Source organism: Miscanthus floridulus, chromosome 14 (genome assembly GCF_019320115.1).
Source record: "Miscanthus floridulus cultivar M001 chromosome 14, ASM1932011v1, whole genome shotgun sequence".
Taxonomy (NCBI): Eukaryota; Viridiplantae; Streptophyta; class Magnoliopsida; order Poales; family Poaceae; genus Miscanthus; species Miscanthus floridulus.
Genome location: NC_089593.1, coordinates 92,029,552 through 92,080,862, shown reverse-complemented (window position 1 = coordinate 92,080,862; position 51,311 = coordinate 92,029,552). Strand labels below are relative to the sequence as shown.

General features: G+C 43.2%; 1 protein-coding gene across 1 annotated transcript; it reads left to right on the top strand.

The window, feature by feature from the left end:
* The first annotated feature begins 33,046 nt into the window (after positions 1 to 33,046).
* Positions 33,047 to 33,810, top strand: LOC136505282 (thaumatin-like pathogenesis-related protein 4). The gene has a single exon (XM_066500434.1). It carries the CDS (start codon positions 33,070 to 33,072, stop codon positions 33,595 to 33,597), a length of 528 nt encoding a protein of 175 aa, XP_066356531.1. The 5' UTR covers positions 33,047 to 33,069; the 3' UTR covers positions 33,598 to 33,810.
* Positions 33,811 to 51,311: the final 17,501 nt, after the last annotated feature.

Here is a 51,311-nt window from a genome sequence, read left to right as displayed (position 1 = left end):
GAGGTTGTCTAGTGCCATCCAGACCACGGAGGTCAAGCTGTTGAAGGAACAATTTGTTGTGGCGAAGACATCTGGATTGGCCGCCACTGAAGCATACTACGCTGCTCTTTCTGAGTTTGGCGGTATCACCCCTCCGCTCCCATCAGAGGTTTCTCCCCCCAGTCTTCTTACTTGGATGAGCAGCAACTTTGCCAAGGTCCCAGGCTTTGTTGGCAAAGTTGGGGATTTTGCCGCACTTGCATGTGCAACCAACCTTGCCAAGACATTATCGAAGGCTGGCTGCGAGCATGTTGTTGAGCTGAAGCATAAGAAGGAGCACGAGAGCCCGGCTGTGCTTGGTGAGGCCCCAAAGGCTGTTTCTGATGTTGTTCGTCGGTTTATGAAGTATTTCTGGTGCAAGTTTGGGCGGCAAGATGCTCGTGCTCTGGCGGAGGCTCGTCGTGTTGAGGTATGCCTTCTTACTTGCTTTTCTATTTTTTTGACATAATTATGTTTTGAACAGGATTTAAAAGTTGTGGAGGCCCGCCATGCTGCGTGTGAGGCGAACGGTCTCCAATCTGAGGGTAGGAATGTTGGGGTGTCTTCGCGTATTGCGGATACTCGAGGTCCGGGAGATGTTCCACCTGCTCATGTGCCTCCGGAGGTTAATCCCTAGGCTTAGTTGGTTTTTAGTAGTTGAGGAAAGCTGTGGCTTTTGTGCCCTGTCCTACTTGTACAGAAAGTTGATTTTGGTAAAATCTTCGTTTTTAAGACTGAGTGTAAATTTGTCCTGCGCAGGTTGCCTCCTGGGTGCCTGTGTAGGATTTAGCTCCTTTAACAATGATGAAAGGTGGTGTTTATGTTGATGGAGATCTTTGGGATTATTGGCGTGCGACTTTTCTACGACCCTCAATCTCCGATATGTGGGACTTCGTGTTGAATGATATAGATGATGAGCGCAATGAATTTGTCAGATCGCTCGCTTGGCGAGGGCCTCCTTCCCCCCATTGAATTTGGGGCCGTTGTTTATATTCCGCTTAGGGCCTTCATGCCATGTAATTCTTTGCGGGTTTTTTCTGTACGCGCTCCCTATGTTGCGCTTGTTGTAATATTATTCCAGTGTATGCTTGTTTTTTTCATAAATGAGGGCCGGTTTGATTTCATCCATTGTCGTTACAGTATTCTTTTGAATGAAGAGAGCTTCTAATTAATAGCGCTAAGTCCCTACTGCCAGCCTCCGCTTTTTGTATATTAGCACGTGGGTAGACACATGCTAGCGCGTCAGTGTGTAGAAGCTGAGGTGCCTGTCTTCGATCTTGTTGTGGTTCCAAAGGCTCCACCACTCTTTTGGTGCTTGTTGCAGGCTGTTGAAGTCATGCACGCGCCATGCCTTTGACACATCATGTGTCTAGGTTGTCAGCCTTCCGGTCTTTGTGGCTCTATTGCTCAATGTCTTGTGAATCCTGCTGGTCTACCGAGGCTGCTGCACACCCTTTGAGTTCACGAGCTGTGAGACACTACCAGCTGGGGCCTTTGGCTAGGGGGATATACGCAACCATCAAGATGATATTAGGGCTGACCTCTACCAAGGATTGGTTGATAGCCTACATGCCGGTGAAGGTAGAGCAGAAGCTGTTGGAAAACGGACAGTGATGCCTTCATCATTTATTGGAGGCCCACATGGCATGAGGCGTCGGTACATGGACGCCATGGCTCTAGTACAGAGAGGGTCGAGGGCTTAGGTGGTTGGTGCCTCATTGCGTATGTCGTACCTTTGGGATTCCATGTGACATCTAAAACTGGTGCGCAACATGAGGGCAAAGAGCGACCCGTGGTTTGCAGAATACTTGTTGCGTGTCGATGGAGAATCTGGGGAGGCGACTGTTGATGATGAAATCCGTCTTCCTCATGATATATGCATACCGCACACCGGGGAAGATAGTGACCTTGATACTGTAATTGACTGCATATTCCCTAACCTCAATGCGAATATGTCAAGCAAAGATTATATCACCTCTCGAGCGATCTTATCTACGCAGAACGACTGGGTTGATATGATTAATATGAAGATGATAGGTTGTTTCCACGGGAAGGAGATGGTGTATCATAGTTTGACTGTAGGGTGGATGATCCGCACAACTACTACCCTGAGGAATTCCTTAACACTTTCACACCCAATGGTCTACCTCCACATGTGTTGAAGCTGAAGATTGGTTGTCTGGTCATATTGCTTAGGAACATTGACCCTGCAAACGGACTTTGTAATGGTACCAGGCTTATCATACGGGACTTTCAAAAGAATACCATAGACGCGGAAATTGTGTTGGGACAGCATGCTTCAAAGCGGGTTTTTCTACCTCGTATACCCTTATGCCCGTCGAACGATGAGATGCTCCCTTTCTAATTTAAGCAAAAGCAGTTCCCTATCCGGCTCAGCTTCGCGATGACCGTTAACAAGTCGCAGGGGCAGACTATCCCTAACGTCGGGATATACTTGCTGGAACCAGTGTTCTCGCACGGCCAATTGTATGTGGTGCTATCAAGAGCTACGACAAGATCGAACATTAGGATACTAGTCGTGCCGGCTGCTGAGAAGGACGTGAACAAGGGGAAAGGGAAAGGGAAAGGGACAGGGAAGGGAAAGAAAAAAGCGACAAATGATATGTTGACAAAGAATATTGCATATAAAGAGGTTCTAACTCCATAAAAGACGTAATGCATCACACGTCGATACATATTTTTTTAGGATATCAAATGGTACTTTAACTTTAAAAATTAACAAACAACTTATATGCAGGATACTTCTAACTACAGCTTCGGCCATCTGCATGCTTCAGCTACAAGAAGTCAGACGCCGCATCTTGGACTAGAAAATCTTGTGGATCATCATTGATTGGTGACCAACTGCAGCTTGGTATTCGTGCAAAGCACGTTCTCTTAGTCAAACTATTGAGAGATTAGATTCTTAATTGTAGATTAGATTCTAGAACATGTATTGTGAAACACAAACTTGTTATGATTATCTTTCTGTAGCACTTGATTCCTAAAGAAGTGCAAGCTTATCTTTCGCGTATCGTAGGCATGAAGTGATGCGACAATTGAACTTGATGTTTTAGTTTTGCATTCAAATTTAGAGTTATATTTTAACTATCTATCTTTCGTAAAGACTTATGTAATATTGATTGGAACATTATGATTACGGTATCTATTTTAGATAATAGTATAACACACGCTCATACATATGTTATCATGGTATTATGTGTTCCCGTTGCAATGCACGGACGTTTACCTAGTGATCGAAAAAACACATCTGGCAACTCCTCTCCTATCCGCGTTACTACTGCTAGGCTAGTTGCCCCTCGAATATAATCGAAGATCTGTGGAGCCCTGCACTCTTTGACCGCTTCTGGTGGCCATCATGCTCGCTTCTGGAAAGCGTGTGGAACGCTCTGATGTTAAACGCCATGTTCTACACCGCCCAGTGGATGGATGAGTTCTGGCCATGTGCCATCTAGCTAGTGGACTTCTACCTTTTCTTGTATATATATCTTTTGTATCTGTATTGCTGTTTTCCTTTCCAGCGACTCACAACGTCTAGTACTAAACGCTTACTTGGCGTGTTCGCTTGTTCCAATGGAAGCCACTTGTATAAAATTAATTAGACACAAAAGTTTCTCTGTGTTCCGGAGAAAAAGAAAAAAAAAAGGACTGCGTCTAACCATGTATGTATACAGATCGAGTAACCATGACTGATCCTGGTGATCCAGTTTGGCACTGGCAGTGTTCCAAGAACCTTCAGCGGTTCAGCCCTTCTAGAGAGAGAAATATGTAAACATGACTGAGAAATTTTCTAAAATTGCTTGGTCGGTGCCCAATTTCTTGTGGCTAGGTTTGACTGTCAATGTAGTGTGTAAAGTGATGTAAAGTTGGCACAAACGTATTCACAGATGGATAAAGTCTAATAAAGAGATGGACAGATTGTGGAATTCCAGGGGAGATTGCTGACTTGTGGATGTTTTTCATTTAACTCCAGCTGTACACAAGAGACAGCTCTAGAGAACTCCAACTAATATCGCAATGGTATATGTCAATACTCGATCCCCAGTAGTTGAAACATTACATGACCATGCATGTCCCTGCTTTTCAATTATGACTATGCCACAGGTTCGCCCCAATCTGTAATATGTGTGGAAATGCAAAGAACTATTAATCATGAAATAATTTTTCTCTCTCTGAATGAAGAAACAACTAACATCATAGTTTATTGTTGAGTAAATGTTGGGAAATGGGGATCCTGACTGAGAGTGAGAGTGAGAGTGAGAGAGGGGCGAGCTCTCTGCCGCTCTACACCCGGGGGTCGAAGGCTCCGCTCTGGGGCGGAGGCCTTCGACTAGCAGAGGCACAGGTACAAAAATGGATTTCATGCAATTACCGAGGCAATAATTCGGGTTTCGAATTACACGCCATCCTCTCTTGGGGATGACTGACTTCCTTTTATAGGATACGGTTACATCATCTGTTGAGTACAGAAATGTCCCTAAGGCAACTAAGGCATATTCCGGTATATTCCTGTATATTGTGCTCATGCCTCCGGGGAATTAGAGTCTTTTTCTTTTGCAACCGCCTTTGTTGATGGGCCGTTGTCGAGCGTGGGCCTTCAGCCCATTATTCGTCGCACCACGGCCTTTGACTGATCTTCATATTCCACCAGCCTCTAATTTTGCACCACGGCCTTCGACTAATCTTCATATTCCCACGGCCTCTGATTTTGTACCATGGCCTTCGACTGATCTTCATAGTGCCCCGGCCTCTGATTTTGCACCACGGCCTTCGACTGATCTTCATATTCCCCGGCCTCTGATTTTGCACCACAGCCTTCGACTAATTGTTGGGAGAATGGTCCCAGCAGGCAAAGCCATAGGAGGGTCTTCGCCGATGTTAGTGGGAGAGCGAAGGTTAACACGAGCAAGCCAGAGCACCAAGTGACATAATTAGGGTTTCATTCATTTATTGGACCATCTGTCTTACATGGGGTTGCTCTCCCCTTTTATAGGTCACTGTACAAAGAAAAATCCTTTTACATCTATACCCTACATCCGCCAAGGCATATCCCAGGCTTCTTCCTTGTGGTCTATGCTGTTGGTGATATGATGGAATGAGGAGGGTGGGGTGGTGTTGCCATCCTATTTTATAGTCCTGAGTCCTTCCCTTGCATAAATTTTGGTGGTTGGGATAACTGAGTGCTTTGAATATGTAGTTTATTTGCAATTATTGTGGCAGATAGAATTGTACTTCTGTTATCTTTGGTAATTTATTGTTATGTACTTGTATGTGATCAGGGAACATCAATGCCCTGATGCCTGATGAGGAAAGGTCTTCGACAAGTGTTCTCTCGATGCCTGTAGTGAAGACATGTCTTCGTTGGGGTTCTGGCTTTTTAGCCTAAAGGTTTGTACCTTGATGCCTGAGGTTTGACAGGTCTTCGTCAAGGGTTGTCCCGATGCCTGTAGTTAAGACAGGTCTTCATTGGGGTTCTGGCTTTTTACTTTTTTAGCCTAAAGGTTTGTACCTTGATGCCTGAGGTTTGATAGGTCTTCGTCAAGGTTGGGTATCTTGTTGCCATGGAGATCGTTCCGCGCCCATTAGCTTTGAGCTATGGGTGGCAGAGGGTTCTCGTCATTAGTTGCTCGTCGAATGGTGTGGCTCCGTTGCTAGCCACTTTTGACCTTCGCTTTAAGATTGTTTTTTAGGGGAGTTCCTCTTTATATTTTAGAGGATTTTTACATGGGTCCTGCCTCATTCAAAGCCTCACCTCTGCTTGGAGTACCCCTCTATGAGGAAAAGAGTACAGGCCCTTTGCTTGCTTGAAAATATAAGAGTTGGCCATTCTCCCAAGTCGCCTTGGAATAACGATTCTGAGCCATCCTCCACTCATGAAGGTAGCGATGGGCGTTGTCGCCATTGTAGGAGTCGGAAGAATCCGATGATGAGGCCAGCACAGAAGATGCGGCGTTAGAAGGCCCACCGGCCCTAGGAAGAGGACGGAGGCTGTCATTCACAAGAAACCTATAGGCGAGTCAGAACTGTTCATCATCATAAACAAAAAATGTCAATCTCACCTCATGCGTCGGAGACACTAGTTCATCGGCATGTTCTCCTCCGGGATTTCCTCCGCCACGCGCTTGCCTTGGTTGTCTTTGCCGGCCATGAGGGATGATTGGATCTATGAAAGGGAGAAGGAAAACTGCTATAGGGTTTTGGCAGGCGGAGAAGAGCAAAGGAACAGTTGCGAGTGGAGATGTGTTCGAGGCCGAAGCCACTGGCTGGTATTTGAAGACCTGAAGCAAAGAGACGGACGCCCCGGGATGTGCAAAAAGCAACCGCAATTAATGGAAGGCGAAGCACCACTTCACTAATGCCGATGGGAATACGGCGTTGAGCAACTGAAGGCAGGAAATCAAAGGGTTCTCTTAATAAAAGCCGTGTTTTCAGACTTGATTGGATTAGAAGTCTAGGATCGGCTGTATCAAATCGGCTCTTTAGCCGAAAAAAGAAGCATAATTAAATAACGGAGAGTATGATCGATTCTACACAAGATACGCATTGACATGCAGATTTCAAGTCTGGAACGTCATGGGTCGCTCTCAAAATTTCTAAGCCAAATAGCATCAGCTCCCGCGATCTGTTTGACTTCTTTGGCTGATCTAGGGATGCTCTCGAGGATGTACTTATGACAGTCAATGGCAATGAGACTCCAGAGAAAGCTGGCGATGGATTACCCTTGACGACCAAAAGCGAGATAGCCGGTATGGTTGCCTAATTGGGAGAAACCTTATCGGATCAAACGTTGTGCGCCTGGTAATATTTACATTTTTGGAAACACTAAGAGGAGAAGAGGAATTCGGTAGAGCAATCGAATGGGGAATATTTAAAAGAATATTACCCTAACATTTGGAGTAATACTTGATAGCCAATTTGCTCAGCTGTCAGTTCTAATAACCGATAATAGAAAGGTATCGCTTCTAGTGCGAAGATAAACCCAGAAGGGTAAAAGCCAATACGATACGTGTTGCTCACAGGAGCGAGGCAAACACGGACAAAGTGGTGCATGAAGTAAAAGGAAAATCATTGGAGACTATGGAATTGTTTGCTTGATGTGACTTATTACAAGCTATAGACCAGAAAACACTTTGTTCACTATATGATCGGCCTAGGAGGTCAGGACTATAGAGTTGGCGGCGTCGAAGAAATCCTCGACCGGGCACTCATAATCTCCAGGGTATTCGATGGGTGGAGCTCCATAGGGAAGAAGCCGAAGATCATGGCCGGAGTGAACTTGTGTAGCAGCCAGCGCCATGGCAGCGCCATGACGAACGCCATGAAGAGCAACTTCTCTGACACGGTTTGGGATGTCATACAAGCAAACTACCGGAACGGCGCCCCTGGCATTGACGAATCCCGCCGCATGGTCCACAGCTAAACAGAGGCTTTCTAGCTGAGCCGATAGATCTAAAGGATTTAAGGAAGAGGTGATCAGGGTATTAGAGGCAAAAGTTAAGAAGAAATAGAAAATTATGGTAAATGTCTTACCAGCGATTCTGGCTTCAGCCTTGGCCAGCAACTCCCGCACCGGGTTAGCCTCAGGGGGTGATCGGCCCTGAACTATGGCCAGAGCTGACTCCACAATAGCGAGGCAGTCGGCAAGTTTCTCGCCGGTCTGGTCAATGGAAGCGATCAAGTCGTTGTTATCTCTTGGCCTCCTCAGATAGCGGGGAAGCTGGCGACAAATTGGTGCTGAGGATGACCCCAAAGGCTGAGCAGAGTCAGCCCTCTGCTCTGAAACGATACGAGCATCACGAGGTGCACCCTCTTGACGATGGATGCGCTAGCGCGATGATGTAGATCCATCAAGAGCCTCCTCAGCAGATCTATTGCTATTCTCCATGATCTCAAGCCTACGGAAAAGCAGAAACTATACTAAGGATGCAGGAGGTTTAAGACGAAGTGGGTGGTTTTTCGATCTAGAGCCATGGCCCGTATATATAGCCCGGGAAGGCAAGAAGATAGATTTCGCCAGGGGTGTAAAACTAAAATCAGGAACAGAAATGGATCAACACTCTGGAAATTCAGGGGATAGATAATGAAGAAATAACAAATTCGGACTTATTACTTCCCCGAATTATAAAATATCATGGGGCGGATACGAAGAATTTACATTGACCATAGACCGACCCACCAAGACTTCTTTGGATTGAAGGGAGTCTAGATCCCCATAAGGCCGAAGGTCATCATGAACCGAGTCACGTCATCCCGTTGATAGAATTGTGCCAGGAAAGGGGAAAGGCCACCCAATAGATGCCCAGCTGATTCTCGGTGGCTGGGAAACTGTGGAAAAGAAGCCTGTGGCTTTCCCAGTGCGCATTTGGTGGAACGAACAAGGGGAAGGTGTCCACGCATTTTAGCCCTTGCAAACACTAGAACAGCTCTGTGAGCATGGTGAGAAGGTGATATCACAAGACTTCTTCTAGCCGTAGTAGCTGATCCTCTTGCTCGACAAGGCGCTAGAATGAGCGACACAATCACCCTATGCACAAGGATTCTTCAAACCACTCAAGGTCTTCATAGTAAAATAATGGACCATGGAGGGTCCGGCAGAGCTAGAAGCACTCGACGGAGCAGATGGAAGAAAAACATGGCTAGATTGTTGAGTTGCTCTCACCAGGGTCGGATAAACATTTTATAGCCGGCTTAGAAAGATGAATCCAAGTGCCCATGAAGTAGTGATGCTCTTGTAAAAGTTTTGAGGCATAGGCTCATGAGCTGCGGACGGTGACAAACAGTAGACCCCAGATCAAGATTCTCTGCCCATGACTACGGACGAATCAGGGATACAGACATGATAATTTTGGAATAAAATTACTTTTATCCCAAAATTGGGGGGCTTGTGTTTACACCAAAATTTGGAAGGAGTCTCGCAGAGACTTAAAATCTCCTAAGATCATGTCATCAAGGAAGCAATTGCATGAAGATCGAAATTAGCTGATTCGAATGCAGCACCAGAATCGGCTTTCTTCAGGCAGAGCTGGCAGATAATGACAAAGGCTACGATCGGCGCCAGGACGAAACATGATGGACTCTACAAAAGGGAAAAGATTAGGGTCCAAGTTATCTTAAATTAGGAATGTTTTCTTTTATGCTAAAAAATTGTAACGAATCGTGCTCAAGTAGGATTCATTTTTAGACTCCGGGTATAAATACCAAACCCCGGCTATTGAAAAAAAACAATCAATCCAATATACAAGTCATTTACTTTTTCGGCTTCGGCCACCCCTTAGGAGTAGAAGTAGAGTAGATCTCGGCGAGTTCTTCAGCAAGTATGGCTGCATCGATCCGGTCAACCTCCACTGCTTGTTGTAAGTACCGTCATGGCTTATACCTCTATTCGTATGGCTGCATCAATCCAGTCGACCTCCACTATGACTCTGGTATAAGTTAGTTATCGATTCTTGCCTAGTTCAAGTATTGCTGCATCGATCCGGTTGACCCCCACTGCATGAACTAGATCAAGGTCAAGTTATCGGCTCTACCTTAGAATGGTTGTCGTTGGTAGATTCATTAAGTTACCGATATTGCTTATTGCTTTCATTATTCATCTAAATTAGAGCAATATCACTCACCGATTGGGATTGATCTAGATCGACATTATATCCTATTTAGCCCATCATTTGTTAATCTAAAACTGATCTAATATGTACATTAAACGATGAGTTACGTTTTATCGGCTGTTTTACATCAATCTTGATCGTGCATAGCGTGCAGTTAAAGCATGTTGTGTCTTGAGTAGATTTATTGGCTAGTGAAAACCGTTCCATGGCCTATTATCACGGCCTGTGTGATTCTGCCTCACACCCCACTGTTAGCACCATGAAGTGGGGATCGTTATTTGGTAGATTTATTCCTGATAAGGCATGACTTTAACTGTGTGATATGCCTGAATCGACTGTTTTAGCCGATATTGAGTGCTTTCACGGGCAGTTCGCATCACGAGACCATTGAAGTAAAGATAGGTTGAAAGATATGTTAGCCCCATGATCTTATTATTGTATTATGGCCTGTATGATTCTGCCTCATGCCCCACTAATATTAGTAATGAGTTAGGGTCGTTGAGTCTATTATTATTTCTATGTCCTGCATGATTTTGCCTCATGCCCCACTGGTCATAGCGATAGATGAGATCTAACATGTTTATTAGATTTATCTTTATTAAATGATTAAATGGTGTTGAATTGTTTCTTTATATAAAAGGGGTTTGGTTGCTTGTAATCATTGGCTCAGCATAAACCAATCATTGTTGACATCTTATTGCCATTGATTAATATTTGCTCAAATAACGACATTTATCTTGAATGATAACCGATTCTTCTTATACAACCCAATGAGCTTTAACCGATTTATTCTCATGAATATGCTGGAATCGACTGTTTAGTCAATCTCCTTTCATATCGGCTCTCAGAGCCGCACTTTCAGGACTATCTGGCAACACTGGCAAGTTCTGCCCTTAATTACTGATAAGCTTTCTCTCCTTGTCAATTACAGGGTCAAATTGACTGGCACATCTCGGGAGGAGTAAGCAGGATCGACCATACCTACGCTGAAGCTAGGCGGATCTATAGCTCCATCGAGCAGACCCTTCTGGCTTGCTGCATGTGTCCTCGGCACGCGACGAAAATTCTGTGTCGACACTAACCAAGTCAAAACACACCAAGAAGCAGGTCTACACAAACAATGGATAGAAAATAGATATGAACTTCAGAGATGCATATCTAGAGTTCTATCCATTCAACAAATGTGGTTCTTAACTTTTTAGAATGATTATTATGTTAGCTACAACTTTGTTATTATCATCTCAAGCTACTACACTAAATTCTACTGGGCCTCTTCAAGGGGGAGTTGGCCCATATTCCATATGGTCTCCCCCAATAGTAGCCCCTCAGCTACTAGGATATGGCCGGTACTACATGACCTAGTAGATGTTCATACAAGAAGAGGCACAATACAACTCAAACTTTGGTTGCAAGGACCGCCCTTCGCAACTTGTACGTGCGCTCCTCGCTAAAAACTCCATCCCAAAAACCCTATGTGAAAAAAGGGCATGGAGAAAAGAGCACGCACACTACTCTAACCTATACATGCTCTAATTCCCGAGGCTTTTAGCTCCAAGTGCCTAGATCTTCTGGATTTCTTTATCTTTGGCCTTTGGCTCTTTCTACTGCTTCTATAACATGGTTTATTGGCTTCACTCAGTGCTCAAGTCTTCATCTCTAGGAGCTTCTTGATGCGCAGGTCTTCGTCCCTGGTGCCTTTGCCTCCGGTAGCTTCTCAGTGCGCAGGTATGTCTCCAAGGCCTTCTTGATGTGTTAGCCGTTGTCTCTGGGTCTTCTTGGCACAGAGGTCTTCATCTTTGGGTCTCCTTGGTGTGGAGGTCTTTGTCTCTAGGTCTTCTTAGAATGGAGGTCTTCATCTCCGGGTCTTCTTGGCACAGAGGTCTTCATCGCCCAGTCTTCATGGAGTGGATGTCTTCGTCTCTGAGGCCTTCAAATCTTCACTCATGAGTGCCAAGCAAGACTTCACGCTCTGGGTGGCTGGTCCTCTAGTGCACTCCCCTAGCCCCTCTTGGCTGGCACTCATGATCAAATCCTTAGCCACGCTTGGTGTAGTTGACGTAGTCATAGTAGTGGAAGTAGATGTCTAGACCGAAGTAGTCAGTGAGCCCCTCAAGCCATAGTGGTTGACAAATGTGTAGAAGACCTTGGTGCCAAAGGAGTTGATGTAGCCCCTTGAGTTTGGTGATAGAGGCAAGTCATTGTAGGTGTTGATGTCGAAGGTGTCCATGGAGGCTCTCGAGCCATTTGTAGTGGGTGAAGATGATGGCGAAACCCCTTTTGCAAAAGTGTTAGTGGAGGCCGGTCATAGAGGTTCGTTGATGATGTTTGCGAATGCCGTCCTGCAAAAGGTGTTTGGCGAAGGCGATGCTGGTGTAGACACCGAAGGTGTCAGTGAACACCACTTGTGCCGATGTGTTAGCGGAGGCAAGTCGTCATGGTTTTGTCGAAGTCCCTCCTAAAAATAAAAGTGTTGTGGCAGAGGGGGATGTTGGTGAAGTCAGCTATGATGGTGGTGAAGCCCCTCATGCTGAAGAGCTTGGCGAAGGCGAAGGCAAAGCCAATGTAGATGTCAATGCTGCGTGTCAAAGGCTATAGAAATCACATGAAAATGCACCTGAGTTGATAGGGTGCATTTTCAGGGACTTAGGTTAAGCATTGTAACTTCATCGAATATCAACTTGCTGGCATGTTTTTTGATGCTCAGAAAGACACTGGTTTTCTACTTGCTGCAAAAGATGGTTAGTCATTTCATATAGTATGCATAAGGGGTGAAGTTTTTTTAAAGCTTTTGAAACAGCGAAGGTCTCGATACCTGATTATAGACAGGACTTTTTGGGATAAGCTTTTTGAAGCTTTTGAGAGTCTCTCAAGCTTTTTGAAGCTTTTGAGAGTGATGGCCCCGATACCTGATTGCGGACAAGTCTTTGTCGGGTTACCACAATAGAATGCATTTATGTAATGCATGTTTGTATGTGATGATGCAAGTGAATGCATTTGTATGAAAATATTAAAGGGGTAAACATATCATGCACCCTGCAAAAATAATGGTTATTGTCGACACAGAATTTTCGTCTCCGTGCCGAGGACACACGCAGCAAGCTGGAAGGGTCTGCTCGAAGGAGCAGATCCGCCTAGCTTCAGCGCAAGGGTGGTCGATCCTGCACAATCCTCCCGAGACGTGCCAGTCAATTTGACCCTGCAATTGACAAGGAGAGAAAGCTCATCAGTAATTAAGGGCGGAACGTGCTGGTGTTGCCAGACAGTCCCGAATATGCGGCTCTGAGAGCCGATATGAGAGGAGATCGACTAAATAGTCGATTCCAGCGTATTCATAAGAATAAATCGATTAAAGCTCATGGGGTCGTATAAGAAGAATCGGTTATCATTCAGGATAAATATTATTTAAGCAAATATTAATCAATGGCAATAAGATATCAATGATGATCGGTTTATGCTGAGCCAATGATTACAAGTAATTGAACTCCTTTTTGTATAAAGAGACAATTCAACACCACTTAACCATTTAATAAAGATAAATCTAGTGAACATGTTAGATCTCATCCATCGCCATGACCAGTGGGGCATGAGGCAGAATCATGCAGGTCGTAGAAACAACAATAGACTCGACGACCCTAACTCATTACTAATATCAGTGGGGCATGAGGCAGAATTATGCAGGCTGTAATACAATAATAAGATCATGGGGCTAACATATCTTTTAACTTATCTCTACTTCAATGATCTCGTAATGTGAACTATTCATGAAAGCGCTCAATATCGGCTAAATAGCCGATTCAGGCACAGCGCACAGTTAAGGTCATGCCTTCTCAGGAACAGATCTGCCAACTAATGATCCCCACTCCACGGTGCTAACAGTGGGGTGAGAGGCAGAATCCCACAGGCCATGATAACGGGCCATGAAACGATTCTCGCTAACCGAGAGATGTACTCAAGATCGAACATGCCTTAACCGCACGCTATGCATGATTAAGATTGATGTAAAACAGCCGATAAAACATAACTCATCGCTTAAGGTGTAGATTAGATCAACTTTAGATTAGCAAACGATGAGTTCAACAAGATATGAGGCCGATCCAGATCAATCTCAATCGGGTAGAGTGATATTGCTGTAATTAGATAAATGATGAAAGCAATAAGCAATATCGGTAACTTAATGAATCTACCAAAGGCTACCATACTAAGGTAGAGCCGATAACTTGACCTTGATCTAATTCAAGCAGTGGGGTGTGAGGCAGAATCACACAGGCCATACTTGAATTAGACAAGAGTCGATAACTAGCCTATACCACAGTCGCAGTGGGGGTCGACCGGATTGATGCAGCCATACGAACAGAGGTATAAACCATGACGGTACTTACAGACAAGCAGTGGAGGTCGATCGGATTGATGCAGCCGTACTCGCTGAAGAACTTGCCGAGATCTACTCTACTCCTACTCCTAAGGGGTGGCCGGAGCCGAAAAAAGTAATTGACTTGTATTTGATTGATTGATTCATTCTTACAATAGTCGGGGTTTGGTATTTATACCCAGAGCCTAAAACGAATCCTACTCGAGTATGACTCAATACAATTCTTTGGTATGAAGGAAATATTCCTATTTTAAGATAACTTGGACTCTAATCTTTCCCCTTTTGTAGAGTCCGATATGTATCTTCTTGGCGCCAATCATACCCTGTCATCGTTATCTGCTGACGTCACTCGGAGAGAATCGATCCAGTGTCGCATTTGATCCAGCAGGTATCAATCTTTACTCTATAGACTCCTTGATTGGCATAATCCTAGAAGCCTGCGAGTTCCCGCGCTCTTTTCCCAAATTTTGGTGTAAACACATGCCCCCCCAATTTTGGGATAAAATGATTTTATCCCAAAATTCTAGTTCACTGGTTTACCACGCCGCAACTGCACCATCCGAGATATACGCGTGACTCCTGACTCCCCGGCCCGAGTTCTATATAACATCCCAACAGTATATCTTGCAACTTACTCGGTCTGTTCGCTTTCTCCTTTCTTCTTAAGCCAACTTCAAACAGCCGATGCCGTCATCACCGAGGCCTCAAACCCTAGTAGATCATCTGTTCCAGTCGAGCCGTTGTCCAAGCGATCCTCGCCAGATCCAAACCAATTTTTGACTGCTATGGCGACCGTCGACCACGTCCTTGAGGTATATCCCCAAGTTTTCATTTTCTGAGTATCGGCCGCCACCCCATATCTTCTTTCTTTTTGAATTTATTTTACCCGATTTCTAGGAAATGAGGAATGAGATCTTGATCCCATCAGCTGCCATCCCTAATACTTACTTTCTCGGGCCTATGGGTGAATCTAATCCATCCAATTTTATCCGTCAAGAAACCAACTAGATCCCCTTTAAACAGTCTATAGTGGATTCATCCTCCTGGAACAAAACTTCTTTCAGAAACTGGCCTAACGCACCTAAGTGATGGAGAGATTGGTTCTGTAGGGTATCTGCGAAGAAAGGCGGAGACTAGGAGCTTTATGACCTGAACCAATGCTTAACACTTTCATTGTCCGAAATGGAGAGGAATGATTCAGTCTTGATTTCTGCTTCTTATTTCTGGTCTAATGCTCTGAATGCTTTAATTTTTGGTCATGGCCCAATGACCATCACTTTGGCCGACGTATACATGTTGACCGGCCTTAGGATTGCTGGATTGGTGCAACCTTATGAGTATTTGAGTGCCGGTTCCAAGAGATTGGCCAAGATAGCAGACTGTACTGGATGGACATGTTACATTCTGAATCATATTGAAGATGGACCAGTCATCAGTGAAAGGGAGTACGTGGCCTTTCTAAGCATGTGGTTGGAAAGATTCATTTTCTATGGGTCATCTTGTGGTCCAACCTATAATCACAAACTCATGGCAGAGCACCTAGCATTAGGCAAGAATATCCCTCTCAGAAAATATCTGCTAGGAGTTGCTTATCATCTGATGTACCAGGTGGCTGCCCAACTACTGAAGAATGAACCAATGCAGACTATCAGCGGTCCTTGGTGGCTGATACAATTGTGGCTCAATTTGTATATGCACAAGACTGTAAAGCCTGACCTCAGAGACTTGAGTTTTCCTTCCTCTAATTTTAGTGAGGAATATAGAGGCAAAGAAGGAAGAACTCGATGGTGTACGAACTATGGTGAGGCTGCATCAGCGATAATAATCAACTTTGATGTTGGCCATCTCTTCAAAAAAATTTACAGAGGGTTTGATGCGGACATCCTAACCTAGCTACCATATAATGAGGAGGATGAACTGACTTTTCCTTTCAGATTCTGATTTGAATCTGGCTGTTCAGACAAAACAGGGCTACGATCTTTAATTCTTTTATTAAGTCCTATGTTCTTCCAGCCGAATTTCGTCATGGTCATGGTAAAATGATTAAAGGCTCCTCCATCCCAGGCAATCCTCCAACCTATGAATTTACAACCCTTTGTTTGTGGCCCGTCAGTTCGGCCTCGGTCAACTGCCCCCTTGTCTGTTTTTCAAGAACACCCTGAGGCCGAGGGAAGATATCAGTGACGTGCTAGAAGCTTCCAGAGTCTTCCAATTGGGATCAGATCTTTCTTCCTTTTCCTTGCATGACTGGGTCAGGGCCAGCTTTTCTTCTAATCTCTTTGAATCTTGGTGGCAAGAATGACATTCCCATCTCTTCTGTGGGCTGGTCTACCCTCTGTGCATAGCTCTAGATGGGGAATTTGCTTTTGATAGTGAGGTAATCCCTTCATTCTCTTTTTGGAGAAATTAATTGGCGAATCTTCTTGACAACTACTCTAACCGACCCTTTCAGGATATTGAATTCGAGCCTCCAAGCCAGGATAGGAGAGGGCGTCCGATAGATTACCAGCCGTCATGCCCAATTTCAAGGATCGGATCAACCGCACCTTCTTTGAAGAAGTTGATGAGAACCCATGCTGCTCCCATGATCATGACATGTCAATCTCCAAAGCACAAAGTGATTCCAGGGGCAACTCAGAAAGCCACTACTGGAAAAAGACTCCATAGGATAAGACCATCAGCTGTTCTGGTGAACGATTCACACTCTCCTCAAACTGATATTCAATTTTTTTATCCCAATTTCTTCACAGTTATCGAGCATCGCGTCATAGTCTGCTTTGGGCGCGGGATAGTTATCTCAGGCACTTGTTCCACCACCAACTGAACCTTCATCCTAGGAGAAGCCAATTTCAGTAGAGGCACCCAATGCTTTCTCAATGGCAAAAAATGTGAGTTTTATCCTTGATTTTCCGTTAACTTTTTAATTTACCCGGTTTTCCAACCTTTATTTAATCATTTGTCACGCTAGACATCTTCTGAGGAAATACCCGTGCAAGAGCAGGGGCCTGGCAGTTCTCCTATTGACAATGATCCCGTTGATGCTAGGAACAATCCCGTTGTTGATACTCATATTGCCGATTCCCTAATTCGGCATACACCTGATGGTAAAGAAATCATGTGCTCGGCCTATTCCTCTGCAATAAACATGAATAAAAATCTCCCCTTGCCATTGCAGATATCAGCGCCGGAAATCTGGAGCCGATTCAACCAGATGTTATTGGTGCATCACCAGCTACTCCCCCTCTTCTGATAGAGGCTACTGCAGAGAAGGTACTGTATCTTTTCACCATCCATTTTGTGACAAACTGATTCAAACCTTTTAATCAAGATTTCCCCTATATATAGGCACTCGATCTTCCAGCACAGAGTTGTTCATTCAATCTTGAGGAGTATTTTGACGAAGATGAAATCAGATCATCAGCCACTTCCTCTGTTGAATCCTTGCCAGAGGAGACCAGAAATCGGCTAAAAGATATACTGCCTGTATTCGAGAAGAACATAGTCGATTTGGTCCAAGATACTGAATCAATGCAACAAGTTTTCTTGGCTATTCAGGGTGATCCATCCCCAGCTCTCTCTAGGGTCTTATCATGTTTGCCTATTTTCGAAGATCAGGCCTTGAAGGTGAAAACAATTCAGAGGAACTTGTCCAACCGTGAAGCTTTGCTGACTAAAATGGACTCCAACAGGCAAGAGGTCAAAGAACTAACACAGTCGATTGATGCTCTAAAGAACTCTTCCCTCGGGACCGATCCAGAGTTGTCCCAATTGGAAGCCAAACGTGTAGAGCTTGAGAGGGAGCTGGAAAACGTGAAGGCCGCCATTGATCATCGCAAGTCCACTCTAGCTCAAATACCTGATGCCATCAAACAGAAGAAACAAGAACTGTTGGCCAAAGTAAAAGAAAGTAGAACTATCTGTAGCAGCCTTGAAAACGCTATTGGAACAGCTGAAGAATGCGAGCGCAAGATTGCAAAGGCTAATGTTGTCCGACTTGCAATACTAAAAATCATTCAGGATGTTCTGAACATGTAATCTGTAGGTCGACATACATATCTTGTTGTATTTCTTTCTTTGGCCGAAGAGCAGATTGGAAACAGCTGATTCCAGATTTACGATCTTGATCTTAATTGAATCTGAAAACGCGGCTTTTATTTAGAGAACATTTTGATCTTCTGCCTTCAGTCGCCTAACGCCGCATCTTTCTCGGTATTAGCAAGGTGGCGCTTCGCCTTCTATTAATTGCGGTTACCTTTTGTATTTCCCCGAGGCATCCATCTCTTCACTCTACGGCCTCAAATACCAGCGAGGGCTCCGGCCTCAAACACATCTACACTCACAACCGCTCCTATTCCTTTGCACTTCTCCGCCTTCACAACCCTGTAGCGTTTTTTCTCCCCTTCCAATAAATCCAAACAATTTCATGGCCAGTGAGGACAACCGTGGCAAACGCGCGGCGAAGGAGACTCTAGAGGAGAACATGCCGGTGAGCCAGCGCCTCCGACGCACGAGGTGAGATTGGTGCCTTCTGCGCATGGCGACGATCTGTAACATTCTGTTCATAGGGGTGAACTCTTGTTTCTAGGTTTGTTGTGAACGACAGGCTTCGTCCTCTTCCCAGGGTTAGTGAACCCTCTGATGCCGTGCCCTCCGCGTCATCCTCATCGTCGGATTCCTTCGATTTGTACAACGGCGATGATGCTCAGCGTTTCCTCTAAGAGTGGATGGCGGCTCAGAACCGCTACTCCAAGGCGACTCAAGAAAATGGCTAGCTCGAGATCCACCTTGGGGCTTCTCAGGCCGCTCTTCATGCAGCTGAGGAGGAGGCCAGCGCTGTCCGAGCGCGGCTGACTGAGTCCGACGCTGTGGTAACAGGTAAGACGATCTTCAGAGATGTTTCCATTCTGATTTCTTACTGCCTTTATCTTGATAGTTCCCCCTTTTCTGTGATCATCAGCCCTGACGATGTAGTTGGAGTCTCCCGGTGCAGAGGCTCCTGCCTCATCTTGTGGTGCAGAGGCTCCCACGTTACCTCGTGATTGATCCCTCCTACACAAAAGTCACAAAATAGGCCTCTGCAAGGCTTTGCTGGGGGCTTATCAAAGGTTTAAACATTCACTCTCGAAAAATTTATTCATGCCAAGCATGGTGGGCGTCAATGTTGTGAAATGGGGATCCCGACAGAGAGTGAGAGTGAGAGAGGGGCAAGCTCACTGCAGCTCGACCAAAAATGGATTTCACGCAACTACCGAGGCAATAATTAGGGTTTCGAATTAGACGCCATCCTCTCTTCAGGATGACTGACTTCTCCTTTTATAGGGTACGGTTACATCATCTGTCGGGTATAGAAATGTTTGTAGGGCAACTACGGCATATTTCGGTATATTCATATATACTGTACTCATGTCTCCAGGGCATTAGAGTCTTTTTCTTTTGCAGCCACCCTTGTTGATAGGCCGTTGTCGAGCGTGGGCCTTTAGTCCATTATTCGTCGCACCATGGCCTTCGACTGATCTTCATAGTCCCCTGGCCTCTAATTTTGCACCACGGCCTTTGACTGATCTTCATATTCCCCTGGCCTCTGATTTTGCAGCATGTCCTTCGACTGATCTTCATAGTGCCCCGGCCTGTGATTTTGTACCACGACCTTCGACTAATCTTCATATTTCCCCGGCCTCTGATTTTGCACCACGGCTTTCGACTGATCTCAAGCTTACTACACTAAATTCTATTGGGTTTCTCCAAGGGGGAGTTAGCCCATATTCCATATGAGCTCCCCCAACAGTAAATTCCACCCACCATACAACAATTTGGCAAATAATGAACCAAGCAGGCCGTCAAACGAATACAAAGCTACCAACATGGATAAATACCATGCATCCACCGGGAACAATACACGAAGCAGCAGTGTTTGGACCTTAATTATACACTACGTAAAAAACAATTTTTAGCAACGGTTTGATTTTTTTGTAGGGGCGGCTGGTGATGGAGCCGCCCCTATAGTGGCGTGCTCGGGTGCCCAGACACCAACCGCCCCTACAAATGGAACAGCAGGGGCGGCTGGTGTTACGAGCCGCCCCTACAAATGGGGTCAATTTGTAGGGGCGGCTGGTGATTGAACCGCCCCTACAAATGGCCCCGTATTTATAGCTCCGATTTGTAGGGGCGGCTAAATCACCAGCCGCCCGTACAAATGCCCCCCATATAAAACAGATGTAGCACCTTCTTCCTCCTCGGGTCACTCACTCCAACCCGTGAAAGAAAGGTAGGGAGGCCTTGGGCACCTCCCAAAAATTGCTCTACTAAGGGGAGAAGGTTTTGGTCTCAAATTCTTTGGTGGAGAGGTTGTAGAAGGTAAGAAAATGCTATTCCATACTTTTTTTTGAAGTTTTAATGGTTGGTTAGTGAGTAATTAGAGTTTTGTTTTTCTCTCTCTTCTATGGTGCTTGAGCTACTTATGAAGCAAATTAGACCCAAGTTTTAAATGGACTAGGGTAAATTAGGGAGGGGAACAAGATCATACCCTTATTTGGTCCATGTTTCTTGATTTTAATGAACAATTAGTTAGTTTTATGGATGTTTCATGTGCATGTGGATCTAGATCTAGGGTTTGGTTTTTTTATTAATTTCGTTTTTGTAAATTTATATTTGATGAAATTGGACTAGGGTTTGTATGAAAGATATTGGGTAAAGTATAATTGTTGCTAATTGTTGTCTTTGAAATTTTTTATTGTAATCAATAAATATGTATTTTAATTATTTATGGATAAATGGACCATTAATTAATTTTCCTTTACCATGGTGTGTTTGTATGCTTCATGTAATTATATTAGATTTATATTCATATATATCTGAAGTATATACAATTATTCTCAAGTAATTATTAATTTGTTTCATTTTTATATATATCTGAATAAGTAGTCCTTTAATGTTTGTTTTGTTGTTGTTGTAAAAGATGGTGTACAGGAACTCTTGGATGTATGGTTCGTTAAGGTTCAAGGCAGGTTTCCGTGAAGAGGTGGATAAATTTATTGAAGCCGCAAAGAAGCATGCAACGACATTGAAAGAGAATAAGGATACAATTATTTGCCCATATAAAGATTGCAAGAACCGTATGGCATGGACAGATGTGACTATCATCAGATCACATTTGATTATGCGAGGATTTGTTGAGGACTACACAGTGTGGATTCATCATGGTGAAACGGTTATTGATAATGACGAGGATGAGGAGGAATACGACGACGAAACCATAGAATCCCTGTCCCAATATTCAGCAGAGCTTGATGCACGAATGGATTTCGAGTTTGGCAATGAACAAGGTGGTGATGCTGGTGGTTGGGATGGTAACGATGAAGGTGGTGCCAATAATGATGGTGGAGCACGTATCGGGGATGAAGATGATTTGGAGGACATGATTCGAGCCGTTGGACCAGAGATTTTACTAAATAGCCCGAAAGGTCTAGAAAATTTGGAAATGGTGACAAAAGCATCGAAGGAGACTGTGTATGGTGTTGAAAAGGGTTGTCCGACACATTGGACAATGCTACGTTTTGTGCTTGAACTGCTCATCCTGAAGGCTAAGTACGGCTGGTCAGACTGTAGTTTCAATGATCTATTGCATCTCATGTCTTGGGTGTTGCCACAACCAAACTCAGTTCCCACCAACACATACCAAGCGAAGAAGGTCATAAGTCCATTGACAATGGGGGTTGAAAAAATCCATGCATGCCCCAACCACTGTATACTTTTTTGTGGCGAAACGTTCAAGGCACTAGATAAATGTCCCCAGTGTGGGGCCAGCCGGTACAGGAACAATGACCTTTACGGTGAGGACGAAGCCACCACGGGAAAAAGAGGAATAAGAAGGGTACAAAAAAGGTGGTACAAGAATCTCAGCCCCCAGAGGACACTCCATTGGGCAACGATGCAAAGCATAGAAGAATTCCTGCCTTGGTAATGTGGTACCTGCCAGTGACCGACCGCTTGAGACGTATCTTCCTAAACCCTAAAGAATCCGCACTCATGACATGGTGGGATGATGAGCGCAAGGTGGATGATGATAAGATTGCACACCCAGCTAATTGTAGTCAGTGGGAAAGGTTTGATGAGAAGCACAAAGAATTCAGCGATGACCCAAGGAATGTACGGTTTGGCTTGAGCACCGATGGAATGAATCCCTTCAATGAGAGGATGAGTAACCACAGCACATGGCCAGTGATCTTGACCATATACAACATCCCAACATGGTTGTGTCAGAAGAGAAAGTACCTTCTCCTCACTATTCTTATTTCTGGCCCTAAACAACCAGGCATTGATATAGACGTGTTCCTCGAGCCTTTGATGCAAGAAATGGAGAGGCTATGGAGGCATGGGGAGCAGATGTACGATGCATTCCGAAAGGAGGACTTCATATGTAGAGCAATAATATTTGTTACTACCAATGATTACCCCACGCTATTTGCTTTGTCTGGACAGATCAAAGGGAAGACGGGATGCTTGGTTTGCTTGGATGGTACTACATGGGTGTACCTGGATGCATCCAAGAAGATAGTTTACCTAAGGAACTGATGCTTCTTAAAGACAAGTCATAAGTACCGCAACAAATTGTTCTTTAAATTTTATGACAACGCCCCAAAGATTGAACCCCCTCCGGAGAGACGTCATAACGGAGAACACGTGTACAGAATGGTGAAAAACATACGCGTCGTCTATGGAAAGAAGAATATGGATGGGACGAACAGAGATAGAAGCACACCTCCTGTCGAAGGAGTACCTTTCAAGAAACAATCAATCTTCTTTTAGTATCTGCCGTATTGGCCAGACTTGGAGGCCCCCCATGCCATTGATGCTATGCACGTGCAGAAGAATGTCTTTGAGAGTCTCATTGCTACCTTGATGGACACAGGCAAGTCAAAGGAAGGTCTAAAAGCACGAAAAGACATGGTGCAGCTAAACGTGATGCCATAGCTTCACCCGGTACCTGAGGCTAATGGAAAATACACTCTGCACACGGCTTGCTTCAACCTAACACCAGACGAGAAGAGAGCTATATGCACTTTCCTGAGGGGGATCAAAGTCCCGACTAGGTTTTCAGCACATGTGAAGAAGCTAGTGTCGATGAAGGACTTGTCAATAACACACTGCAAGGCTCACGATTGCCATGTGATGCTGACAGTGTTTTCTACCTATTGCAATCAGGGCTATAAAGCCAGAGTTCTTGAAAATGGCCATCACCCGCATGTGCTACTTCGTTTCGAAGATCTCACAAAAGACGATTGGCAAGCAAGAGCTGAGTGACCTACAAGAATTTGTGGTGGAGACACAAAATCAACTGGAGATGTGTTTACCTCCTGCTTTTTTTGATATAATGCCACATCTCATGATTCACATGGTTCATCAGATACAGGCGTTGGGCCCATGCTACTTGCATGAAATGTGGTCCTACAAGCGGTTCATGTTGGTTCTAAGTCGATACGTGCATAATCGAGCAAACCCAGAGGGCTCCATGATAGAGGGTTACAGTACTGAAGAAGTCATCGAGTGCTGTCAAGAGTACCTAAAAGTACAGAAAGGGATTGGTAAACCTGATTCTCGTCACAAGGGTAGGCTGGCTGGGAAGGGCACTAGTGGTAGAAAAGTGTTCATCGACCATGATTACAAAGAGGTGAGTCGGGTGCATTACAGTATCTTACAGAGTACACAATTGATGCAACCGTACATTGATGAACACTTGGCTATCATTATGGCGGAGAGAAATAGCCGTTCGGATGATTGAGTCATGAAACAACACAAGCAACGACTAACTACATGGTTGAAGGACCAAAACATACTGCCTGGAGAAACCATAGACTCTATTACCATTAGTAGGTTAGCGGAGGGGCCATCGAGACAAGTGACATCTTGGAATGCTTATGACATCAATGGGTATACGTACTATACCCATGCAAAGGATAGTAAATATGTGAACCAAAATAGCGGCGTTCGAATAGTGGCTATCGATGGATTGGGGCGAAAGATCCAATACTTTGGCATCATTGAAGAGATATGGGAACTTGACTATGGAAGGGATATAACGGTGGCCCTGTTTTGATGCCGCTGGATCAAACAACACCAACTGAACGAGATCGGATTGAGAGTCCTGGACCTCGAGAATCTAGGCTACCAAGATGACCCTTGGGTGCTCGCTTCACGTGTCACACAAGTTTTCTATATGTCTGACCCACAAAGTAGCCTCCCCCCGAAGAAGAAGACAAAGCACATAGGTTAGCGGAGGGGCCATCGAGACAAGTGACATCTTGGAATGCTTATGACATCAATGGGTATACGTACTATACCCATGCAAAGGATAGTAAATATGTGAACCAAAGCAGCGGCGTTCGAATAGAGGCTATCGATGGATTGGGGCGAAAGATCCAATACTTTGGCATCATTGAAGAGATATGGGAACTTGACTATGGAAGGGATATAACGGTGGCCCTGTTTCGATGCCGCTGGATCAAACAACACCAACTGAATGAGATCAGATTGAGAGTCCTGGACCTCGAGAATCTAGGCTACCAAGATGACCCTCGGGTGCTCGCTTCACGTATCGCACAAGTTTTCTATATGTCTGACCCACAAAGTAACCTCCCCCCAAAGAAGAAGACAAAGCACATGGTTGCCTCCGGAAAATAGCACATTATTGGAGTTGATGGCGTGGACGATGTTGAAGCTTACAATAACTACGATGAGATGCCGCTATTCACAGACTTTCCTAAAAAGATTAGTGTTGTGGAAAAGAACCTTCCCAAAGACATAATGCCATGGGAACGAAAAGGTGTCAAGGGGAAAGTCGTTACAGCGGGCTAGCTAGTTGTTGAACGTGTAGTGTTTGTGTAAGTGTGTGTTTGTAAGACTTCATTTATGCATGCATGTGAGACTATATATTTATGTATGTGTTTAAGACTACATATTTTTGCATGTGTGTGAGACTACATTTTATGCATGTGTGTGAGACTACCCTTTGCAACATCCAGATCACTATTTGAACATCCACTCTATTACTACTAAAACTTTATGAAATCACTTAAAACTTTATGAAATGAAGAAATGACCAAAATAAAAGTACGAGATCTTGATGGGTTATACAACTTTTATGTTCATCACTTTATGAAATCTTGCCCTATCAAGTTAGTGTGTTGATTTAGTCATTCTTTTCATTTGACAAAGTTTGAGCACTTCAAATTTTCAAATTTAAAAAAAATGATAAGTTCGAATGAGATTTTCAACCATTAAATGATTTCAGCTGAAAAAGTGATGAATACCAAAGTTGTATAACTCATCAAGATCTACAACTTTTATTTTGATCATTTCTTCATCTGACAAAGTGATAGTAAACATTGTTCACAAATCAACATGTTTCTCGTATAGTTCATGAAACTATGAGTCTTGTGAATTTATGAACAATGTTTACTAATACTTTGTCACATGAAGAAGTGACCAAAATAAAAGTTGTAGATAGTGAGGATTTCAACAACTTTTATGTTCACGACTTTTATTGTTGAAATCATTTAAGGTTTCAAAATCTTGTTTTAAGTTGCCATTTAGTGAAATTCAAAATTTCAACTATTCAAATTTGGTCAAATGAAAATATGATCAAAATAAAAGTTGTACATATTGATGAGTTCTACAACTTTGATATTCATAAGTTTTTCATCTGAAATCATTTACTCTTTCAAAATATGGTTTCAAGTTGAAATTATTTGAATTTCAAAATTTGAATCATTCAAACAAAGTCACATGACAAGATGACCAAAATAAAAGTTGTACATGTTGATGATTTATACAACTTTTATGTTTACAACATTTTCATTTTATTTCATTTAATGTCATAAAATTATAGTCAAAGTTTTAAAATTCAAATTTTTAATTTTTGTTTTTTTATTTTCTATATTGTTTTGACTACAATTGTTTATATATATATTTCTTCATATATAGAATAATACAAAATATTATATTTGTGCATATACACAATTTTTTATATTACTTTGTGTTTTTATGATATAAAAAATATAGAATTTGTAATTAAAAAAAAACAGAAAATATTTGTAGGGGCGGTTGGATCAGGAACCGCCCCTAAAAATGAATTTGTAGGGGCGTTGGATCAAGAACCGTCCCTACAAATGTATTTTTAGGGGCGGCTGGATCAGAAACCGCCCCTAGAAATACTACCGAGTATAAATAGGAAGAAGCGCACGGGAGTCATCGTCTGGGCACTGTCTTCTTCCTCCGACGCCGTCAGGCTGCCCGCGCCTAGGGTTTCCGCCACCGGTCCCGCGCTCGCCCACACCAGCCCGCGGCACTCGGCGTCCCGCACCCGACCCCCGACGCCCGCCCCCACGTGCCGACCCCCGGCGTCCCGCGCTCGGCCCCCGGCGGCCGCCCCCCCCACGCCGACCCTCGGCGTCCCGCCCCCGCACGTCAAGGTCAGGGCTTCTTAATCCCTCTCATTATGATTCCAATATATCACTTGCAGATAATATAACCCTGCTACTCCATGACATTTGCTCGAAGATTATCATCATATTCCTCTGTTTCAAATGCCTGTATTAATGTTATACTAACTTTGCATAAACTCGTCAGTCTTGAGCACTCTTAAGTCCATGTACCTAATAATACACAAAAGGTTTTACAATACATTAGCATGCCTGAATTATCACCAGGCTACAAACCTAAGACCTCTTCCATGGTTACAAACCGGCCCTTCTCGATGGATAATTGCTCAGCCACACCGATGGCAACACATAGTAGACCGTCACTTAAGTTGACAGATGGTCCAGATGCACCTTGAGCCCTTATAGCAGACAAGAAATTGAGGTGTTCCAAATAGCTGGATCCATGATGAAGCCCTTATAATACACAAAAGTTTGGCCACTCTAGCTACAAAATAAGTCGCTTTGGGTGCATCTCATTGATTCATTCTGTCTAATTATGGCAACCATACTTGATCCTATTGTTGGATCATGTGCCACTCTAGCTCTATCTATTTTTGTATTGGTCCCGCCTATTTTGCCATGTTCTGGTTTCACTTGCTAGTGCATGCCTACATTTTAGCTGTTCTGGTTTCACTTGCTAGTGTAGTTGTAGTAACAATGCCATGTGTTGCTATCATTATTTTGGTACTTTTAAGTACTTTGACATTGATACCTGTTATTCTTACATTTGTCATTTGTCAGTATTATTCTTCTTACATTGTAGAAATAATCCTTGCATTTATATTATTCTTCTTACATTGTCATTTGTCAGTATTATGATGATCCTCAAGTTTTAGTAAAAATAAAAAATACACTATTGTGTCCGGTGGCTACTAATCTTCTCTGTACTTGCTGTCTTCTATGTACTCCTCTTCTACTACTACTCTCCTCTACTCCACTCTACTCCTCTCCTCTCCTAAGCAGTTGTTGCTTTTTTTGCTACTTCTACTACTTCCCTACTACTACTGTCTATTACTTCTGATTGTCCGATCTGCTTATTAGGTTCAGAAGATATTAAGCATATGATGTTCTTACATTGTCATGTTGCTTTTTCTGGGAAGCAGCACCTGCTTTTTTTTTGCCAAATCTCCCCTCTCCTCTCCTCTCCTTTGTTTTGCCGATGATGAAATTGTCCAAGTCCATACATTATATGGAATATGAGCTGATGATCAAGAACTTGTGAGGAACTTGGCATCATTAGTAGCCGCCCCTACATTACCTTCTCCTCTCTTCTCTATTATGATGCCTTGATGCTCCAAGTTCATGATCAAATGATGATTGACATGTTTCTGAGGCCTCTACTACTGCTACTACTCGTTTTTTGATATATTGTTGTTTTATAGGACTACTTTGGTTTATAGACCTTTTTTATTTCTTATACCTTCTCGCGTATCTAAAGCACACTTTCTTGCATATATTAGAATAAAGCGCGAAATAATGTCGTGGACACCAGACAGTGCAGCCCGATGCCCCGAGCCTAATGAGCAGCCAACCCTTGAGGAGCAAGCACTAGAGGACCAGCTTACTCAGGAATAGTTCGATAACGAGGTAGAAAAGGATCTAGAAGTGATGCTTACTTAGGAGCAGTGTGACGAGGAGGAAGGCCCTGAAGGAGAGGCTGCTGAAGGCGAAGAAGAATAGGATGATGATGATGACTCGAAAGAGGGATATGAAAGTTCCGAGGATCCTTTCCCATGTGAAGCCAGAAGGAGGCCAATGGAGGAAGATTTGGACAAGGATTTTGACCCGAACGAGGAGGTAGGGAAAAAGCCTTAGCTTGTAAATTTTCCTAAATCTTTGGTTGTGTTACCTCTGCTAACACTTTGACCTGTCGTATATACAGGTCCCTCCTGAAACTCAGAAAAGACGACATCGACGTCCGTGACATCTCGCTGGACAAGACAGAGTAGAGAAAAGGAGAGCAGAGGCAACAGCCACAGAGACGGATCACAATGCCTCTGCTCCACAAACTCAAGAAACAACCACGACTACCAAGCCTAAGAGGAAACGAGGGGATAGAAAAGGAAATCTATATCCAGATAAGGCATGCTATGTGATAACGGAGGTCGGGCCAGCAGGGGAGATCCTTGAGCCGAAGGAATTAAGAGGAAAATTCCGTAATGCGATCGGGGCCCTAGTAAGAGATAAATTGAACCCAGCAATCCCTAACTAAAAAGAGGTACTAGAGAACACAAAGAATGCACTATGGGATAGGCAGCTGAAGGTCAATTTTAGATTTCCGGAGGGTAAGCACGAATTGGTAAAAAAATGCTATCAGGATGATGGGAGAGTCATTCCGACATTGGAGGTCGGAGCTCAACACGAAGTATATCCAAAAGGGGTTAACTCCCTTCAACGAGTTTGGCAAAATAACTCCTAGTCAATGGGAGGAGCTCGTGGCTCAGAAGACTTCACCGGAGGCATTAGACCTCAGTGCCCGTAACACCGAGCTAGCGAAGAGGAACAAACACCACCATCATCTAGGCCCTGGTGGCTACTATGCCAAGGAAGAGCAGTTTAGGAAGATGGACAAAGAGGTCGCAGCTGCTGGGAATATCGATGTGACGAATTTGAAGGTACGCTCAAGGAACTGGATATATGCGAGGAGTACAGAATCATCCGACAGTAATCTTAAGTTTGATAAGCCAGAGACCCAAGAGGCGGTATCAAGGATACTAAAATATGCTGAAGACAAGGAGAAGGGCTCATTCAATCCTTCCAGAGAGAGGGACGAGCTTAGCCTTGGCTTGGGAAACAAGGAGCACACAGGCTGCACCAGGGGGCTAGGGAAAAGGACGACCTGGAAGCAAGGATTCGAAGAGGACAGGCACATGTATAAGAAACATGGCCGAGACCAGGAGACTAGTCTTGAGCTCCAAGTGAAGGCTCTAGTTGTGAAGGCACTGGAGGAGCAAGGACTGTCTACGGAGCCACGGATATTAGTGACGCCACCGGGAGAACTGGCATTAGTTGGCAGCCCTCCGAAAGTTCCTAACAACCAAGGTTCCACTGCAGCCACAACCCCAGTCAATCGCATACGGGAACCAACTAGTTGCACCTTGGTGTTTCTTAGCGGTCGGCAGAACACTATGATGGAGGTGGCAACGGGTGTGGCACATCCTCTCGGTGGCTTACACCACAATAATAAGATACCGCCGGACTACACTAGGGTCGAGGTGCATACAGTGAAGCCCGAGTTCATGCAGTGGAGGATAGACTACGCAACTCCTAAGGGGATGGTGTTACTCGGAGACGTTATGGGGCAGTTCATCCTCTGGTTCAAATGAGACATTATATTGACTGCTTCATCGCCGCCTCCCCCTCTCCCAAATTTGGAGCGAGTTGTTGAGGTTGGGGAGATATTTTCACCGTCTTGTGACCCCCACATTCCTGAGATGCCACATTCTTCCCCGCCTCCTAGCGAGCATGTGCCTGATGAGATGCCACAACCTTCTCTAGCTCGTACCGAGCAAGTGCATCATGAGATACCACAGTCTTCTCAACAAGCACAACCGATACATGAACAACGAGTGCCTCCTGAAGAAGCTGCAGCACAAGAAGATGAGGACGTTCCTGAATGGGAACTTCGAAAGAAGCATCCAATCACCATAAGGCCAGTTTATGTTCCGATCAAAGATATCTCGTCGGTGTCCAAGTGGTATTCCCATGACCAGTTGAAGCCTGAGAACCATGTTAAAAAAGTCCCATCACGGGATTCTGAGGAGGCCATCACTAGCAAACTCCACCAAATTGCAAAGCAGTATCCAAATGTTGATGCCATCAAATGGTCAAAGGATTGCCCGAAAACATATGAAAGAGGCAAGCCCTTCCTACCAAACCGGGACATCCAGCGCCTACCACTTGGAATGAGAAGGTTCCATGATTGGTACTTGCGTGTTCTCCCAACGAGCATAAATATCATACAAGCATGCTTTCCCACCGGCACATTTGGAAGCCCAGCCAGGAAAATTGTCTTTGACTTCAATGACATGCAAACATGCTTTCACCTGGGAGAAATGGAGATGAATCTAATTCGCACGTGGTGCCTATAAGTCCTTGTCCTCTCGATATGATATGAATGTAATCTTTGAATTTTGTTGTAACTAACCCACGCCGTGATTTGTAGAATGCAAGTGCACATTGTCAAACAAATGCCAAGTGTGAAAGTCGGGTATGTGGACCCTCAAGCTATAGCCCAAACAAATTTCAATTACCCTAAACGGTGGACACTTGATGCCAAAGAGCTAGCTGCTGCAAAGACTCTTCGGGAGAAAGAGCACATCCGTACGGCGAAACTAAGGGAAGAGTCCCTTAAGGTTACGACATACATTGCCCTGGCTTTCAAAAATCTCCAACAACACTCTACTATATGGCTACCATACAACTTCGAGTAAGCTCAACTCTATACTTAAAGCTTTGTTCGATATATTTTATTCGATGCAAAAGAGCTTATCTAGTTTTATAATTAAATCCATGCAGCAACCACTGGATTTGTATAGCCATCAATGTCGGGAGGAGCATGGCATGGGTCTTTGATTCATTAGATAAGGACACGGTGACATACAAAGACTTCATATTGATTCTTAAGACGTATACATATCGACAATCCTCATTAGCTTATATGTTTATATACATACTTGTAACGTTCACTTTTGGATACTAACAAGTTGTATTTGCTAAAATAATTCGAACAGGGCATTTAGGTTCTATGTCACTAATCATCGTGGAAGGCATGATCCAGCAAGGAAGGAAAAGCTGGCTATAAAAACACTATGTGCGGTAAGTGTAACTTACTTCTTCAGTACTCCATTACATGGCTGTCAAAAGCATTACTTAACATTTTCATATGCAAAACACACAGTGCCCCAAGCAGAACCCTGGGAGTGTACATTGTGGATACTATATATGTTCTATAATGAGTAACACCGGTGCCTACAGGAGACACTCCTTAAGGGTAAGTTTGAACCTCTTCACCTGTAGTATAAAAACTTCGTAAATGGTATGAAATACTAAACCGAAACTTATTCTCTTGTAGTGGAGAGAAGAGAAAGGAATGAAAAGAGACCCATACAAGGATGACCAACTCTTAGAGCTCGTCGGCGACCTTTGCAACTTCATATTGGACCAGATTGTACACGTCAGAGGCGCCTACCATGACCGAGAGTCAGAGTTAGGTACAAATCCTCAGTACCAACACCTTCGTGAGACTGAAAGGCTAGCTCTAGGACGTTGATAAAATGTGTATGGAATTTGTATATTTAATGATGGATTGTATATATTCTTGTGAATTGGACTTGTAATTGTAGTTTATAGAATACTCTTGTGCTTGTAGTCGCGGTCGCGGGGCGTTCGGCAACGCGAATGCTGGTCGCGGGGCATTCGGCAACGCGAACGCGGTTCGGAACGTTGGTCGCGGGGCATTCGGCAACGCGAACGCGGTTCGGAACGTTGATCGTGGAACGTTCGGCAACGCGATTTTGAATTGTAAATTTGATTTTTTTTTTTGCGGGAAAACGTACTGTAGGGGCGGTTCTATATTGAACCGCCCCTACAAATACCTGTTTGTAGGGGCGGCTGGTACTACAGCCGCCCCTACAAATCGATTTGTAGGGGCGGCCTGGGAACCGCCCCTAGAAATGCATGATTTGTAGAGACCCTTGCGTAGGGGCGGCTGTGCAAACCGCCCCTACAAAGGGTTACCAGCTGCCCCTAGAAATGCTTTTTGTAGTAGTCATATGCACACCGATTTGCCATATTCTTGCACCCAATCAGGTAATTCAGAAGATGTTGGTCTAATTTTCATTCACTTGTCAAGTTGTACACAATTTACAAGATGTTGGACTAATTTGCACCCACCTTCCGCAAGTTTGTGTAGTGTGGCTGCAATTTACTCCTTATGGTCATATATTTAGTGCTGGTTGTTCCTGATGTCAAATAGTGTGGCTATGATACAAACATATAAACGTCCTTCCTTAATTCAATCTTTTCAGTGAGGTAACTTAACATTGAACTATTTCTAGCAAGTTCAATCCTGTAATGATCGTCGTGTTTTCAGAAATTGCAATATCACCACCGATATTGAGTTTTCCTTTTGAAATAAACTATGGCACACCATGTAGGCCGCCTGAATTTTTGTTGCTGATAATAAAAATATAACTGCACAGGAACTGGAAAATCCCTGTCGATCTTTACGGAGAGGACGAATGCAGGAAACAAAATAAAGGAAACTGATGCATCTAAGAAACGTACAATCAGGAAAACACCACTAATTAAGCAGAAAATCTCTACGAAGATAAACAAAAGCTTCAAATCTTAAGTTCTTCAGAGTGGGAAAGAAGTTTCTTCATTCCATGGAGTAACAGTTTTGCCTTTTGCTTTGACCAATTGGATTACACTGCACACCTATGCGACCAAAGAAGTTTTCATCTAGATGTCTCAAAGCATAAATTGACTAGTCCACCCTGAACGCCTATAAATGCATGCCCCTGCCTCCCAACTCAACCCAAGCTTCATATAGCTCTTAGTCGCTCACTCGTTATCAATGGCGTCCACTACTCGCGTGTCCTCGGTCCTCTTCCTCCTCGTCGCCTTCACTGCCGGTGCAAGCGCAGCCACCTTCACCATAAAGAACAATTGTGGTTACACAGTGTGGCCGGCAGGCATCCCTGTCGGCGGGGGCACGCAGCTGGACCCAGGCCAGACATGGACCGTCAACGTGCCCGCCGGCACCAGCGGCAGGTTCTGGGGCCGCACCGGCTGTTCCTTCAACGGTGGAAGCGGCCACTGCGACAGCGGCGACTGCGCTGGTGCGCTCTCCTGCACGCTCTCCGGACAGCCGCCGGCAACGCTGGCCGAGTACACCATCGGTGGCACTGGCAACCCGCAGGATTACTACGACATCTCGGTTGTTGATGGCTACAACCAGCCAATGGCCTTCTCCTGCAGCACCGGCGTTGGGCTGGTGTGCACGTACCCAAGCTGCCCCGACGCGTACCAGTATCCGACCGATGATACCAAGACCCATTCATGCAGCGCCAACAGCAACTACCAGGTGACCTTCTGCCCGTGAAGCGGCAGATGGTGATCACGTCACAGCGCCACGCAACAGACAGTGCATAAGTATTAATGGAAAATCTAGAAGAATAATTTGATAATAAATAATAAGATATATAATAAATCGTCCATGTGTGCATGTATACGGATATTATCACACACATGTTCCGTGTTTGTACTTGGCTATGAAGAACCTTCTTAATATATACATGTTTTCGGCAAATACTGATGTGGATATTCTATGTGTGCCATGAGCTTCCTGATTTCTTTTCTTTGATAATTGTTATGTTTGTTCATCAGCTAACTCCCGACATAATATGGCTTAAACTCCATAATAATGGTGTGGGTACTGCCTCGTGCATCCAGGGGGAGTTTAATCTATATTACTTGAGTTCCATGGGTATGATCTACAGTTATTGCTGAAAGTACTAACACTTCAAGTTGTATCATGGTCCATACGAGACTCTCTCCAATTGCTCTAATGTTTTCACTCTTGAGAGTCCATTTTCACTGCTAGCTAGATGCCAAAGAGGGAGAGTTTATAGACCCAAGTAAGAGCACTCCATGAGCAAAGGAGAAGAATTTGTGCAACAATTTATTCATCTTCATATGGATACAAATCATGGACCAATGCTTCAAGATTAAAAGGTGATCTATGAGTTGGAGGACAAGAGGAAGGAAATTAGGTGTTGCATGGTCCAACACGGTATAAGGTAAAAGGGGATGAGACCAAGCCTACAAATTATGAGGAGATTTAATATCTCTATGCGGATGAGGTGATCTATGGATCTTGTATTAACTATTTTGATTCATAAATGATCTTAACTACAAACTTTTTTATCTCATCGAGCACTACAACTTTAGTGTAGGGCATCTCTCCACCAAGGTCTTTTGAAAAGTTCAAAATTTTTAATTTAAAAAAATTAAATCATATTTTTAGGACCCTAAATGATTTTAGAATAAAAATTCACCAACTACAAAGTTGTAGATATATGTTTAATTTGAGAATGTTCTTTTACGTACCAATAGTGGTAGAAGGCATACATTATGGTTGTTTAATTTTATTTCTCACTACTATGCCACCATTTAGACCTAGAATACATGCATGAACAAAATATTATCTTAGTGAACCACATACCAAATACAATAATGGAAATTCATTTAAAGTATATTAATACTTCAGGATGATAAATTATGCAGCATATATGGGTCGCCCTGCAGTGCAACGATTCCATCTGCCTGGAAAGGCAACAGCAACAGCAACCACACTATCCAAGACCCCTCCCCACCTGCAAAGGCATATATATATATATATATATATAGAACTACTACTCTGTAGCTGGCTACAAAATAACTTATTTTGTAGCCACTTTGAGTTACGATAATTACTATATTAATTTATGAGATTATAGTAACTCCTTACTAAGTGGTTTACTATAACGTTATGGTAAATATCCCCGTGTGTTATAGTAACCCAACTATAGTAAATATATATTGACATTATTGTAAATTAGTATATAAAATTATGGTAAATGGAGGTGGCTACAGAATAACTTATTCTGTAGCTGGCTACTGAATAGCCTCTCCCTATATATATATATATATATATATATATATATATATATATATATATATATATATATATATATATAAATATAAAGAGAGAGAGAGAGAGACACACACACACACCAGCTCTACAATAGGAGTGAGAAATAAATAAAATAAGTTGGCAATAAGACGATACATAGTCAATCGTCAATGGTTTCAGGCATGCTTACTTGGCTCGACAAGCGTGCCGTGTTTGTACTTGGCTATGAAAAACCTTCTGTATCTCAACATGTTTTCCTCAAATAAAGGTGAGGATTTTCGAGCTAGCTCTAGTATCTTATTAAATTAATAAAATGTGCATTGTATTTTCCAGCTAGCTCTACTATCTTGCTCAACGAGCATTATTGAAATACACGTTGCGCATATTACTAATCAAGATGAAGGCAAACAATTTCCCTGTAATTTTCTTGGAGATATATATGACATATGTATGTTGTCTATTTTGCTATTTTGTAAGCATACACACCACAAGGAATATATGCGCACAACACAAGGTATATATGCAAGTGATATCGATAGCTTCGAAAAAAGTCATATTGGTTTGCGCACACCACAAGGAATATATGTGCCATGCCTTGGAATTCCACATATCCTTGGAATTTCATTGGCAGGAAGTCTGGCATCGGTCGCCTGAAGAAAGTTTGGCAGCCTGAGATTGCAAAATTCAACACAGATTAAAATTTGTTTCATTTGAATTATTATGTGCAAAATACATTTTGAAAATATTTTAAACCCGAATCATATGATGCCATATAGTTAGTCATCCATTCATGCATGCATGGCGTGTTTGTACCTGGCTATGACGAACCTTCTGTACCTAAACAAGTTTTCCACATTTCAAGGTGTGTATTTTCAATAATGAGAGTCTCTGTTTCTCATGTTCTGGATTGTTGACTTGGACTTCAAGTGCTTTACTGGTCCAGGCTTACACAAGTCTTCAAATATTTACCTGGTAAATTGCACAATTTGCTCGGCCGAAGGAAGAACATGTCTATAGCAGGGTACTTTTTGTAAAAAAATTATCCTAGTCAGCGCCTCTAGATGAATTGCTAGAACCACCTAAGCCCACCATTGAACTTAAACCCCTGTCTTCTGGTCTTAGATATGCTTTTCTTAACAATGGCCAGGATTCTCCTGTGATCATAAGTGATAAACTCTCTCAGGAAGAATCCCTACGCCTGCTAACTGTCTTAGAAAAGCATCGTTCTGCCTTTGGCTAGTCACTCCAAGACCTTAAGGGTATTAGCCTTGCTCTTTGCACTCATCGCATCCCTACTGATCCAACTCTATACCTTCTAGGGAGCCCCAGCGTAGGATTAATAATGCGATGAGAGAGGTTGTTAAGAAAGAGGTTTTGAAACTCTTCCATGCCGGGATCATCTATCCCGTGCCGCATAGTAAGTGGGTTAGTCCTGTTCAAGTTGTTCCTAAAACAGGAGGCATGATTGTTATTAAAAATGAAAAGAATGAATTAATCCCCCAAAGAACCGTCATCGGATGTCGGATGTGTATAGATTACCGAAAACTTAACAAGGGAACAAAGAAGGATCACTTTTTGTTGCCCTTCATTGATGAAATGTTGGAGCGACTGGCGAACCACTCTTTCTTCTGTTTCCTTGATGGGTTTTCAGGTTATCACCAGATTCCGATCCATCCAGATGATCAAAGCAAAACCACATTTACATGTCCATATGGAACTTGGTTACCATTGAATGTCTTTTGGATTATGTAATATTCCATCTTCTTTTCAAAGATGCATGATGTCTATATTTTCTGATATGATTGAAGAAATCACGGAAGTTTTCATGTATGACTTTTCTGTTTGTAGAAAAACTTTTGATGATTGCCTTGAAAACTTAGACAAGGTTTTGCAAAGATGTGAAGAAAATCACTTAGTCCTTAATTGGAAAAAATGTCATTTCATGATTAGAGAAGGAATAGTCTTGGACAATTGCTGTTCGAAAGAGGGGTGGAGGTAGATAGAGCTAAAATTGAAGTAATTGAATAGTTACTTCCTCCCATAAATATCAGAGGGATCCATAGTTTCCTTGGTCATGCTGGTTTTTATCGCCGCTTTATAAAAGATTTTTCTCATATTGCTAGACCACTTACAAATCTTTTGGCCAAGGATGTTCCTTTTGAATTTGATGATGCATGCTTGAAATCTTTTAACATTCTTAAGAAAGCACTCATCTCTTAACCAATCATTCAACACCTAGATTGGTCGCTAACTTTTGAAATTATGTGTGATGCTAGTGATAATGCTATGGGGGCAGTCTTGGGACAAACTAAAGATAAAAAGCACCATGCAATTGCTTATGCTAGCAAAACTTTGATAGGATCTCAACTTAATTTTGCTATTGATAAGTTTAGATCTTACTTAGTAGGAGCAAATGTGATTGTTTATACTCATCATGCTGCTTTGAAATACCTGCTCACTAAGAAAGATGCTAAACCTAGATTAATAAGATGAATTTTGTTACTCCAAGAATTTGACTTAGAAATAAAAGATAAAAAAGGAGTAGAAAATTCTGTTGCCGATCACTTGTCCAGAATTCAGTTTGAGAATTCACAGGAACTACCCATCAATGATTCGCTGTGGGACGACATGATCTTCAAGGTCACAAAATCTGACCCCTGGTACGCAAATATTGTTAACTTTATGGTTACAGGTTATGTACCACCAGGAGAAAACAAAAGGAAGCTCATCTATGAAAGTCGTCTCCACATATGGGATGAACCATACCTCTTCAGAGTCTACTCTGACGGCCTACTTAGAAGATGTGTACTTGTGGAAGAAGGCATCAAGATCATAGAAAGATGCCACTCATCACCATATGGAGGACATTATGGTGCATTCTGCACTCATTCGAAGATCTGGCAAAGTGGATTCTTTTGGCCAACCATGTATGACGACACGAAGGACTTCATCAGGAGGTGTGGAGCATGTTAGAGGAATGGGAATATCAATTCAAGAGATGCCATGCCACTCACCAACAACCTCTAGATTGAGCTCTTTGATGTCTGGGGAATTGATTACATGGGACATTTTCTAAAGTCGAAACACTGTGAATACATCTAGGTGGCAGTTGACTATGTCTCCAAGTCGGTTGAAGTCATGCCATGCAGAACTACTGATGCAACACACTCCAAGAAGATGTTTGAAGAGATAATATTTCCAAGATTTGGAGTTCCAAGGATGGTGATTAGTGATGGAGGAACTCACTTCACTGACAAGAATTTTTACAATTACTTGTCAAAACATGGGATCCGTCACAATGTCGCTACTCTGTATCACCCTCGAACATGTGGCCAAGCAGAAACATCAAACAAACAAATCAAGAACATTCTACAAAAGATGGTCAACGAGATGGGGACTACATGGAAAGATCGATTACCTGATGCATTATGTGCTTACAAAACGGCCTATAAAACACCACTTGGAATGTCACCATATCAATTGGTCTATGGGAAGACCCATTATCTACCTGTTGAGCTAGAATTCAAAGCTCACTGGGCCATCAAGCGATGGAACATGGACTTTGAAGCCGTAGGAACTAAGAGGAAGATGCAACTCTCAGAACTTGATCAATGGCGTGAAAAAGCTTATCACAACTCTAGGATTGACAAGGAGAGAATGAAAAGATGGCATGATAAGAGGATCAAGGAGTTTGACCCCAGAGATAAGGTATTAATTTTTAATTCCAGGGTTAAATTATTTGGGCATGGAAAACTTTGGAGTAAATGGAAGGACCATTCCAGGTGATAAGCACTTCGTCGCATGGAGCGGCAACACTTCAAAACAACGAAGGTACATTATTCAAGGTAAATAGCCACCGTCTTAAGATATTTCTAGAAACTAAAAAACCACCTGAGGATTTGGATGAGGTAGATTCCCTAATTTTACCATAGATTTACACCCCTGCCATCCTCCGTACTTTTCATAATGCGAAAATATACTTTTCAGGATTCGATAGGGATAAGGATCCACCGCAAGAAAAATCACCCCAAGAGCATGACATGTGGGGCCAGTCGGCCCCACCTAGAGGCCGGGCGGCCCACTGTCAGCCCCTCTCGCACCTGGTCAACTCTCTTGTGTCTTCTAGATCTTTTCTCTCTGCAATCCCGTAGAATTTTCGACGCATTCAGTTTTTCCTCATTACAAGATCCCATATGGATAGGTCTTGACCCCTACCACAAGTTTTCCCCCCTATATAAACAAGCCTCTGCCTCCTCCATATGCATCCCATCAAAGCCTTCTCTCTATAACAACAATGAAGCTCTCCCCCTCTCTAGTTCCCATGGCCGACAAGCAGATCATCCCCTTTGGGACCAACCTCAACAAGCTACCTCCTGTAGAAGAGCCTCTAGCCATTGTTCCTGTAGGAGAACCTCTCCCTCTAGCTATTTTTCCTCCCAAGCAGTTAGCTCTAGTTCCTCCAAAGAGAATCTATAGGTAGTCTTACTTCGCCCAAGTTCATCAACATGCGCTCCCTCCGCCGTAGGAGCACCTACTCCTGAAGGACAAGTCGCATCAGATGAAGGGCCCAATGATTCAAGTGCAGAAGGACGTCAAGCTCCCTCCCTCGAGACCCAATGAGACGCTGATGAGTGTGAAGACCAACAAGTTCAGGGAGGTCAATGTGCCAAGTACACTACGGCCACACCCCGAGTAGCTTTTGATGGTGTCCAAGCTACACTAGGGCAGATCAAGATCATTCCGCCAAAGGAGACGACGAAGAGACCTACCCCAGCTCCACTAGAGAGGGAAGAGAAGCGCCAGAGGGTGACAGTTGTAGCCCTAGAGAAGAGAGTTGATCTTCTTACCCAAGCTATCACAACCCTCCAAGAGAAGACCAATCTCCTCACTAGGACTCTCGAAGCTATGCATAATAGGATGGAACTAGAACATCTTCAGCGGAAGAATTTAAAAAGCGAAATCTCTATCCTTTCCCACTGTGTTGGGGATAAGAGGCAAAACTGAGTAATAGGTCAATTAATAAGGCACAAGTGTTAGGTCAAGTGTTTAATGTTTAGTTTGCTCGCTTAGCTCACATGGTTAAAAGATTGTGTTAGGTTAGTTAAAGTTTGTGTTTAGTTTGTGCTTGTGTAATAAAGTGCCTTATATATATATTAATGGAGTCTTATTATTATTATCTGCTCTCTATTTCTTTTGGATATGTGTTTCATCTCCACATGTTGTGCATAAAGGTATATAGGAAAACAAGTGTGGGGGAGACACACCGCGACAGCAAGAAGAGATTCGATTGCGAAAATCACGAAATTTAGAAAGCAATGGATCAAGAACCACGCTCGCCAAAGTTGGACCGAAATGGGCCCTGGAGCGGGCCGCTTGACCTCCTCTATGGGCCGGCTAGCCCATCACTATGCCACCTCACCTCACGCTTCATCCATGGTCAAGTTTGATTCCAATACACTCTATTTTTATATGTTTCGCTTTCCATTTCGAACCGAATTGAAAATCCATTGATAAACAACTTTAAAACATGAGGAAAGATTATTTCAGTTATGACTAAAGGATAGATTCACATAATACTTTTCGTGGAAGTCATGCTTCTGTTGGGAAATTTATATTAGGGACCCCATGTTGCTTAAGTTGTTGTGGAATGAGATATAGTAGAATAATGAGAACTTGATTCTTGATGTCTCGATATTGGAGAATTTTATTTCAAAAAGTAAAAAGAATAGCTACACCTCTCCTTTGTGGTAAGAAATGTCCTACCAGAGCCAAATATAGATTAGAGAAACCTTCTACATATACTACTTGTCATTGTGTTGAGTTTGGTCAAACCTTGTGACCCTTTTTGAGAAACTTATCATGCTCTCAAGATCAATATCACATACACTCCACATATATCTCCTGCTCCTACACTAGGAGTATGCAACAACATGTTTTCCATCCACCCAAAAATGTTCTATTCCTACACTGGGAATAGACACAAAAATATGTTTGATAGGATAAATGCTCCGAGTTCTTGTAAATGTCTCTTTTGAAAAGTTACAATTGCAGAAAGAGAGGCATGGGCTATGCAAAAGTTATTCATAAAAGAATGAAAAAGAAAACATAGTGAAAAAAATGGATAAGTGTCCGAGATATTGAAAATAATGGGTACTTCCTGAATAAAAAGAAAGAGAATAAGAGAAAGAGATGAGTAAGATAGCCCATGTTTTCTTGCAAAGGGTTTTCCAAGTTTCAATCAAGAGAGATATGTTTCAAGGAGCATAGTACAATTAGGTTAGCCACTATATATATCCACACACATGCACATCTTGATCTAAGAGTATGACATATTTCTCCTTGGATACTTGTTTTGACTTTACAATATATGCAATACAAGTATGTTTTCATATTCATCCCTACCTAAGCTCCACATAAGCTTCCCTACCTAAGCTCCACATAAGCTTTTAGAAATAGGCAAAAAGAAGGCAAAGTCATCAATGCCTTGGTGAGGATGCAAAAATACCATATACAGAGTGATTTGAGACTACTACAAAAGGAGAAGGTAAGCTATGTTTTATTTGCAAAAATCTTAAAATGTTTCTCCAATTTACTTGACTGAAAGAAGATGGTGATTTGTTTCAAGCTGTTCCATTTTTCAACCACCCAAAGTTTCATGGTGGACACTTTGAATCCTGCAATGCATGTGTGACTGGGAATGGTTTTATGTTGATGTCTTGTCCTAAGGTTATGTCTTGAGTAATCCATCCTTTTATCGAGGACGAGTAAAAGCCTAAGTGTGGGGGAGTTGTTGACGGTAGTTAACATACATTATAAACCGTCAATATAACTTGAATAAATAGCTAAAATGGATCACCAATGTAGACTTAGGGCATTCATGATGTAATAAACACGTGATGATACTATTCATAATTTGTCGGCTTATGTGTGTGACTGATCTCTGGGCGCACATAAGATTATGCATCCCATTTTATCCTTAAAATTGGGTGTGACAACCATTGTTTCGCCTTCTCTATGAGAGAAAGGGAAACAATGCAATGCCCACTTTAGTGTTTCTTGTGTCATACATGACATGCTTAGGCATGAACACATCTCCTCGCAATCGTGCAAGTGTTGGCAAGGGTTTTCATCATCATGCCCTGAGAAGGGTAGTGCCCGAACCATAGCTTTTAAGCTAGGGTGGAGTTTGTAGCCACGAAGAAAGGTTGGTTTTGGTGGTGGCTCACGAAACTCCCCTTTTGAATTGGACTGGTTTTTTATAGGAGTTTGATTCATGGTGAAAAAGGTAAAAAGAAAACTATTTTGTTTTATAAAAAAAAGATACACATACGAGGACGAACTAGGTTCAAAGAAAATAGCAACCATTCCCAGGCAACGGCACCAGAAAGCTTGTTGGTATTTCTTCACGTTTACAGAAAGAATCCGCAAGCGCACAGAATTACCGTTGTAGCTTTCTATTTACACCAAAATTTGGGAGAAAGAACGCGGGAACTCGCAGGCTTTCAGGGTTGTGCCAGTCAAGAAAGATCGATGTCAGCCGATTCAAATACAACTCTAGAATCGGATATATATTAGGGTGACGTCAGCAGACAGCAATGATGAACTACGGTTGGCACTGAGAAATTACATGTCAGACTCTATAAAAAGGGAAAATTAGAGTCCAAGTTATCTTAAATTAGGAATGTTTTCATTTTATGCCAAAGGTTGTAACAAATCGTGCTCGGGTAGGACTCGTGTTTAGGCTCCGGGTATAAATACCAAACCCCAGCTATTGTAAAGGGATCAACCAATCAATCAAATACAAGTCAATTACTTTTTTCGGCTCCGGCCACCCCTTAGGAGTAGGAGTAGAGTAGATCTCGGCGAGTTCTTTGGCAAGTACGGCTGCATCGATCCGGTCGACCTCCACTGCTTGTTGTAAGTACCGTCATGGTTTATACCTCTGTTCGTATGGCTGCATCGATCCGGTCGACCCCCACTGCGACTCTGGTATAAGCTAGTTATCGACTCTTGCCTAATTCAAGTATGGCTTGTGTGATTCTGCCTCACACCCCACTGCTTGAATTGGATCAAGGTCAAGTTATAAGCTCTATCTTAGAGTGGCAGTCTTTGGTAGATTCATTAAGTTACCGATATTGCTTATTGCTTTCATTACTTATCTAATTACAGCAATATCACTCTGCCCGATTGAGATTGATCTGGATCGGCCTCATATCTTGTTTAACTCATCGTTTGCTAATCTAAAACTGATCTAATCTACATCTTAAGCGATGAGTTATGTTTTTATCGGTTGTTTTGTGTCAATCTTAATCGTGCATAGCGTGCGGTTAAGGCATGTTCGATCTTGAGTAGATCTATCGGTTAGTGAGAACCATTTCATGGCCCGTCATCACGGCCTGTGGGATTCTGCCTCTCACCCCACTGTTTGCACCGTGGAGTGGGGATCGTTGGTTGATAGACCCGTTCCTGAGAAGACATGAACTTAACTGTGCGCTATGCCTGAATTGGCTGTTTAGCCGATATCGAATGCTTTCACGAACAGTTCACATCATGAGATCGTTGAAGTAGAGATAAGTTGAAAGATATGTTAGCCCCATGATCTTGTTATTGTATTACGGCCTGCATGATTCTGCCTCGTGCCCCACTAATATTAGTAATGAGTTAGGGTCGTCGAGTCTATTGTTGTTTCTACGGCCTGCATGATTCTACCTCATGCCCCATTGGTCATGGCGATAGATGAGATCTAACATGTTCATTAGATTTATCTTTATTAAACAATTAAGTGATGTTGAATTGTTTCTTTATATAAAAAGGAGTTCGGTTGCTCGTAATCATTGGCTCAGTATGGACCGATCATCATTAATATCTTATTGCCATTGATTAATATTCGTTTAAATGATGTTTATCCTGAATGATAACTGATTCTCCTCACACGACCCCATGAGCTCTAACTGACTTATTCTCATGAATATACTGGAATCGGCTATTTAGCCGATTTCCTTTAATATCGGCTCTCACAGTTGTACATTCGGGACTGTCTGGCAACACCGGCAAGTTCCGCCCTTAACTACTGATGAACTTTCTCTCCTTGTCAATTGCAGGGTCAAATGGACTAGCACGCCTCGGGAGGATTGCGCAGGATCGACCACCCCTGCGCTGAAGCTAGGCGGATCCGCTCCATCGAGCAGACCCTTCCGGCTTGCTGCGTGTGTCCTCGGCACGGGACGAAATTCTGTGTCGACACACATTTCTGGCACGCTCGGTGGGACACCACAATCATCATGGTGGTTCACAACAATGATAGCATCCTTATGGTACATTATGAAGACCTGCCTGATGAAGATAAGGATACCATTAACAAAGCTATAGAAGAATTTCAGAAGAAGTGTTTGTTGTCCTACACGAAAACACATGACAATACAATTATTTAGAAATTTCCACTTCCAAGAGTTCTACTACATGGGCAGATAGATACGGTCGAAGCTGAAGATAGGCGTTTCTTTATAGAAGCCATAGACAAGTCTGTTCGTGATGCCATATCAAGCCACAATGAAGCTTTCGTTGACGCGTTTCACAACGCCATCAAAGAGGCGATTCATGGATTTCCAGTTGGTCAGGTTAGATTGACTTGTTATAATATTCTAGATCCGTCGACTCAAGGGACTAATTAAGTCAGTACCAGCCATCAAGAAGCAGCACCAGCTGGTAATGGTGACGTCCAAACACTTCAAGGTTCATCTGAACAAACTCTGGGTACTGCTACAAATCAGATACAGTACAATCCTGGACCGTTAGTACAGCATGTGCAACAGCCAGCGGGGCAAAGTCCAAACTAGATGATCAATTTTGGCACATCAGGCCACATACCGTCGTCGGCTCAGAAGATAGCACCATCAATTCAAAGGATTCGTAGAGATATAGATCCTTATGTCTATAATCAGAGACTTCAAGCAGCAAGCCAACAAAGGACCCAACAGATTGAGATTCCATAAGGCTATCACTATGGCACGGATTATAACACTCTCCACAAGATACCAAATCTAGGATATCAAGGCACGTGGGATTTCAATCCACAGATAGGTCAGCAAGTACCGAGAAATCCAAATCCGTAGGCTGACGAGTTGCTGCTCAAGGTGACCGAGATGATGAAGAATCAGTTCAGTCTAAAGCCAAAAGGAATGACTTTTCCGTACAAACGCCCATATCCAGAATGGTATGATTTGGTTGCTCTTCCTGCAAATTACAGGCTCCCAGAGTTCGCCAAGTTCACTAGTCAAGACGGTACAAGCACAATAGAACATGTGAGTCGGTATCTTACACAATTGGGCGAAGCATCAGTTGAGGATGCCCATCGAGTTCATTTCTTCTCCTTGTCCCTGTTAGGGCCGGCCTTCACCTAGTTCTCGTCATTACCAGTCAACTCCATTGCCAATTGGGCCGACCTGGAGAAGAAGTTTCATACATATTTTTACACTGGGACTAGAGAGAAGAAAATAACCGATTTGACAACCATGAGACAAAGGACTAATGAATCGGGCACTGAATTTCTTCAGAGATTCCGAGAGACCAAGAATCTATGTTTCTCGTTGAGCTTGACCGATGATTAACTAGCTGCTTTAGCCATCCAAGGAATGCTGCCGATGTGGAAAGAGAAACTACTGGGATAGGAATTTGACAACTTGGGTCAATTGGCTCAACGAGTGGCAGCACTTAATAGCCAATTCTAGAGCATACACAGAGATACCCGATTCCAGGAGAGTACCTCAGTGGCCGAAGCTTACGATCCATATGCAGTCGATGACGGCTATGAAGATGAAGAAGAAGAGGTTGTTGCAGCTGAATGGAATTGGGGCAAGAAGACAGTAATGGTGCCAAATCCTTGGGGAAGAGGAGTTGAGGAGAGTTATGACTTTGATGTTACCAAATCAGACAAGCCCTTCGATTTCTTGCTTGAGAAGGGGCAGATCAAGTTGCCCGATGGTCATGTCATGTTGCCCCCTAATCAGTTGAAGAACAAGAAGTTCTGCAAATTCCATAACACTACTTATCATTCCACTAATGAATGCAGAATCTTCAGGCAGCATATACAGAGAGCTATTCAGCAAGGGATGCTCAAATTCGATACACCTCAGAAGATGAAAGTCGATGATAATCCTTTCCCAGGAGATTAGAACATGGTTGATGCTGGGTTGTTCAAAGGAAAAACCAAGGTCCTAGCATCGACCAAATCAAGAGAAGCTGGGACAATCGATCCCGAAATGCAAATATCGGTTGATGAGTACAGAGAGATTAGAAGACGTCGTATGGAACAAAAGAGCCGATACAAGCAGAGGAAGACGTCGAAAGCAGAGACATCAAAGCCACAGGTCACATCTCAGATTCTGTTGAATAAATGGCAGCGGCATAAGGAAAAGGATTATCAATGTTGGTTAAAAGATCAAGCATACCAGCATCAATTAGAAGAAGAGAGGTATGAAAGGGAACAAGCTGAATTACATTGGAATTGTCCCTTCTTTAGGCATTGCTGGAATGAAGGTTTGAAGTTGCCTACCAGACATGACTATCCAAAATGTAGCAATCAATATCGGGAGTATAGGCAATCTCGAACCAACCGCTGGTCTATCCATGCTCAAGATGCATATCATCATAACAATATGGATCGACACTTAAAAAACAAAAGTGTTCATGATCGGTTGGGAAAAAGAGTCATTGGACAGGACTGGGCTGATCATGAAGAGGAAGGCACTGAAATAAGATACACGTGGTAGGAAGGCCAGTGGTGCCCAGGAGATTTGACGAGAAGCCAAAAGAGGAGGGTGCAGCGCCTAAGGAAGAGAGAGATGGAACAGACTCAAGCACCCGGTAAAACTCAAGTATGGCATACCAAGCAGATAGCTGATAAGAAGCAACCATCGGCTAATATCCAAATGGCTTTTCTGTTACCATCAGAATTCAGAGCTCCGGCAGATCAGGAAGTTTATTCAGACTTCAACGAGTCAGAGTATGAAGAGATGGTTGCCAAGTTAACGGTTGTGCAACAAGCAATATTTGATAAGCCAGTCAAGCATCAGCACTTAAAGGCTTTATATATAAAAGGTTTTGTTGATGGGAAGCTGATGAACAAGATGTTGGTGGATGGAGGTGCTTCTATCAATCTTATGCCATACACCACTTTCCGTAAGCTTGGCAAGGGACCAGGTGATTTGCTTGAGACTAACATGATGCTTAGAGACTTCGAAGGAAATACATCCAAGACCCGGGGGCAATAAACATCGAACTGACAATCGGGAGTAAAACTCTGCTCACCACGTTCTTTGTCATTGATGGGAAAGGATCATACAGTTTACTCCTCGGTCATGATTGGATTCATGCGAATTGTTGCATACCGTTGACCATGCATCAGTGTTTGATTCAATGGCATGGAGATGATGTCGAACTGGTTTGTGCTGATGAGTCCATAAGCATCGCAATGGCTGATCCAGTCTTTTGGGAACTAGGGGATTTCGAGTGTTTTTCTGGCAAGTCATGGGAAGGAGGCTTCATTAAGATCAGCAATGAAAGCCAATAGCTGATGCAAGCGATCGGCTCTGAGAGTTTATTTTAGTGAAAAAGGTTACGGCTTCATATCGGCCATTGGAATAAAGGAAAACAAGTATTAGTTATGAGTTTCAAGCCGATGTATAAATGCTATATAAGGTGGCGAATTCGGAGTTAATGGATTTGAAGAAGTCATGTTTCACTTAACAGGATGTTCGACCTGGGTTGATTGCTCGTTCAACTTTTGATGTGAAAGTTTCTATGGTACGTTATCCGAACACCTGGGCAACATTCGATAGCTGATTCATTCTCGGCTCTAATAGCCGGTAACAAAGGAGTATCGCCTCTAGTTCAAAAAATAAAGATCTTCGAAGGCATAAAAGCCGATACGATATGTATCGCCTATAGAACAAAGACAAAAGAAAAATAGTCATACGCAAAGGTACCAAACGGCTGAAGGAAGGAAATTGAAGGATTCTCTTAATAGAAGCCGTGTTTTCAGACTCAACTAGAAGATCAGAAGTCTGAGATCGGTTGTTTTAAATCGGCTCTTTAGTCAAAACAAAGATACAATGAGACAACAGGAAAGTATGGTCATACATGCATTAACTTATGAATTACAAGTTCCAGACATCCTGGATAATTTTCAATAGTTCTAGCCAGACGACATCGACTTCTGCAATCTTTTGCTCATACTCTTCGGCTGTTCCAGGAGTGTTCTCAAGACTGCTACGAATGGCTCATCTTCTCTTTACTTTGGCCAGCAATTCCTGTTTCTTCTATTTGACGGCATCAAGGATTTGGGCCAGAGTAAACTTGCGATAGTCAATAACAGCTTTCACGCTTTCCAGTTCCTTCTCAAGTTCAGCACGTTTGATTTCTAGCTGGGAGAGCTCCGGATCGGTCCTGGAGGAGAAATTTTTCAGATCATCAATTAGTCGCATCAACTCTTTAGCCTCTTGCTTGTTGGAGCTGCCCTGGGCCATCAAGCTTCGCGGTTGGACAGGTTTCTCTGAATCTTTTTCGCCTTTAGAGCCTGATCTTTAAAAGAAGACAAATATAACACTCTGGAGAGGGTTGGAGATGGATCACCCTTTACAGCTAAGAAGACTCTCTACATCGAGTCGGTGTCTTGGATCAGATAGGCTACGTCCTTCTCGAGCATTGGCAATATATGTCTTAGCCGCTTTCTGGTCTCTTCCGACAGGGCTTCACTAGGAGAAGTAGCTGATGATTTGATTTCATCCTCATCAAAATATTCCTCAAAATTGAGAGAATGGCTCTGGGCTGGAAGATTGGATGCCTGTGTACGAGAGAAAACTTGATTAGAAGGTTTGGCTTGATTTATCGCAAAGTGAACAACAAAGAAGATATGTCGCCTTCTCTATAGCGGCCTCTGTCGGATGGGAAGGGGTAGCTGATGATGCTCCAATAACATCCAGCAGAGTCGGCTCTAAACTTCTAGCGTTGGCATCTGTAATGACAGGGGAAATTTTTAGTTCACGATCGTCGCGATGGAAAAGACGTATAGTTTCCTTACCATCAGGTGTGTGCCGGATTAGGGGATCGGCAGTCTCAACACCGACCACAGGATTATTCCCCAATGTCAGTTGGATCATTGCCAATAGGTGAACTACCAGATTCCTGTTCTTGCACGAATGTTTCATCAAAAGATGTCTAGAATAATGAATAGCCAAATAAGAAGTGGGGATAACAATGAATCAAGAAATCAAGAAGGATGCTCTAGTAAATTTCAAAGATGGAACTTACATTTTTTGTCGTTATGGGAGTATCGGTTATTTCAGCCGAGATCGGCTCCATTCATGGATCAGCCGATGAAGGTTCAGTTGGGGCTGAATCAAATGCCTGGGATAGCAATCCGGCGCCCAAAGTAGACTGTGACGCAATGCTTGATAACTATGAAGGAACGAGATTAGAAAGTTAAACACCAATCCGAGGAAAAGGCGAATTGATTACCTGAACAGCTGATGGTCTCATTCTACGCAGTCTCTTCCAAGTAGTAGCCTTCTGAGTTACACCTAGAGACGCCTTGCGCTTTGGGGGTGACGTGTCACAATTGTGGGAGTAGCAGGGGTTCTCATCAACCTCTTCAAGGAAGGTGCGGCTGATCCTATCCTTGAAATTGGGCATGAGGGTTGGTAATCTATGGGATGCCCTCTCCTGTCCAGGCTTGGAGGGTCAAATTCGATGTCCTGAAAGGATCAATCAGAATGATTGGCAAAAGGATTCACCAAATAGTCTATCTAAAAAGGGAAATAAAAGATTACCTCACTACCAGAAGCAAATTCCTCGTCCAGAGCTATACACAGAGGGTGGACTGGCCCACAGAAAAGATGGGAACGCCATTCTTGCCACCAGGTGTCGAAGAGGCTGGAAGACAAACTGGCTATGACCCAGTCATGCAAGGAAAAAGAAGGAAGGTCTGACCCCAATTGAAAGATTCTAGAAGCTTCCAGCACGTCGCTGACATCTTCCCTTGGCTTCAAGATGTTCTCAAAGAACAGGCGAGGGGGGGGGGGAAGTTGGCCGAGGCAGAACTGACGGGCCACAAAAGAAGGGTTGTAGAACTCGTAGGTCGGAGGATTGCCCGGGGTGGAGGAGCCTTTGACCATTTTGCCACGACCATGACGAAATTCGACCAGAAGAACACAGGGCTTGATAAAGGTATTAAAGATCGCGGCCGCTATCTCGTCCGAGCAGCCGGACTCAAATCGAAACTTGAATGGAAAGATCAGTTCATCATTCTCCTTGTAAGATAGCCAAGTCAGGACAGCTACATCAAACCCTCTGTAAAGCTTTTTGAAGAAGTGGCCAACATCGAAGTCAATGGTTATGGCCAATGCAGCCTCACCATAATTCATACATTGTCGGGTTCTTCCTTCTTTGCCTCTGTATTCCTCATCAAAATTGGAGGAGGGAAAACTCAGATCTCTGAGATCAGGCCTTACTGACTTATGCATGTACAGATTGAGCCACAATTGTATCAGCCACCAAGGGCGGCTGATAGTCTGTACTGGTTCATTCTTCAGCAGTTGAGCAGCCACTTGGTACATCAGGTGATAAGCAGCTCCCAGCAGATATTTTCCAAGAGGGATATCCTTACCTAATGTCAGGTGTTCTGCCATAAGTTTGTAATTATAAGTCGGGCCACAAGACAACCCACAAAAGATAAATTTCTCTAGCCACATATTCAGAAAGGCCACGTACTCTTGTTCACTAACAGATGATCCATCCTCAACATGATTTAGAATGTAACTCGCCCATCCAGTACAGTCTGCTATCTTGGCCAATCTTTTGGAACCAGCACTCGAGTACTCATAAGGTTGCATTGATCTAGTAGTTCTAAGGTCGGTCTACATGTATACATCGGCCAGGGTAATGGTCATTGGGCCATGGCCAAAAATGAAAGCATTTAGAGCATTGGACCAAAAATAAGAAGCAGAGATCAGGAGTGAACCGTTTCTCTCCATTTCGGACAATGAAAGTGTCAGACACTGGTCCAGATCATAAAGCTTCCAATTTCCACCCTTCTTCGCAGATATCCTACAAAACCAGTCTCTCCATCCCTTAGGCGCTTTAGGCCA

What these genes read in the sequence shown, in the direction of transcription:
- LOC136505282 (XM_066500434.1), top strand. Translation starts at nt 33,070, where the DNA reads ATGGCGTCCACTACTCGCGTGTCCTCGGTCCTCTTCCTCCTCGTCGCC.